This window comes from Phragmites australis, chromosome 21 (assembly GCF_958298935.1).
Source record: "Phragmites australis chromosome 21, lpPhrAust1.1, whole genome shotgun sequence".
In the NCBI taxonomy this organism is placed as follows: domain Eukaryota; kingdom Viridiplantae; phylum Streptophyta; class Magnoliopsida; order Poales; family Poaceae; genus Phragmites; species Phragmites australis.
Window position 1 is genome coordinate 9,692,454 of NC_084941.1, and position 71,160 is coordinate 9,763,613.

Sequence of the window (71,160 nt, forward strand, 5' to 3'; positions counted from 1 at the left end):
TCAAATTGTTCCCCTACTGGTATATGTCAGGACTTGTGAAGATGGGATGAGACAAGGGCAATGCTTATCAAAGGAGAACAAAAGAAAATTTTGATCTGCAAGCTCAACCTCCTCCACAGCAAACAGAGGGCAGCGGGAGTAGTAATGGCAGTGGCAGTGGACATGGTCGCTCTCGCACAATCATTCGGAAGGTGCCAACTTCATCAACAGGCATTCACATTCATGAGATCGTTCCAATAACAAATGCACCTCGTGGGAGAATGAAGATGCAAGCAATGAGAGGAAGAGGAAGGGGTGTAGCAGAAGATAGAGGTAAAGGGAAAGCTGTGGCTTCTAGGTCTTGGAGTCAATGGCAAGAAGAAAGTCCTATGTTGAGTCCTCTGAAGCTTCACTGGTCCCTTAGAATGCATACGACAAATGACATGCCCAAACAAGTTGTAAATTACATGAAGAGGGCAAGCAAAGTCAAGAAAGAAAGATATGAGGATCCGTTTCAATATGTGAAGAATGTAGCTGATCACCGCTTTTGGAGTGATTTCCATGCGGATTTTTATGAAACAGTGATCCTTACCAAGAAGAAGCCAATAACTCCCATGCAATGGATTGATTGGGATTACATGGCTAACAAGAATGATCCCACATTCAATGAAGTAATCTCAGCTTGTGAGCACAAGAGGATCAAATCTATCTTGGGTCTTAGGTATGACTGGAGTGAGGAAGTGATTGCTCAGTTTTATGCAACACTCTAGTATGATCGTGAGAAAAATCAATCCATGTTCTGGACAATCGAGGGAGAGAAGTATGAGATTTCATATCGAGCTTTTGCTCAAGTGTTTGGGTTTAATATCCGCAACACTCAAAAGACAAATATTCACATTGAAAATCAACTCTCTGCAGAGGATATGGAACATAACATATAAGTAAGGTTGTGGACCAACTATCCGGCATAGAGGGAAAAACAGCTAACGTAGGAGATGAAGTTTGTTTGAACTAAATTTATGTATTCATATCATGGAAGAGTAATTCATGGCATGGTCACCGGCATGAGACCCTTCTACAAGTGCTTAAACTCATTATTTCGGCTCACTTTGGCTCACAAAAGTGGAGATGCCACCACAGTTCAAGGAATATCAAGAAATCTTCTCTCTAGGATGTTAAATGAGGGAGACCCCTTTAGTGTGATAGACTTCATTTGGGAAGAAATTCATACCGCATCACACACACATAGCCGAAGTTGTCCTTGTGCCCTTTATATCATGTACATGATTGAAAGGGTCACAAAGAAAAGTTTTCTTAAGGAAATGAAGCATGAGCCATATAGAATGAGGTTGGTGAGCACTAAATCATCTACACCTCCACCTTCACCTCCTCCTTCAGCTCCTAGTGCTCAAAGGCTAGCTCCAAAGCGTATGTCTTCCTCCTGTGGCTCTCCATCTTTCATCAAAAAGGCTCTCAAAGCAATATTCAAGGTGTGCACCAACAATGCTATTAAGATCAAAGAGCACAAAGATAAGACAAATCTAAGGTTGAGGAAGATAGAAGAGAGGCAACAGGCTATCTATGCAAATTTGAGGATTGAGCCTCCTTGCTCTCCAATTGCCTCCGTAGAAGAAGTGAGCGAGCCAGAAGTGTTCAAGAATCCATGGGCATAGTATGATGAAGCACAAACAGCTGCAGGAGGAACTTCCCATGCCCAAATGATGATGAGGAGATCGAAGAAGAAAATTTGGTAGGAGCCGAGGGAAGTTCTCCGAACAACGATGATGACTCCGATGATGAGGGGGATCAGGACTTCGAAGGAGACAGTGACTAGATCATCTTCGTTGCTTGTTTTTCTTTTTGGTGCTTGATGCCAAAGGGGGAGAGAATGCACATCTTCTTATGTTGTCTATCCTTTCTTGTTTATCTCTTTGAATCTTTATTATTTCTGTTGGACATGTAAGACATATGTATTTATTTGTGATGAAGAATGTGTGGTGTGATAGTGTCGGTGTATTAGGAACCAGGGGTCCCTAAGTCCCGAGACCGAGCCGACCATCCGCCACGCATCACCATCCCGCGAGGTCCGCCCTGCGAGATAAAAAGAAGCTAAGTTCCGGGAGAAGGTGCTCGGGACCGCCGCCTCTGGTTCCCGAGCACCCCAGTTCCCCGATGATCCGCGAAGTCCAAGTACCGGGAAGGAAGTGCTCAGGAGAGAGTGCTCGGGGCTACACGTGGCAGCCCCCGAGGACTCGGTTCCCCGAAGATTTCCCCCCAGTGCTCAGGAGAGAGTGCTCGGGGCTGCACGTGGCAGCCCCTGAGGACTCGGTTCCCCGAAGGTTTCCCCCCAGTGCTCGGGAGAGAGTGCTCGGGGCTGCACGTGGCAGCCCCCGAGGACTCGGTTCCCCGAAGGTTTCCCCCAGTGCTCGGGAGAGAGTGCTCGGGGCTGCACGTGGCAGCCCCCGAGGACTCGGTTCCCCGAAGGTCTCACTGGAGTGCTCGGGAGAGGGTGCTCGGGGCTGCACATGGCAGCCCCCGAGGACTCAGTTCCCCGAAGGTTCGCGCAAGATCGTTCGACAACCCAAAGGGTCCCCTCGCCGGGGTGTCAGCCGGTCAAAGACGCGAATGCCGCATTTAATAGGCACGCGCGGCCTGACATCCTGATATCCTGACATTCTCAGCTGCCCACGCCCCAATGTCAGACCCTGCCATGCTCTGACCGGGGGGCGTGGGTCCATTTAATGCACGAGTCCCGTCCCGTTTCACCCGGGTGCCTCGGGATAACGTTGCCAGAATCGAAGCGCTCCGCCTGCCACCCTGCCCCGGCAGAAGGACAAGACAGGGTGGGCGCACCGGGCACCTCTGCGGCTGCCCGGTGGGCCCTCTTAATGGCGTCGGAGGACCTCCACAGTGGCGGGTGGTCGGATACACGCCGCCATTTTCCACCGCCCCTGCCATTTCGCCGAAGCGGAATGATGACGCCTTTCTCCGTGGCACGTTGGCACGGGCGCCCCCTCTTTCCCATTCAGGATAAGTCGAGGTCGGCGCACCTATAAAAGGAAGGGATGAAGAATACGTGAAAGAGAGACGGAGACGTTCACAGAAAAAAGCCCGACAACGCACACGCTCAAACCAGCTCGAGCCAAGCTAGAACACGAGAGTCTCAAGCTCTCTGTAAACAGCTTACCCCTGTAACCAGATACATTCTTGAAGAATTCCCTTCAAGAAAAGATATAGCACTCACACAGGAGTAGGGTGTTACGCCTTCGTGCGGCCCGAACCTGTCTAAAACCTGGTGCACCCATCTTTCTTGCACTAGGACGATCATCTCCCACCGGCCGCTGCATTTATTTCCGCTCCCATTTTATCTCCCAGACAAGCTCGTTCAGGATCATCCCCCCGGCCGAATCTCTAAAAAGGGGTCTCTCGGGATCCCTGCGACAGGAGTTCATCCTCCAACAGATAGTCGTTGAATTTATATTTGTAAGATAATATTTGTGCTAGTGTGATGCCATGAGATGTTTGATATGTAATGTTTGTTTCTCTCTTTCTTATTTTTTGTGATATATCTTATCATATGCATCACGTGCTATCATGTTCACTCACACTTGCACCCCACGGATGCTAAGATATATGGGGAGCTCTCACAAAATTTCTTTAAATATGTGTATTTGATCTCAAATTCCAATTTCAATTCAAATGCACACATTTAGTGGGAGCTCACCATATATCTTAAAATTCAAAACTCTTTAATACGATTATCTCTTGTAACCATTAATCGTGTTATCATTAATCACTAAAAAGGGAGAGATTGAAAGTGCATCTAGGCCCCCTATGTGGGTTTTGGCTAATTGATGATAAACGATTAAGGGACTAATGGGTTTGCTAAAGTTATGAACAAGTTTTAAGTCCCATTAGATAAGTTAAGAGATGTTGGCATCCCTCAAAAAGAAAAGAGAAGCAGCGTGTAGTTACTCAATAGGCTTTAATTCATTTTATTTTGAATTTGAGTTAAGGATAGTCGTACTATCAAGAGGAATGCATGTTGATAGTCTTGAAGGTGTCTCAGTGCTCAAAGTATCCTTTTAGAACCAAAATATGAGAGACACAATCACCCACAGACACCGGGAAAAAGGTTTTAGTTGTCTGAGCCAGGAGTCTCCGGGTTAGCCCGGATACTCCGAACTCTAATCAGTTGGTCGGAGTCTCCGGGTGAGACTCCGGCAGAGAGTCTCGGTTTGAGCTTGAGAGCTCAACCCGAAGTCTTCAGGTTAGCCCGGATACTCCGGTGTCTGGTATGTGGTCGGAGCCTTCGAGTGAGACTCTGGCAGAGAGTCTCGGTTTGAGCGTGAAAGCTCAACTTGGAGTCTCTGGGTTAGCCTGGATACTCCGGAGTTCGGTTGTGGCCGGAGTCTCCGAGTGAGACTCCGCGAGAGAGTCTCGGGTAGGCTTTAAGTGCTTAACCCAGAGTCTCCGAGTTGTTCCGAATATTCCGAGTTCTGGTGTTTTCGGACCCTCCAGAGAGGCTCCAGACAGTGTTTATGCCTGCGTGCCCATGTGTTACCCGGAGTCTTCGGGTGAACCCGGATACTTAGGGTCAGTACAAAGTACACAATAACGGCTAGTTTTTTGAAGTGGGCTATAAATACCCCACACCCCATTCTTGAATAGCCGTTGAACCAACTCGTGGACAAACTCATTCAAAGCCATTCAATAGCCATCCTAACTCCTATAGAGCTTTAATTCTTACAAGATTTGGAGATTAGGGTTTGAGAAGTGAGATTGAGTGCTAGAGAGCAAAATCCATTCTTGAGCACTTGAGGTCATCACCAAGCTTTCGATTCACATTCTTTACTCTTGGAGCTTTGAGCTCCTAGACGGCAAGGCGTCACCCGGAGAGCACCCAAGCTTGTGAAGTGCCCTAGAAAGTTTGTATTACCCCATTGATTTGAGTAAGAACCCTAACTTGATCTTTGTGGTTGCTTGTGTGAGGAAAGGGTTGAAAAAGACCCGGCTCTTTGTGAGCTCCTCAACGGAGACGTATGCACTTCTTTTGAGGTGGCCGAACTTCGGGAATAAATCTTTGCCTCCGTTACTTTATTGCACATTTACTTATTCTACTTGATCTTTGGAGATTTTCCCGATCTACTTGTTTGTGTGCATGTGACTGCAGGTTGTTGGTGATAAGGTATTTAGGCTTCTCTTAGAACATGTGGTAACTTATAGACTCATTTAGATTTGCTCGAAAGTTCATAAGTTTCAATTTCCTGTATAATCTGGATTATTCGGATAAGCCCGGAGTATCTGGGTTTTGTATAACTCGGAGTCTCTGGATTTACTCGGAGTATCCGGATTCAGTAATCCGCTGCGAAGTTTTAAATTTTAGGAAACGCCTATTCCCCCCCCCCCTCTAGGTGACATCTCATACATTTCACCGCCTGTGCCATGTTCTGCTCTAGTGCGTGTGCCATCACCATGCTGGCTAGATCGTCGACTCCATCCATGGCCAATTCGATCATTGTGTCGTCCACCTTGGCCGTACAAATCGTCGGTGAGGTTGAAGAGTGTCGTGAGTGCTGCAATGATGTGTTCAGGTAGCGGCCCATCAAACATTGTGATGTACTCTGCCATGACTTGATCAACAGGGATTTACTCATCCCCGAGGATGCCAAGGCCATGCCACAGGCCCCTTTGGGCTCGCAGAACAACTGACATGGTTGGCTGCTTGGTCGGTCTAGCGTTGCAGCGCACAATAGACATATCGTAAATGCACCTACGACTTCAGGTAGCTAACAGTCTCTCCGAAGGTCCCTACGGAAGGATGGGATCTGGTGGCGTGGTGAAAAGGGCCTCCAGAGCATCCAGGCCAGTCGGCAAGCCCCGCGGTTGGAGCTCACAACGCGGTGGTGAACGAGGCCTGCCATCGCGGGCGTCTGGGTGCACCCCCGCCCGCGTGCAGGGGTGATGCATCACTGATGAGTAGGGAATCATCGTTGTCTCCCTGTAGTGTTTCGGTGTCAATAGGAGCAGAGGGGTTGCACGAAGGCTTGCGCATAGGCAGCATCTGCTTTGCAACCATGTGGTACCATGTCCATGGTGGAAAACGCCTCCAACATAGGCGAGGTAGGGTGCATGGGGTGCAGGGTACTAGCCGCCACCAGCTCCATCTGGGTGAGGGTCGCCTCAACCTCGTGCAGGGTCATCGCGTTGAGGCCAAACTTAAATGTTTAACAAAAGATATCACACATTATAGATTAAGATACAAACTTAATTGTGTCCATCATTACTCATATGATTTATGGTATATCTATAGTCCTATATAATTCACCAGTTGTGGTAGATCCAGATGATCTCAACCGTCCACCCGCATTGATCAAATGATCACCATGCAATGTTGGACTCTGTTTTCCTTCCAAAAATGCTATCAATCACCTACTTTTTGCCTTCCATACAAGACATCTCCTTCCATCTAGTAATTCAGATCAAAATTTCGCCCGCAATTGCCACCTACCAAATTAGCAAAAATCCAATTCAATTGATGCACAGTTCACTCGTTAGATCAAATAGTAGATGGAGTAGGGAGAATATGGGTGCATTTGGATTCGTTGATTAGTTTGCCTAGCTAAGCTATGCCTAGCTAGCTCATATGGGCAACGTCCAGCCAAAGCAAGCTTCTTTGTTTGGTTTCATTTACTCCAGGAGAGATTAATCACATCATTTGCCTCTGTGTGGCTGGCTTGCTCTCACGGGCGAGCCATTTTGGCTCTCCGAGCTAGGCAAGCTTTTTGTGTCAGTTATGGATGAAACTGTATCTAGCCCTTATGTGTGGTTTTGATAATTAACGACAATACATATGGACTAACTATGTTGTTGAGAATTGATAGTAGGATGTTCTATAGGTGATGCATGAAGAAGAGATATGCATCAAGATCAATGAGCTCTAGGTGATGCTCGAGTAAGTGATGATAATACTTATGAACTAACAATGATATTGAGAATTGTTATTAGGTTATTCCATAAGAGATGCATAAGAAATGAAGTATGTATTCATTGAGAAATGTCATGAGTTCAAAGATTTGCATCGAAGTCAACGAGCTCTTAGTGATGCTCATAAGAAGAAAGAAAAGCTCATATAAGATTGGCGATAAGCTTGAATACTAAGTTGTGGTAATCAAGTAACTAAATATATGTCATTGTGAATAGAGTTTTATGGACTAATCCATGTGCTTTTTGCTTGAGAGTAAGTTAGGGTTAGGATCCATAAGAAGGCATAAGTTGAATTGAAATCATATATGTCAAAAGTGAAGAACAAGATTGGACTCCGTATATGATAAAGTGAATTTATTAAAGATGTTGGATACAAAATGTCTATGGCAAGACGGTGAAGGGCAAACAAGACTCGGCTGCGATGGGCCATTCGGTGGTGAAGGACAAGCAAATGGCTTGGCGTCGAAGGACCAAGGCGGTGGTGAAGAGCAAGTGAAGGGTTGACGCCAATACTGTGCGAGGCTATGAGAAGCTATGGGTGATTCGCATCAATCATATAAAGAATCAAGAAGAGATGGATTGAAGATTATATGAAAATTGGCAATCCTCAAGGTTTGAAAGAAAGAAGCGGTACCTGAAAATATTCAAAGGCTCAAATTGGTTTAAACGAGTTTTACATTTGAATTTTAAAATAGGTATGCTGCACTATTAAGAGGGACGCAACGTAGAGCTAATTGTAGTGTCTCAGTGGTCAAGAGTTTTCTAATCAACCCAAAGTGAGAGTTAGCTTAAGGAGCCCGGTGCGGAAAGTGTGGAAGTGTCTGAATTGAGTTTTGGAGTGTTCCTATGCTGATCCATTGTGTTTGAGATCATGAATTCAGTTGTGATATGTAGTCATCTGAATAAGCTTTTCATAGAGTCCAATATCGTCGAAATTGGACTTTGGGATCAAAAGTTATCACCGTTTTTAGAGGGTTAGCTGTGCTAAACTCGGATACTCCGGGCTGACCCGGATACTCCGGGTTGGCCGAAGACTCCAGGTTTAGCTCCAAGCTAGGTGATCTGTTAGGGCCTGAGTGTTTCGTCCGGATACTATAGGTTGACCTGGATACTCTAGGTGGTCAGAGTCTCCGGACTTTACTACAGCCAAAGCTCTCGATTATACGTTCTAGTGCCAACCCAGAGACTCCGGATTGATTCGGATACTTCGGGTCAGTACAAAAAGTTGTGTAATGGCTAATTTTTAGGGCTTGGGTATATATACCCTCTCACCCTCATTCTTTGTTGCTGCTGCTGGGGCACGAAAGAAAAACCTTCTAGAGCTAAAAGAACTCATTCCCACTCCAATCTAGTGTGTGATTTGAGAAGAAAAGTGAGTTGGGTTGAGACATTACAAGTTTGAGTGCAAAGTGAGCGTATCTCCCATCACGAGCACTCGAGTTCATCGGCAATAAGCTCGTGAAGCATTTGTTACTCTTGGAGCTTTGAGCTCCTAGGCGTTTAGGTGTCGCCGTCGAGCACCCAAGGTTGTGGTGTGCCGCAAGAAGTTTGTGAAGGCTTCGATTTTGCCTCCGGAAGAGAAGAAATCAAGAGTGGAAGCCAAGCACAAGTGTGATCGAGTTTGGAGAGAAAAAGGATTGAGAGAGACCCAGCTCAAATGTGACCAAGCCCCTCAACGGAGACGTAGGAACCTTTAGAGGAGGTGTTCGAACTTCGGGAAATAGATCTTGTGTCTCCTCTCTTGTTTCCTTGTTCTTGTGATCTTGCTCAATATTTATGCATATTGTTTGACCTACTTGTTCGTGTGAAATTGATTGTAGATACTCCATGGATCTACTTGGAATCATCACTTGGAACACACGACTTTATTTGGTTTTAGCTAGAACTCTTTAGATGTTGTTTAATTTCAATTTCGAGTTCATTCTCTATTGAACCTGGATACTCCAAATACTGTATAATCAAATATGAACCCAGAGTATCCAGGTCAACCCGGATTATCATGTGAACAGTATTTTCAGGGTTATTTCAATTAGAGTTTTCTTACATATATCTTGCTAGAATTGAATAATTTTTGTTATCCTAGAATTGTAACTTTCACATCTTTTTAGGGTGATTGTGAACTAGTTGAGCATAACATATTTAGGATTTTTACTTTTGAAAAATTCATTAGTTTTTTTTCCCACTGCAAGTTTAGGCCAACAGTAAAAGGGGACGAATTTTTATAAAAATACCTATTCACCCCCTCTAGGTGACGTCATTGTCCTTTCAATGGACAAGCTTACCATCGATATCAAGTATTTTTTTACCTCTAAGCGCATCTCCAACTCACTTCTTATCCTACTCTCTACCCTATTTTTTAGCAAAAACACCCCCAAAAACATCCTCCAACCTAATCCCTATCAAACTTGCTATTTTTAGTCACTCGCTATTCCTCCTCCCTCACTTGCTACATGCAGCGAGCCAATTCGGCTCGCTATCGAGCAACTGCCGACCACGGGAAGCTCCTTCCCACCAATCCCCGCAAGTGGCACGCCGCCCTTCCCTCCTCATTGCTCCATTATTCCCCGGATCCATCGAGATGAACCACCGAGAGCTCCTCTGCTCACCAAGAGGCTTCTGGTTCTCTCCCTCGCCATGTAGCTCACGTGCGTCGCCTTCTTCCTTAAGTCTAGCAGTTGCACCAAGCTCGACTTCTCCGTGAAATATGTCCGCTCCAGTGAGCTCCAACTTGATTCCCTTCATGTATATCTTCCTCACTCATTGTTGCACTTCCTTGACCCCCTCTCGTCATAGATCCACAACCATCAGCATTGAAATCAAAGATTTCGCCGCCGCCAAGCTCCGCCTCTGCTGCAGGAGTTACCGCTGCCTGCCTGGACCAGACTTGCTCTAGCCTAATCAAGCCTAGGGTGAGCTCCTCCGTGGGCATCTCTACGGGCATCTCCACCATCGACTCTGTCCCAAGCAGTGTGGGGGGGGGGGAGCTGGAGATCACCCCGCTGCTCCACTCGCTAGGGCAGTGCGCCACGGTTGGGGACGAGATCCACACCCTCATCGCCACCACAAATGCTGATGACCCCACTGTTCCTCCCTGGCTCCACTATTATTGGGGCCTACCTTCGCTGTCGAGCGCGATGGGTGGTGGGGGAGGAGGGTGTGGGTGAGTGTGGTGGAGGAGGAGGCGTCTCGGGGATAAGTAGTGGAGCGTGGTAGGAGAGAAGGCGGCGGGTGAGCGCGGTGGGGAGGAGCGTCGTGCTAGGGAGGGAGCTGCTGACACCGCAGGATCGATGAAGCTGCTAGAGAGGGAGCTCGAGCTAAGGAAGAAAGAGAAGATGAGATGGGAGAGAATTAATAAAATAACACTGACATGTGGGATCCACTGTTTAGGAAGCAAAATTTAAAGAACCGGTTGGAACACGCTGAGTAAGAGCATCTCTAAGGGACTCTCTAAAACTCACTTCCTATATCTTCGTATAGGGAGCCTTCCCAATAAAATTTGCACTCTAAATCTTCTCCCTATCCAACAAACTCCCAATACCTCATTCCCTATATGTCATCTACTGTGTCACCGATGGGTGGATCCCACCTATCATCTCTCTCTCTTTCCTCTTCACCAGCGTCCGTACCAGGTGAGCGTGGCTGTGGTGGAGGCAAAGCACGGGTGGTCCTGCGCGATGACGAGGCCGATGGACACGAACTCAGGTGCCGCAACGGTGACCAGCATGTAGGTGTGCTCAGTGAACATGGCGACGGCCAGCTTCATCCACCAGGCCACCATGTCCACCCTCTCCTTGGTCACCGACTCGTCGCCATCATCGTCGTCCTCGCCGTGCTCACCCTCCCGCTGTCCCATAGTGAAGCCGCCGACCGCCTCCTCATCGCGCCGTTCCCCAACGCTAGCTCGAATAATGACGCCACACGGTCCAGCTCACCGAAGTAGCACTCTTATCGGCTCTCTAGCTGCAAGCAAGCGCTATGGACGTTGCTAATTAATCAGCAAAGAACGAGCTAGTTGATGGTTGATGCAATGCAAGAACCGTACGGACCTCGTTGAGAAGGCCGAGGAGCAATGCCTAGACGCCATCGGCATCGTTCTTGGTCGCTCGATGCAACACCTGATGAGCTCTGGCCTCGAGCTACTCCTACCTATCTGCCTCCTCATCATCGGTCGCGCCAGCTGCTAGATCTGCCATGCGCACCAGCTCACTCAGCGGCTCCTGCGTGGTACCGGGACCGTGCAGGACGGACTTCGTCGCCGGCGGCGAGGCAGAGGATGAAGGCAATGTGGCCACATAGCACAGAGAGCGCAACGAGGGAGACAGTGACCTCGCCGCTGGAGCACGCGGCGCTTCTGCACCCTGCGATGATTAGTGGGCCTAGTAGGATTGGAAGTCCGAGAGAGGTTCTCTATTTTTAGCTAGGATGGAGCTGTTAGAGAGTGTTTTTAGTTAAAATCTCTAAATTTAGCTATTGAGGATGTCGTTTGAAAATGCTCTAATAGAAAGTGAAATCTAGATAAAAAGCACCGTATTTAGAGGAATAGGAAGCCAGAAATTGATAGTGTGCTGGAGATATCTAACAAACGCCGCATCGGCACCCTGCTTTAGATCCAAACGCACCCTATCAAACCCGGAACGTGCGCGCGAACTGCTACACGGCGCCTCCGACAAAGGCTCTGAGCTCGGACCCCGGCTGCGATGCGCCGGGGGCCGCCGCGGCCGCGGCGCTCGAACTATGGACCTCCTCCCAGCCGGCGCCCGTCCAGGAGCGGCGGCGACGTCTGCTCCAGCTGATGGGGCTCGCCGAGGACCCGTCCCTGGCCCGATTCGAGATGGGGCGATCCTCCTCCTACGAAGCCGTGAGCTTGCCACCGACCGCTCCTGTCTCGCGGTCCAGATTGGGCAGGGCAACGCAGGGCGCCACCGCAAAACTACCGCTCGGTGGCGACCGTTTGCGGTTGTCATCATCCGAAGCTCCACCAGGGTGGCGCACGGTGGACGCCGCCTCTTGGTGGCACACGTACAAGGCCACCAGGGTGTTGCCCTCTCCTCCGAAGCCCGGCCGGCCCCCTCCCTCCGTCTTCTTCAAGTACCAGTACGCCCCCCCCCCCCTCCTTCAAGCATTGCATACTCTAACAGTGACAAGAGCATGTCAGAGGCGTGGAACGTTGAGATATTGCGTCTGAAATTCTTGAATGATTTATCAGTACAATGGACCCTGATGCATGACATATTCCCAAATCTGATGTTTCTGGAGGTCTTCAATTGCACCAAGCTAGAATCTTTCCATTGTGACAAGGATGGGGTGTGGATGAACTGTGGGACGCAGGAGGTCAGCAAGTAGAAGGTAGGGTTTAATCAATTGAGCTTTTATTATTACTTTTGCAGTGCCACTATATTTGCATCCCATTGTCAATAACAGTTTTCCATGTAAAAGGAGGCTTCCTAAGTAATTATCCGGCTAATATTACAGAAGCACATTGGCCGAACATTATTAGCAAATATATATGCTTGAGCTCACTGTTACCAGATAAGCTACCATTGGATCTACTATACAGATGTGTTACCAAATTGTTCTATTGTGTTAATTTCACTGTTACACTCCAGCAAATGCAGCTAGAAATTATCTTTTGGTTCATTTAGAAAAATATGCAGATTGAAAAATATTCTAGAATGTCCCGTGTTAAATGTATTCATTTTGGATAGAGCTACCAACAATTGACACCCTTATATGTGTGTCACATTGAAGTATTTATGTTTTCCTTTAAAGATTAAAAAAAGCTTTAGGATATGCACAGAATCAGGTTAAAAAAAAAACGTAAGCACATGTGCACGATTATTGAGCACTTTGATCTTATAAGGAGGTGCTGATTTTTACATGCTTTTGCAGATGATTCAAGTAAAAAAGAGCAAGAAATAAAGTTCCATTTAGGATGACAACATTTGTAGATGAATGTTTGATTGGTAGTTCACAGCCAAAATTGTCATGACCTTACAGTAACTCCTCTTATCCTTACTTTATTTTGTTTAGTTTGTAATCTTATCCATCCCAATAATTCACATTCCATTAGATGATTCTGTGTAGATGCCCATCAGCTTCCTGCTATTCCCCCACCACAGCAAGTATTACTTGGTAGATTTATTTCATTATGGGTAATTACAGAATCCAATATGATTCTTGGACACTGTACTCGCCTAAGTTTGTAATCCTTCAATTAAAGTTGGGTTGTTATGAAAACATGTTGTATGTGCAGCATAGTACTATCAATTGGTAGCCTTCTTAGCTCTTTTACTTCCTAAACTGCCTATATTGCCTAACTTATATTGTGTGATGCCACCATATGTGTTTAATTAATGGCGATGATCATGCTTCCTTCCCTTGATTTTTTGTATAACATGTTTTATCTTCTCTACTTTATGGTTGACATATTGTCTCCTTGCCTGTATCAGTGGCAGATCACCTCATATTGGCTAATTGGCTCATATGTTTTACCTTTTCGGTTTCAGGTTTTACAACCTGGCTGTCCTTTGCTCACTAGCTTTTTCAATGAAGTGATTCACTATGGCTTGATGAACTTTTAGTTGCAATGGCTCATTTAGATCTTCAGTAGAATCACCGATGCGCAAAGTAAATTGTGCAACTTAGTTATGTGTTATTGTGTAGCTGAAAATTTGGAATTTGGATTATCTCTTATGTAGTGAATATTGTGTTCCCTGATCAGTTCCTGACTTTGCAGAATTAATTTTCATATTTTATATGGAATGTACCACTTTTAGTTTCCTTGCGAAATTCACTTTGAAAGAATAGTCGACAAGGCTATAATTTGATATGGTTTTGCTTTAAAAATCAGTGCTTGGAGTACCTCCAACGGACATGGAATTCTACATTGTCGTGATTATTTGATGGAGAAGCACAAAAAGGATGTGGTGTTTGTATCGCTTTCTTAGAATTTTCAGTTTTGATTTATTTTGGATGCTTTCTCATCTAATCTAGGTCATATTAATGCATTTCAGGTGAAGAATTTACTGAAGCAGTTCAATTGCTACCAAGTAGCTCACCTAAAGAACATAGATGTCTATTAAATTCAGGAAGACGAGGTGCTGATGCTTTTGATATGCTACCTTTTCAACCGTCTGTCGCCACTGCACAATGCCACTGATCCAGGTGAGAGTCTATGCCTTCTTTGAGCTCTTGATTTCGACCTATAATACTCTATAGAATGAACTATTAAACTTCATCTTATTATTTACTTATGGCGATACGCTTGCAATAGGGTAGTGCATGGTAAGGAATTTCCCCAAGTGATTCTATGTTTTATGTTAGATCCTATTGCAAATTAACCAATATATTATCTCTTTTGTTGGGACCATCAACTATTGTTGGCTCCTTTAGAATAATCCAGTGCTAAATTGTGCCATTCTCGAAACGATTTGATGAAAATTCTCATCAAAGCAAAGACACATGGACGTGGTGGGCAAGCAGCAACAAGCCGATTGTAGATAGGGTTTAGCATGAGCGTTGTCACGGGGACCGGATGGCACTCCTCAGGGCTAGTTCTGCTAATAGTCAATTTGCGAGGTTTAGAACTAGTAAGTTTGTCATGTCTTATTTTTGGGTTTTATTATTCATTGATGGTATATGTAAACAGGTAATGCTAGAGTTTTCCTTCATTGTTTATGCGGTCCTTCAATTTTCTAGGGTAAATTCCCGACTATGCTCAAGTGCATAGGTGTAATGGATCTATTAGATATATCAAGGTTTCAAAAATATTTAAATATCACAAAACATGAATCTGTATGCTCGATGCATGGTGTGTCCAAACATAATTGTTTTGTGTAGAATATGAAACTATTTAGTATAAAACATGGGTTCTTGTGCAACACACAGGCACGTTACTTGTTTGATCATAGGAGGGCACTTTTCCAACTTGCATATGGATCCACATGCAAAATCTGCACCACATTGGATTAGATAAGAACAGCTGTTGTAGCTTCCGCAACTTCTAGGCGATGGGTTGTGGATACATTTCTGAGATTTTTTCAATTCCACTTGTTGGTTTGTAAGCGAACACACGAATATTCCCGGGGGTTTAATGGAGTGCACCGAAGGATTGTGTCGGAGGATGAACTCCTCAAGCGGGGATCCGGAGGGACCTCCTTTGAGATTCGGTTGGGGGGGGGATGATTCTGAATTTACCTCGTACGTGAAATAAATGGGAGTAAATGAGATGCAGGTGGGTTGGATGATCAGACGCAGGAGGAAATAAATGCTCAGGGAATTTTCAGACAGGTTCGGGCCGCACGGAGCGTAATACCCTACTCCTGTGTGTATGCTATAAATGCTCTAGAAATGCCTCTCTGAGGATCTCTTGTATTACAAGGATGTTTGTCTAAGTCTAGAGCTTCGTGCTTCTTGTTCTTCGTTAGCTTGTCTCGGTCCTGAAGAAGCCGTTGTCTTCTGTGTTCGATCTCGAAGGACCCTCCTCCTTTTCTCCGGGGAGCCCGCCCCCCTTTATACCCCGTCGGGGCGGGTAGCGTGCCCAGAAAGGATGGCGCGAGTTCCAAGGCACAATAAATGGAAGCAACCATCATGGGCTGCAGTTTGATGTGACGGGGGGTTGAAAACGCGTCCCCGTCCGGTCCTGTCGTCATCATCCCGCTTTTCAGCGGGTGCTGCGGGAAGGGCCCACCGGGCAGCCACCGAGCACCCCGCGTGCCCGCTCAGCCAGAGCGAGCCTGACACAGCAGAGCGGCAGGCGATATGCCTCGAACCCTGCGATGTTATCCCGAGGCGTGCTGGATGACGCGCGATTGGACCCGCCTCATTAAATGTTCCCACGCCTCCCTGCCAGGGAGTGACAGGGGCTGACAGCAGGCGTGGGGGTAGTGGTTGGAAATGACAGGCCACGCGCCCTCTTAAATGCAGCATCGGACCTCTCACCAATTGACACCTCACCGTTGAGCCCTTGTGGGGTCCACGGGCAAGGGGCTTTCTCAAGTCCTCGGGGAACTCTGGGTGCTCAGGGACTACTGTTCATAGCCCTGAGCACTCTCTCCTGGATATGCCTTTTCTTGATCCTCGGGGAACTCGGGCGCTCGGGGGCTACTGTTCATGGCCCCGAGTGCTCTCTCCCGGAACTGTGTTTGCTCGGGTCATTGGGGAACTCGGGTGCTCGGGGACCACTGTTCATGGCCCCGAGCGTCCTCTTCCGGAACTTGTACTTCTCGGGTCCTCGGGGAACTCGGGGACCACTATTCATGGCCCCGAGCACCCTCTCCCGGAACTTGGTCTTCTCGGGTCCTCGGAGAACTCGGGTACTCGGGGACCACTGTTCATGGCCCCGAGCACCCTCTCCAGGAACTTGGTCTTCTCAGACTTCGGGGAAAAGTCCCCAAGAGAAGGCGCCACGTGGCACTCTACTGTCCTAGTCTCGGGACTCGGGGACCCCCGGTTCCTATGTTACCGACAGATTAGGAGGGACCGCCATTGGTGCCCGCTCGGTCTCTCCATGCAGGGCTAGAGGCATCTCAGAGGGCAGTTTCGGGCTTGCAACTCGAGGCAGCGGAGGTTCCTGTGCCTTTAATCACAACGAACCCTAGAATTACACCGGTTGCGCCTCTCTTTCAATTCCGCTCTTGGGAAACTGCTTAACCACTTCTGGAAATCTTCCTCTTCATCTGATTCCTCGGCTTGGGGTGGATCTATCACTGGACACACAAGATCGTTCTCCCAAGTGCTAGTTTCGCCTCTGCCTCGATACAAATTCTTTGCTTCGGTGGTTATGGTGCGGCGACAAGGATGGGGATCTCGTCGAGATGGCTTTGGATCTTGCAGATGTGGTTGGGGAGATGGTCATACTATGGGATGAAGTGGTTTCGGGCGCTCTAACGGTGGTCGCACATGGCAACCTGTGGGGTCTGGTCCTCGTTTAGATCTGGATCCTGTATCGGGCCTTCAGAACCGTAACACCTCTTCGATCCCTAAGCATCAATTTCCTGATCCATGGGCAGTTGCTGGTGGTGATACAAGTCTAGGTCGCTTGGATCACCGTCCGGAAATGAGATCTGAACGTGCTTAAAGCAATCAAGATGTTGGGGAGGAAAAGCAAGTGATCCCTGCAACTTCTGAACTCAATCCTTAGCAGAATGTTGTAAATAACCCTATTTCTTCTCATGCTGTCCATAAATCTCATGCTTCCTCTTCTTAGATGAGTAGGGACTGGGGTACTTGTGGATCCTTTGATCATCTAGCAAGATATTGCACTAAGGGAGTTACGTGTGTTCGGTGTGGTCATGAAGGGCATGGGTCTCAGCTCTGTCCAGAACACCAGCCATAGGAGTTCATTGCACCCATGTGTGGAACACAAAGTGCTGAGCAAGCTTTCTTCTTTATTGAAAATGTGTCAATTGTTTTTTGCTTTGAAAGAGCGCGCTAGCCTTGCTATGATTACTATTGTTGAAGGAGCAACGATGGCTTAGCAAGTTGAGCAAGAATTCCAAGATTTTTGGTAGTTCCCGGAGATGTCATGCTAAAAAATGATCTGATTCTCAATATAGTATGTGCTTTCCTAATGCTAAGAAGATAGAAGAGTGGTCTCATTTTACTTCTATGGGTATGAGAAGGGTTAAGGTTGGAATTACTGTTTCTAATTGGAATCCTATTGTGGGGGCTAAAGGTGTGTTACAAGTTGCTTAGTTTCGAGTTAGCAGAATTCCACATGAGAGCAGGTCTGAGCCAATCCTTGCTTATGTTGGATCTCTGGTAGGCATTACTCTTAAAATAGACAAGTCTAGAATGTATAAACAGGAATTTGTGAGGCTGAAAATAGGCTATAGAGATGTGAAGAAGGTTCCTGCTGTTGCTGAAGGATGTCTAGCTATGCTAGATGGTTACTTTTTCTATGATTTCTTGTTTGAAAGAGAAATTCCTTTAGATGAACGACCCCAAGTTGAAGCTGTTCTTGTTCCCACTGATACTGATAAGGCAAAACATGCATCTGGATCTGATCTTAGTGAGAGAACTCCTAAGAAGACCAAGACTGATGCTAGTAAATGAGACATGCATACTTCTGTTTTTACAAGTGGGGGAAAAATTATCTCAAAAGTGCTTCTTCTCTGAGGTTAGTGCACAATTATCCTCAGTCTGCTCCTCCCAAGACCCAGGGTTTTGGGCAAACCCTTGTGAATGTGGCCCAAACTGTTGGATGAGGTACTGATAATATGACAACTAGGCCTTATGGAAATCATGGTTTGATTCCTCTTCCTAAAAGTATTGGCAGTGATAAAGTGGGTGGAAACATACATACTGAGAAGATTGATACCCTGAATGATATTGAAATTAGTGACGAGGAGGATGATCTTCTATCTTACAAGGTACAATAGGATGATGAGATGTTAGAAGGAAACCCCAAAATTCGAGGTGCTCATCCTGTGAGTATGGTTAGGTGTGATGATATAGACAAATCCTTGACTACACCTAATATGTTAGGAGATTCATCAAGCATGCTAATGAGAAACCCAAGGAGCTGATTCAGATTGAAGAAGAAGCTGTTCTTGCAACCAAAGATGCAGAATAAGTTGATGACTAATGTGGATGAGGAATAACCTAACAATAATCAAGATCTCTTTGCTCCAAAGAAGGGACATGTTCTGCCAACAAGGGCCAACACTAGATGTGCTCATTTGGTGGGGCATGACATAGCTAATCTAGCCATAAAGAGGGCCAAGAAGAGAAATCTTGAAGGTACCCCCTACCTCCCCCCTCATATTCATGATAAGAATTCTTTTGCTATTATTTCATGTTCTGATATTGTTGAAAAATCTTCTAATATGGGAGTTATTCTTGATTCTAGTGATTATGTAGTGATAAATCTTATTAAGAATCTTGAAGATGCTAGATGTGCTTTAGCTGATAAAACTAAGCCTAATTTGTATCAAGAAATTCCTAATGAAATCTCTAATGGTAATGTATCTCCCAAATTAATTAGTTGGCTTGATGAGGACCCCATTTCTGACCCTGAGGATTTTGTTATTGTTAGTTCTAAAAGAAAGATGAACAAGAAGGGCACTGTTAGAATCCTTTCTAATTCTCTTAAGAATGGACTTCTAAGATCAGAGTTTAAGAAAAAACTATAAATGATTGGGTGCTTTTGGAATTGTATGAGTATGGGGAAGAAAGGTATGAGTGTTTGCATTAGAGAGCTCATCTCCGTTAATCATTTTGATTTTCTTTGTAGAATGAGGAGGAAATTTGAATAACGATGATAATCTAGTTCTGGAGGAACCTTTCTCTAAGGAAGAAATTAAAAAAGCTCTTTTCCAGATGAAAGAGAATAAAGCTTCTAGCCCTGATGGCTTTCCTGTTGATTTTTTTTCAAAATTGTTGGGATTTGATTAAAGATGATCTTATGAATTTGTTCCAAGATTTTTACTTGGGCTCTCTTGTTGTGAGTAGATTAAACTATGGGGTTATAAACCTTTTACCAAAAGTTCTTAGGGTTAATAAAGTTCAACAATTTCGGTCAATTTGTTTGCTGAATTGTACTTATAAGTTGATCACTAACGTGTTGACCTTAAGAATTGAGCCTTTCTTGGATAAGCTCAATAGCAAATGTCAAAATGCTTTTATCAAGAATAGAAATATTATGAATGGGGTAATGGCTCTGCACGAGATCATGCATGAAACAAAAAGGAAGAATGAGACTAAAATTATTCTCGAACTTGATTTTGAAAAAAGCTTATGATAAAGTCAATTGGGAATTTCTATTTCATTGTTTGAATATAAGGGGTTTTAGTCTTAAATGACAGTCATGTATAAGAACTGTTGTAAGTAATGGTACCTTGAGTATGAAAATGAATCAAATGGGCCCTTATTTTAGAAGCTACAAATGTGTTTGACAATGAGATCCTTTATCTCCTTTTCTATTTAACCTATTTAACCTAGCTGTTGACTGCTTGGTCAAAATGATTCATGACGCTCAAAAAAGTGAAGTGCTTGTTATTGGTGGTGATTCTGACATTTTGAACACTTATGTTAATCTTTTCCACTGTTAGATAAGGCACTTACCTATTAGATATTTAAGTGTGCCTGTTAGCCATAGTAGGCTACATATTGTGGATTGGATTAAAGTAGAAGAAAATATTTATAAAAAGCTCGATATTTGGAAAGGTAGTCTTTTATCCATAGGTGACAGGATTATCCTGATAAATGATAGCTTGTCCAATATTCCAACTTACCATATGTCCATATATCTTCTTCCTAAAACTATCATGGATAATATTAATAAGGCTAGAAGAAGGGTTTTCTGGCAAGGGGTGGAACCAAAAAGAAATATCATCTTGTTAAATGGAGTATTATTTGTAAACACAAGAAAAAAAGGTGGGTTGGCATTAGGAATCTAGCTAAAATGAATATTGCTCTTCTTTGTAAATGGTGATGGAAGTTAGATAACAAAGAAGGTATGTGGCAACAAATTGTGAAGAGGAAATACATTCATTTTGCTATCCAAAGATGACCAAATGGGCTACTTGGGCCGGCCTGGCACGGGCCCAGCTCGGCACAGCCCAGTAGGCCCGTTTACTGTAACGGGCCATACCGTGCCAGCCCGCGTGCTGAGTCATCGGCCCACGGCACGGCCCAGCTTTCACCGTGCCATGCTGGGCCGACCCACGGCACGGTCGGCAGGACTGGCCCGGTCGGCATGCTGGAGGCACACTCGACCTGCAGCACTCCGAAAATAGGAAAAAATAAAAAAAAGCTAAAACATTCGAAAAAATCAAAAAAAATTATAGAAAATAAATAAATAAGAGCTTTATTCATTTGTTGTCTCGTTAAAAACTTTTCTACTGGAAGGAAAAAAGAGTACAACCTATAATTATGCTCCAAAAATTACATGGTTTCATTAGAAACCCTAGAATTTTACTTGCAATATTTAATATGCTTCCTCAAGTGTTCCGTTCCATTTGGAGATCTGGCACCTAATTCATTGTTGCATATATTACACTTAGCAAATTTTACCTGTTCCCCGTTAATTTCTCTAAAGACCTTTTCAAAATGTTGCCACACCCATGACTACGCATGTGAGTTCTCAGCATCTTGATCCATGAATTGAAATATGGAATTGATTTCTTGATGTGAAGTGGCTACTGGCTACTTGGCTAGCAACTAGGAAAAGAGAGATGGGTAACCGATGAGATCACATGGAGTTTGAGATGGTATTTATTGGCCAAGACGAGAGGTGGGTGGGAGTGGGGTCGTGGGGTCGTTTTAAAAAAATAAAAAAAATATTAATAAAATAAAAAAACTTATAAATAATAGGGACACATAATTAATTCTAAAAATGAGCTTTATTGATAGGTTGCCTCATTAAAAACCTTTCTAGCAAAGAAAAAAAGAGTACAACCCAACTCAGAAAATTTGAAATTACACGTTCTCATCAGTATCTAGATACAAATTTTGAAATGATTCTTCAAGCTTAGTCTTCTCTGCAGTGTGTTGCATTCGTGCTTCAGCTTGTTCCCAATCTTTTACTATGGTGAGTATTTCAACCATCTCACTTGACAGATTTGTTCTTCTCTCTTCAATTATCCTTCCAGTAAGACTGAAGGCAACCTTAGAAAAAAACTGTAGATATAGGAATCGTTAACAAATCTCGCGCTAACAGTGAAAGCACTGAATAATTCGTCTTGTGCTTATGCCACCATTGCAGTATGTTGAAGTTTTCTTGTTCATAGCTGATAACGTCACTGTTGATGAAGGTAGTTAGCTCTCCTCCGGATGTTGGAATTCCGGTGCTCGTAAACGATCGTGACGAAGAGTTTGAACTTCTTAATGAAGAACCTGCACCAAATATTTTCCCCCACGTTGTTATCTTCTTACTTGTTGTGGGTGCTAGTGGAGGTCGTTGCAGACAAACTCCGCCATACTTTGTTTCATATTTACTATAAATTTTGAATAACTTAGAACGAATATTAGTATAATAATTAGAATAATCGTGGCTAAGAGCATCACCTAGAATTGCGAGAACTCTACAGAAAGCTGTAATTTTAGCTCTAGGATCTAAAATAAAGGCAAAAGCGTACAACAAAGGAATTTCTTTCTAATACTTTAAGAATTTAGATTTCATAGGAACTACACAATCTCTTAGAAGATTGTTATTTTCATAGTTGTTTAAATAAGTAGTAATTTTAACAATATTATGCACTACTAAACAAGATGTTGGATAATAAACTCCTGATAAACTCACAGTTTAATCATAAAAAAATTCAAGAAACTCCAGTATCTTTTCGGCAACATACCAATGCGTTTCTGTGAGTAAAGTTTGACCCCATGCTGATGGTAATGTGTATGAATAAATACACCAAATGTGCTCTTATATGGTATAATATTTTTAAGCATCAAGAAAGTAGAGTTCTATCTTACCGGCATATCCACAGCAAACTTACGTGGACGCACACCTATTGCAACACAGTACTGTTTATATGCTGCAATTCGTTGGTTAGAGGAGTTCATAAAAGATATTGCAGTACGAAAATCGTCTAGGTATTGCAACAACCTCTTCAAACCGGATTTTACTATAAGATTGATAATATGACAAGCACAACGTTGATGTAACAAGAAAGATTCAGGATAGGTACTAAACAACGGAGTAAGAATATCCATTGCTCTAGAATTTGCACCGGCATTATCTATAGTAATAGAAAATATTTTATTCGTGAGACCAAAGTTTGCAACTACTCGAGATATTTTTTCAGCAATATTTTCACCGGTATGCGTGTTGTCAATCAACCGAAAACCTATTATTCTCTTTTCTAATTCCCAATCATTATTAACAAAATGAGCAACTATACTAAGATAATTCTCCCTAGCTCTATCTGTCCATATGTCCGACATCAAAGCAACTGAAAATGTACATGTTTGCAACATTTCTTTAAGCTTGCTATAACATGCATTGTAGTATTTTACCATATCCCTACTAGTTGTCTGTCTAGAAACATGCGTGAACCTAGGATTATGAGGTTGCTTAATGTAATCTTCAAATGCAGCAGACTCACCAATATTAAGTGGTAGATCGCTCTTGCAATGAAGCGACATAGCTCTTTTCGAGCATTGGCAGAGTCGTACTCCCGATGATGAACAGAGCCATCGGGGTTGTACTGAAACACCGTCTGCTTCATGGCTGCTCCACTCTTTCGCTTGCAACTTGTGGCGTGCCTCTTCAAGTGCCTCGTTCCACCTAAGGGCTTTGCAGATAATTCATGTTTGTAAATATAACACCTAGTATACCTGACACTTACCCCATCTTTCTGTTTGTAGAACTTTTCAAAGTCTTGCCAAACTTCGGAAGTACCGGCTCTTGATCTTTTAGACCCGGTGCTTACTAATGTGTGCGCACTTGTAGAGCCTGACGATGGAGGTGCTGCTGTATCACCTGCATGTGAACCAACCGGAGGTTCATTGTCGGGTCCATCATCACCTGCAATACTAATATCACAGGGGCTGTAGTCCCCTGTGATTCCTTGGAGAAAAAAATCATGATCTTTGGATGTATCATGATCACCGGCATCCATAATCAATGTCGAATGACACTGTAAAAATTGCAAATATTCAGAGTTAGAAATAATCGAGTAATAAAACTAATAATAAAATAAGACTGAATAACGATGCAAAAAAATTACCAAGATTTCTTCAACTTCAAGACAGCAAGTCAGCAGGATGACGGTTTTGGAATTGCTCGGATTTTTTTTTAACATGAGAGGAAGAAGAGTAAGGTAAGGGGAAGAGATCGATTGCCTTGAGCCGCAGCTCGTTGTCGTTCGGGTTCGTCTGGTTTTTCGATGTCTTGGTTGGACGGCCGCTTCTCCTTTTATGTGTTGCAATCTCTAAGTAGCCCTCGGGGTTCAAGGTGTTGGTTCTAAGGGTCTATTTATTTAGATCTTTATTTTTGGTTTTTCTAAAAAACTATTTTTGAATTTGAATTGGTTTTTTTAAAAAAAATTGAACTTATCAATACATCACTTTAAAAAAAAACTACTATCAATTAGCATCTCAGTTTCATTTTATTTTCTCAGAAACAAGCTTCTACCTTCTTAAAAAATTATTTTTTAACGATTCTATTTATTTAAATTTCTAGCTTCTTACTTCTAACAACATAAAAAGCATAAACAAAAACCCAAACAAAACGCTACGCCCGTGACATCCCCCGAGCCTGAGTGTTTCTCAAGTTATAATGCCCTCAACATTTTATTTTACAAATTGTGCCAAGGAAAAAAGAAACCCGTTGATCCTCGATCGAACGGACCAAAACCCGTGCAGAGTCTGCTTGCAGGTACTGCTACCGACGGCGACCTGTCAGGTACCTCCGCACGGCCAACAGTTAACGCACTTCCTCCTCTGTTCCCCTGCGCCTGCGCGAATCGAAGATGGAGCAGCACGAGATGCCCAGAGTGAAGCTCGGCGCCCAGGGTCTCGAGGTAACCGATCACGAACCCTACCTCTGTCCCTCCCAGATGTTAACCATTCTTTAGATTCTCGAATTTGGTCCCAAATCTTTCGATGGTGGAAAAGAAAGTTGCAGTTCCGTACTCATCTGGAGAATCTGGTTTGTTGCCCGCTTTTAATCGCAAATGCTGCAATGAAAACGAAGAAAGGTGCGACCTTGCAAGGAAAACAGAGATAAAAGATGCAATTTTGTGTTTGCGCGAGGGAAACTACTGCCGTTTTCTTGCATTTGGTCAGGTCTTTCTAGTGGATTTTATCGATTGGGGATGCGCAATGTGCGTTGCAGGTGTCCAAGCTTGGCTTCGGGTGCATGGGCCTCACCGGAGTCTACAACGCCCCGGTCCCTGAGGACGCCGGGATCGCGGTTATCAAGCACGCATTCGAGGCCGGTATCACCTTCTTTGACACTGCAGATGCCTATGGGCCGCACACCAATGAGGTCCTTCTTGGAAAGGTAAAATCTTTCTGAATCCAGTGCTTTGTGTATGTCTGATTTGATTGGAGGGGATTCGAGGAAGGATGGGAATCCTTATGTCGGCATTGTGTTCCTTGATGATTATATAGGTTGCATTCGACTCAAGATTCTTTACTGGCACAAAATCACATTCTTGGAAGGTGTAACTAGGGTTTAGGTGGAATTGGGTAACTACGATAAAATGATCCAAATTTTTACCAAGAAATCCCCTGTCAAGCTTTTACGAATTTGGTACTTGGTCGAATGGCCCACTCCACAAATCACACTTTTGGCCCAGAGGTGGTTGAAATTAGATGACAGAGAATTCCAGTATTTGGCCATTTAGGTGGAATTGGGTGAACTTTAGTATATTTTACCTGATTATCACTTTTCTCAACTCAAAGTTGTGCTACAGTCATTTACTCGATCTTCCAACTTTTACCCAAGGATTCCACTGTTAGGCAGTTACACAAGTGGTACTTCATCGAATCGCCCACAACTTGTCTCCACTGATAACTTTTTTGGCCTGTAATTGGTTCAAATTAGGTGACGGAGAATTCCAGTATTTGGCCATTCAGGTAGAATTGGATGAAATTATATTATAGTTTACCTGACTATGCCTTTGTCAACTCGAAATTGTGCTACAGTTGTTTGCTCCACTGACCTAATTCAGAAGGATATGAATTTTCTAGAAAAGAATTTTGCACTTTATATAGTCAGATGTATATAGTTCTTAAGATCAAGACATTAGTTTAACCCAAAAGGACAACACTGATGAATGGCCCTCTAAAGTCATTTTGATAAAAAAAAAAAAAAAAACTAAAAATACGTTGCCTCCGCATCAAGGCCATCCTGCCTGATGCATCATGAGCACAAGAGCGTAGGGTGTGTACAGTGAATCAGCACTGGATGCCCTCTTTCATAGCCCATGTAACCACACGACCACAACCCTCATGTGCTTGCCTATTGTAGTTCACATCCACTGCACATGTCTGTTCTCCAATGCTACAATTGTCATCCTTTGTAGGGAACCTGCTTGTCATCACCCTTGAATTATATGGGAGCATGGAGACATAATAATTTTGTTTTGAAGTGGTGAAATAGCAGGGGCACATATCGATTTTTCCCTTTGTAAAATTCCATAGATGATGTAAAAAGTCCGGTCATTTTGCTGTCTCTAGAGCTGATGATGGTTAAATTTGGTACATTTGGTCAAGTACTTTGTTTTGGATAATAAGTAGATGTGGCTTGACAAACAAGCCCTATAACACACTTTGCTTTGGATGAGCAGATTATTAGGTAAGCTCCCATTTCCTTTCAAAAATAAATTAAGCTACAAAACCACTGACACCTTGCATAAATCAAACATTCTAACCCTGTTATAACAGTGAGCAGTTGTGCACCATAACCATTGGCTGAGAGCATGCTTGCCCAAATACCCTTCATATTATCGAAACTTATAAGATTGTACTTGCTGATAATTTTTTTAATTAGATGTATCAAGGAAACTTATAAGATTGTACTTGCTGATAATTTTTTTAATTAGATGCAACAGAGAAGATCCGGAGTGGCATTCAATCAAATGTCTCTGTGCAAGGCTTTGAAGCCCTTTTTCCCCAACATATATGGGCTAAAAAATTCTTGCCCCTCTCATTCATGATTTATTCTAAAACTATCTTGACTCATAGAGATCCCTTGCTCTTGTATGAGAGATGAAAATTTAGCAATTTACAAGCAATTCCCTTCATTCCTTATCCAAAAATTTGGTTTCCATGATGATCCTCTCTAAATCCCAATGAGCTAGTAGTTCAAGGAGGCAACACTGGGCTTCGATAATTAGTGGTCACTGGCATACCTATACATTATGATATGATTAAAGCTGCAAAGAAGGAACATGCCAAGTCCTGAATCAGGGGCCCTGCTCCTCCTTTATTGCATATCTAAGCCACACATTGATTTATGAATCGCATATTTTTGCTCAGTGTCATATGGAGATATTTTTGTTGAGCAGGCATTGAAGCAGTTGCCCCGTGATAAGGTGCAAGTTGCCACCAAGTGTGGCATTGCAGGATTCGACATCAGTGGCATGCGTGTGAAGGGTAGTCCGGACTATGTGCGTGTGTGCTGCGAAGCAAGCCTTCAGCGCCTTGCTATAGACTACATTGATCTATACTACCAGCATCGCATTGACCAGTCGGTGCCTATAGAGGAAACTGTGTGTATCTGTCGATCATGTATTGTGCTTTGCTGTTTTCGTTTCATCCACTCTGTCTGATGTCATCAATGGGCATGTGTAGATGGGGGAGCTCAAGAAGTTGGTTGAAGAAGGGAAAGTCAAATACATTGGCTTGTCAGAGGCTAGTGCAGATACCATTCGACGGGCACATGCAGTTCATCCAATCACTGCAGTGCAGTTGGAATGGTCACTATGGACCCGAGATATAGAGGAAGACATAATACCAGTTTGCAGGTTATTCCTTAGCCCATATAATTGTTGCAACAATCTTGTCTACTTAAGTTCCAGAAAAATCAGAAAGTTATATGTTTTGGCCTTTGATGCAATTCCTTTTTCCATGGGAACTTATGCTTGGAGCCTTGGTCAGAAATATTGGATCTTATGGAATAACCATTTATGATGCATGTGGTATTGATAGAAGCTATCTTATTCAAAGTAAGATTAGTTGCAAAATTCCTTCTTGTTGAATTCAAAAGAATCGTTGAATGTTAGAGAAAAATTATCTTGCGTATGCTTGCAATAAGCATGTACACTACTATGCTTCTCAGATTCCTGTTGATTAATGTTTAAATGAGTCAATTTTTTAAGTTTACTTGATCATGTGTAAAATATATACATGTTTTGTGTCATTGTGATTAGTGCTTAAATGAGTGAATTTTTAAGTTAACATTACCATGTGTAAAATATATACATGTTTGGTGTCATGGTACATGATTGAGTAAAGGCTAATTGATTCATGTGGCTTGTTAGCTGACTCTTGATTTTGGCTGTCGTGGGTTACTTTGCTTATTGAACCCATCACTCTGAAGTAATATGAAATAGGCCATTTTAAGTGATGCATTTAGGGATTTCCTATTTTTTGGGCATAGAAGCTATTTGGCTATATTTAGATGGTGTTCAATTTCTTTCTTTCTTACACATTGCAATTGCTAGTTAATTTATGCTTCATTTTACCTTTGGTTCATTGAACCTTCGTATCATGCCTTTGTGTGTTTGTCATATAAAGTATTAGTTGCATTCAGGGAGCTTGGCATTGGAATTGTTCCATACAGCCCACTTGGTCGTGGCTTCTTTGCTGGCAGGGCAGCCGTAGAGACTATACCATCAGAAAGCTTATTGGTAAAATGAAATTCAGATTACTATAGTCATCTTCCACACACAAAGTACTGATGTTGTTTTCTTTGACTTAGCATCTCTTCTGCCCCTTTTCAGTCTAAACATCCTAGGTATGCTGGGGAAAACTTAGAGAAGAATAAAGTTCTGTATACACGACTTGAAATGCTGTCGACAAAGTATGGGTGCACCCCTGCTCAACTAGCTCTCTCCTGGGTTCTTCATCAAGGGGAGGATGTGGTCCCAATCCCAGGTAATATGTCTTCTTGACATCCTTAGTGTGTTATCAGAAATGCTCCCCATTATCAGGCATAACATGGTTAATGTTTGGTGGAAGATCATGTCTATGACCTAGTTCGCATGTGAGCAGGGTTCAGCAAACCTTTTGCATCACAAAAAACCTACGTGGCTAGTTAGAAAATTAGCATTTTTTTCTTCTTCAAATTTTTAAATGTTTTTTTCTAAGATCTGGTGCTTGAATCAGCTATAAGATGAAATAAAAATGCATCCCTCTGCAAATAAATAAGCATCAAGTGGTGCCACTTAAGCCATGAAGAAGACCTTTTTAGAAAACCGGTGAGGAGTGGTTTTGATGAAAACCGGCCTGTTTTTTCATCAGTCCCTTGAATGGCTTATCACCTTTGAATGCATAAACATGTGAATGCTGGCTTATCACCTTTCAAGCATGACAAAAATTCAAGGATTCTGAAATCTTTAGGCTTTAGCTGTTGAACAGTCACAACAGCAGTTATACTTGGGGTATCTTGCTTTTATAATGACACATTATATTTATGCTTGGCCTGGTTGGTGCACTAATTCAAGTGATCTGAGCTTACAAACTTTCATCTGATACTAGCAGATTGAATTAGTCCTTAACTAGTTAACTCCTATATTAGAACTAACACTGTGTACTCTATAAAAAGCTAAAATCATGCAGTGTATATGCAAATATAGTTTTCTACTCTATAGAAGATTGATAAGTTTACACTGCTGCACCTAGCAATTCAGGAAGTAATTAATATGTTCTCTGAACAGAACAAAATAATGAATTGGCTAAATACGCAGTAGAGCGCAATGTTCTGTTCCTGCCTTAGAAAAGCCAATGCAACTGACCAGTAATATACATAATCGTTGTTCTTTCTTTTTCATTTAAATAGAGCATCTATTGGGCAGAATTAATCTGAAGCTAGCAAAGAGTGAGTCAATCTGACCGGTAATATACATAATCATTGTTCTTTCTTCTATCAGGCACTAAAAGGAACAATTAGCCAGTTATGTCTTCCTGTTGGCTTTCCAAATTAACCTTACATTTTTCTTTATATGTAGGACGTGAGAGTCAATTTGAGCAATTAGTCAGGCCGTACCATCTTGACCTCCAAAACTGCAGTATTGCCTAGTTTGAGTTTATTTATATGATATAAACTAATTTTCAAATTCTTGCCTTTGGTTGCATATCATGATACATGCATGATTCTTACATCTTCCCTGTCATTTCACTTGGAAAGCATTTTTCTCAATAACGTTGAGGCTAAGAAATCTTCAATCACTTACACTGTTAGAAACGTAACCGCAGTTCACCACTTCAAGAAGTGTTGTGACATGAGGATCAGATTCTGTGGTGCATTCTTTTCTTTTAAGAATATGTTCTTCTATCCACCTTATTCCCTTACAGAGCTGTGCTCTGCTGTTAAAATAACATGAAAGACCATAATTTTTCTCCATCTATAACTGCAAGATGCTTTGCACATATAGCTGTTATAGCAGATTGTTCATCTTGATGTTTCAAATAGGAAGTAAACGCTGCAGTATTTCATATAAACGTACAGTTTATCTAAGCTATATCTGACTATGCACAAGTGTATAACTGCTCTTTGAATCTAGGAACAACTAAAGTGAAGAACCTTGATGATAACATTGGTGCTGTAAAGAAAAAGCTGAGCAAGGAAGATCTCAAAGAAATCTCAGCTGCAGTCCCTGCCGGTGAGGTAGCTGGGTCCAGAGTTATTGGAATCCTGGAGCCTTATTCTTGGAGGCTTGCAAATACTCCACTTCCAAAGTAGCCACTTTACATCTTCAAATGCAAATTCGAGATTGCCTCACCATGTTGTGTTGTATTTGTTCCTGACTGCATGGAAGACAGTTTTTCCATGCTCGAGAAAATATTGTACCTCAAGCAACATATGCCACTGGCGCTGTATGAGATGTATCAATTGCTAGACGTGATCAAAGAAACATGCCAACTTTTAGTTAAATTCTTTGAATCTAGAAAATATTGTGCCTCAAGCAACATATGCCACTGGTGCACATTGTCTTTTTATGTCATTCTCTGAGTGAATTTATTTTTATTTTTTATTAGAGTTACATCTATCCGCCATCATTCATTTTTTTTTCTTTTGAAAAGGTACTAGTTCCATTTTCTTCCAACCGGGGCGTGATAGTTTCTGACTGTTATGAATATATCACTTGTATTGAATATTGATCTCACGAGGCAATAAGTACATGATTGTGTAACGGAAAATGACTCTACTAATGAATATGTAAAGGATTCTATATTCCTAAATGCGTATAAGATTCTATATTTCTAACACCCCACCTTAAATGTAAGACGTGTGTAATAATGTTGTATTTGAAAGAGTAAACACTAAGTACCAATTTAAAAAATATAAAACTGATACATCTAAAATATATCTTTTCAAAGCCATTATAGAATGGAGCTTTGGTAACCTATCAAATTAAACTGAAGAAGTGCAAAATGAAGCACATGGGCAGAGTCATAGCGATGACAGTAAAAGAATTTTCTTAGTCAAGAACCACAACAAACCGACGACGAGTAGTAAGACCAAGATGACAAAAGAATTCCCTAGAACAAGAATTGCAAACAAAGTAACGACGAGTAGCAAGATGACAAATAAAGTTATCACTAAAGCTATAGAAAGATCTATATGGCATTGTTGCATCAATAACAATAAGAAAAGATTAGCTAAACAAAAATTCGTTAACCACAAAAGAAATCAACATACTGATGAAGGAATATGTGGACTCATACGACATAGATAGACTCAAAGAGAGATTGAGATGTGGACACAATGGAAATAAAGACTCTAAAGAAAAACTAGAAATACTAGCAACAAAGGTGGAAGCAACAAGACTAGCAAGAGCAGCATAAGAAGAATGAAACCAATCAAACTCCCAAAGACACTGTGAATTATGGTAGTGAGGGCCAATACCAACTAGAAGTAGAAGCGGAAGGTGACACAGTAGCCAAACCAGTAGAACACATCGAGGCAGAAGTTTGAGCCATAGAATCAGCAGAGGTTGACGGTGTAGAAGTCATAGTGATAGTAGTAGCACCAATAAGTGCAGAGAAAGCAATGCGACGAAATAGCATAAAAATTTCCTATGTGTTAGAACCAGTAAGACCCTGGTGAGAACACAAGTGCCTAAAGAGCCACCGGTACCTTTAGGAGGACTCCCTGTACGATGAAGATCCTTCTTCTTTCTTTCTTTTTTATTTTTGTACAACAACCGAGTGACTACTTCTCTCTGTTACGAAAGAAAATAGCAACATAACCGATGAGACGGCAGCACGTGGCTCCACAGCGACCGATCCTACGACAGATCAGCTTCCGACGATGGATCGGATCCTAGTGATGGTGGTGGATCGACACAACAATGGCATGATGCATGGCTCTGGTGGCGAGGGGATCCCGTCAACAACCAATGGCGCTGGACAAGGCCTCGGTGACAACAAAGGAGAGGGGACCGGTCCTAGCGGCGGCCCCAACATGCATAGATGTGGTGGCCCCGACGCGAATGGAGCCTGCAACGGCACGTGGATCCAGCGGTGGTGTTGGCAGGAGAGTGGCGAATCCCATTGAACAACTTCAGCAATTGGATCGGCATGAGATCCTATCGATAGACACCGGCACAAGAGCAGTGGATCCCGTCGAGCGCTCAGTGAAGAAAAACCGTGGGTTGCATCGGGATCGTGTGCGAGGAAAAGCCTCTACTCAAGATGAAGAGCAACGACAGGGAAGATGCAAGACGAAGCACCAAGAATAGAGGTGGTGGGTTTTGCGTGGAAGCGCAACAAGCTTAGAGAGAGAAAACCCTAATCCTAAACTTAGCTCTAGTACCATGTTCTGAGTATCATTTGTATTGAATAATAGCCTATGAGAATAATATATAGAATACATGAGTGTGTAATGGAAAAGTAAAAGAACTCTACTGATGAATACATAAATAATTTTATATTCCTAAATACATAAGTAATTCTATATTCCTGACACTAACTAGGGCAGTGAGTGCCTTACCGGTTCGATTACAACTTTTTTGACCATTCAGAACAGTTTAACTTAGTCCTCATTTTTATCTCATTACAGTTGACTTAAAAATGTTTCTCATTATAATAGCACACAAGGACATCATGATAAAGATGTCACCCCACCCACTAGTGCTACGTACCTCAGTAAATTTTACTGCCTTTCTAGTTTCTACTGCTTGTGTGATACTTTTTCCTCCTCAGGTCTGTACTACTTTTTACCTTGCACTCCTGTTGCTGAAAAACTTATGCCACTTCAGCAATGTTACTATATTAAAATGTCTGTGTTTTACTTCTTGCTATTCGCAGTATCATGTAGTATAGATTAACTTGCATTGTGCTGAACTTTGCAGATGTTTTAAGCAACAGGGCCGGGGGAGACAATTGGCAATGCCCAAGTAGGGCTGCTGCATGCACTGTCGCCCATGGTGATGGTGTCCCTTTCAGGAGGAACCTTGGGAGGTGCTGACCAGATTTTGAATGGATCTCGAGGCAGCGATGTCCTGCCCTTGGTTTGATGCCCATCACGCACTTCGAGCATCGGGGATCGCGCAGCGGCCGCCGGGCCGGCGATGATGCGGAGGGACGCCCACCAAGAACATGTGTGTGGAGCTGGCCTTTGGTTTCTTGGACCACCTCCCCAAATTCTGCTGCTGTGATCTTTGCCCCCACTGATTGCAAGGCCACAAAACGTTGATAGATTTGAAAGCAAGGCATTCATGAATCCATGCAGCAGCGTCAGTCTATGATTATTCGATGATTGATTGGTTGATTGTTCATGCTATGGTCTTCAGATCCAGCTGAAAATCTCAGTGTCTCTGCAACAAGGTACAGTGTACTACAGCTTGCCCTGAAGGTTGAGGTTGCTTAGCTCTCTGCAACTGCACGTCTGCTGAACTACTCTCTGAAACTGGGCGTCTGCTGACATGTTTGCAAAGAGTTGTTAATGGACCATCGTCTCTCCATTTTTGTCTTTCCAGCCCAACTAATTTTCGAACTCTAGTGATACACTATATATTTTCTTTCTGCAAGGTTCTTTCTACTAAGATTTCATTATGTATGAATGCAGGTGGTTCAAGTATTTACAGAACAGATACTTGTTTCCTGCAGCAGCAGCTTATGGGATAGCACAAGGCGGGAAATACAACTCCGCAATGTGGTGCATACGTACTATCTATCTCTCACCTCATATTCATGTATCTGTTGATTCTCTCACCTACCTTATAATTTTTTTACCCTCTATAGCACCAAGCTCATCGCAAATGAATGATCTTGATAGACCGTGCGCACACACCACGTTGCCGAACTTCCCCTCCCGCACAAGGCGGCTGTCAGGAAGCAAAAGAGAACGGTTTGCTTTTTGTTAATGCCTGGATTGCAAAAGGCAAAGAGGAGAATAAAGAAGGGAAAGCAAAGGAGGAAAAGCCATGCAGTGATCCTTTTGGAGGTGAGAGAGGAGGGGGGCAATTGGGATATTGGATGTACTAATTCCCTGCTGCATCTCGCATGCCCATAGCTTTTCTTCAAAAGCCTGGCTAAGTATATGCAGCATGCAGGCTTCCTTCCTTCCTTTGCATGCCTGCCTGCCCTTGGGATATAATCCCAATCCCTAGGTTTATTCCATATGCACAGTCATGCATGCATGCATGCAAACTTTATATCTTTTATCCACATATCTCATCAAGAATATTCTGGCGTATTAGACTTTTGATCTTTTGCTTGCCTACTGCCTATCTTTAATTTCGAAAAGGAATTTAGGTCCATAAAAAATGGTAGCATCAGTAGTATGCAGTAACCAGCAGCTGTACATTGACCAAACCTTGGTGCGTATGCAACCTAGGTGATGGTGAGTTTACACTTGTGCATTTCAGAAACTTCTTGGAAAAATACATAGATGCAGAACATGTGCATTTGCCAAAATTTGTACAAAAGGAACGGGCTCAAATTGCAAAGATATATGTGTACAAACTGTGCATGCGGAAATATTTCTAACAATTTTTTGGCAACTGAACACATGTTCTACCGTGCCCTACATCAACAATGTTACGTTTTAGAAGGAATTTTTTTTTGACAGAAGTGCAATCTTTTTATTTATTTGACCATGAATATATATAATTGATCTTAATAACTGAGTAGTGTAACTATTCATAAGGAGATGGAGATTTTAACACTAGTTATGCAGTAGTAATACACACTTTGGAAGAACCAATTGAGGAAAAGGGTGGGGCATGAGCATGATGCGTGTCAACGCACGACAATAAAGAGGCCCTGCACACATTTTGCACAGGTCCTTTTTCTTCTTCCTCATTTTTCTCAAACTATGTGCTAGGCTCTATCTCGGGATTGCACATACATGTGTGTGTGTATATATATGTGTGTGTACCATGCGTGTATGGTCCCCATATGGCATGCACTCATCATGCATATATGCATATTGCAAACAGCTGCAAATCCATGCAAATGCTAACTCACCAATTAGTGCTGTTAATTTGTATTTGTGCTCGTCAATTATTGATGTGCATGGAAAGTTAATTTGCATGCGTCTGACTTGTCTGAGCATGCTTGCATAAATCGAGCAGTAGAATATTTGTATATAGAGTTCATATATATCCAACAAGAGGAATATAATGAAACACAAGATGCTTCAATGTATTATCATAACCATCTCAACGAGAACATGTCTCTCAGCATAAAAAAGGCACAAAACAACATAGATGTGATGATTCATGCACCGAAAGTTGCGAAAGTCGAATACACGTACCCTAAATGAGAATTAAACAGCAAGGAAACGAAGATCAAGAAAGTAACAACATTGCTCAAGATGTCACGTCGCACTATGTTTGATTGCTAGCTCTTCAAGAGTGCATGCATGCAGTTTGAGCGGCTTCTCTTCATGCAGTGGCCCTAGAAGTTGTGGCTCCACGTCCCGTTCACCGGCGGCAGCCGCTCGCCGAGGTACTGCCTGGTGAGATCGGTGGCGCAGCTGGCGGCACGGGGGACGGTGGCAGTAGTGGTGGCACACAGTGGCAGCTGATGCAGCTCCTCGACCTCGCCGTCGTCGACGCCGAGGAAGTCCCTGGTGAAGCGCCGGTGCCCGCCGGCGTGCAGAGCAACCGAACCGTCCGGAGCAAGACTGAAGCTGACCGAGTCGGCGAGGACGTCGCCGGTGACGAAGGTGGTGGTGCTGATGCTGGCAGAGATAGGAAGGTCAAGGTACGGCGAGGGTTGGATCGGCGGCAGGGGGTCAGGGGCCTCTTGGTGCAGGAAGAAGAGGGCATTAGGGTTTTGATGAGCAGCAGGAGGAGGGTTGGAGAATGATCGTGAGAGGAACAGTGGTGCGCTGCTGTTGGTGATCATGAGATTATTGTTGCTGTTGCTGTTGCTGCTGCCGTTGGTGATGGTGCTGCTGTCGTTGTTTGCAGCTGCAAGAAGCCTTGCACTCTCCTCAGCTAGGGCATCACAGAAGGCCCTGTGTGTGAGCAGGCTGTCCTTCCTGCATGCATCGCCATGCAATGCATAGGTTAAACAAACAATCAGAGGAAGAGCCAACCATTAGTTTGTATGTAGCTAGGTTAATAACTTTATACTGATGTGCACATGCATGAGTACTCAATGCAATCCATGCATGTAAAAGTTGCATTGAACTTTGGTGTAGAAAAGTTCTTGTCATATGATTGGTTTAGGTTCTTCTGTCAGTTTCCTTGTGTGTATGTATTCTAAGTTATCACTGAATTCACATTACCGTTGGGGATATATAATTAAAATGAAGTAGGCCAGTAGGGTAAATGCACTAGAGTGATATATATCTGGTGTAACTGGTGTTAATCTTCAATTTGAAGACCAGAACATGTTATACTGCTTGAAATTGCCTCCTTCAATTCCACTATCTGATGTAGGAAGTGTGCAACAAGAATAGAAATGTGAAAACGATCCTATTGCAGTGCACTGCAACAGCAGATTGCAGTATTTGTGAAGGATCGATCTCATGGCCACATGGACAACCATAGAGTATTTGCAGGCTGGAGATTTCCAAATATACATATTCCTGCTACTACTTTGACCAGGATTTCTGGATTTTTGAACCCAAAAAACAAAATTTGTACCAAGTTCCCTAGGACCCATGGGGAAGTAGTCATTTTTGTCTTTTGTTTTTAAACTAGTTTGAAATGCGCGTGCATGAAGATGTAATCATGCACAGATTATGACAGATCAAACCTTAATTAAATTTCTAAATGAAGTCAGCATGCGGTTATGTTAGTGACATTACCAGCCGAAGTTTAAGACGAACCATACTAGGAAACAGATGGTAGTTAACTTCAGAATTCAGATCAAAGTTTCAAAAACCTACAAGAACATGATTTCTATTGAACCAGAACCCGGAATTAGACCAGAGCAGCTAAGATCATGAACAGACGAATTATTTTTCAGAAAAAACAAACATGCAAATTCAAGCTACCTACTACCTAGTTCAAAATCATGGGGAAGAAGGAACACATGGAAACACACATGCACTGACATTCCAAGAACAGCAAGAAACCCAGCAGGCCAGCACAAGAACAGTTCTTGATAAAAAGTAACTTAGCATCTACACCTAGATGCGCGGCAAGGATTTAATCAAGCTGAGCCTGCCTCACGAGAGTGTGTCCATGCGCGCGCATGTATCCTCTGACGTGCATTGCAGCGTGGAGTCCATGCGCAAGTGTACCTGGAGAAGAGGATGCCGCAGTCGCAGCGGTACTCGCGCGTGCCGCAGCCCTTGACGTGCACCTTCCAGTCGGACTGCACGGCGTAGCGCTTCCCGCACCGCTCGCACCTCCACCGCTTCTCGCCGTGCTTCCGCGAGAAGTGTTTCTTGATCCCCGTCAGGTCCCCCAGCGCCCTGCACACGTTCAGTCACGCGGCCATTATTGATTCCACTAGTCCATCGCTCAAGCTCGCCTCTTAAGCACTGCATGTCTCAGCTAGCTTGCTCGATTAATTTTACGTACCTTGCCGGGTCGTGATGGACGCAGGTCGGCTCGGGGCAGACGTACACGCGCTTGCGCGGCGGCGGAGGCGGAGGCGGCGCGGCGTCCTGCCTGCCCGCGCCGGACGGGAGGCTGCGCCGGCGGAGCTTCCAGGGGAGGTTGTGCCCGCGGCGGTGCAGCTGCAGGTTCTGGTCCCTCTGGAAGCCCTTGTTGCAGATCTCGCACACGAACCGGTTCGTCGCCACCAGCGTCCGCGGCGACAGCGCGATCACCTCCGCGCCGGGGTCTTTTGCGGGCGTCGCGTGATCAACCGATCGACCCGGATGAGCGAGAAGAAGATTCTTGATCCAAGAACGAAAGGCAGGCTAGCTCTCAGTTAATTATTACCTGGGTTGCCGGGCTGGCTCCTCTTCCTCTTGGCCCCCGCCCTGGGCTCCTCCGGCTGCGGCGGCAGCACCGCGGTGGCCGTGGCCGCCGGCGCGACAAGGAGAGGGCTCAGGGCGTAGCTGGCGATGTCCCCTCCATGGGAGCTGGATCCAGTGGCCTCCTGGTCAGACGAGAGATCAGAGAGCATCATGGTCACTCGATCACCACCCTGCTTGCTTGTCTGTTTCTTGGTGTTCTCTTGCAAGTCCTTCCTATCTCTCTCTCGTCTCTCTCTCTCTATATCTAGCCTCTGTGTGGCTGCGTGGTGGCAGTGGGTGAATTGAGATTTGAGAGAGAGGAGAGCAGGAGAAATCAGATTATTGCAGAGGAAAAGGCGTCGGCGGGGAGGGTGTGGTGCGTGTTTGGCGTTGCCTTCTGCAGGCTGCGGTTGCTGCCGCCAGAATAAGAAGGCCTACGTGTAGAGACGCAATGAGTGCACTCCTCCGATCCCTCTGCAGGTCTGGGCCAAAAAGCTACAGCCATCCAACTGTGTCCTCTTTTCTTCCCCTTTAATTTCCACAACTTTTCTCAATGGCAGCAGTCATGCATCACAGCCAGGTCTGTGCATGAACATTTGGTAAAAACCTGGGCTACACATGCATCGATCAGTGCATCAGCAAGTTGCCATCATGTTTATTTGGTTCAGTTGGGCATCTAGAAATTCCTGAGATACATACAGATGGAGTGAAATGTGACAAACAGCTAGCACCGACCGTAGTTTTCTTAGTAAACGATGAGCTCATGAGACTGCGTCGACGTATTAAGATCTGTCAAAATGTTCACAATTCCGTGTGAAATATAATGAACTCTTTTATTTATCTTATTTATGCGCATGCTTGCTAGCTAGATGTTACTATCTTTCTGAGTTCTGACTGGGACTTTGTAATGCAATAAGGCTGTAAAACAAGGTAGAACTGAAGAGGAAACAGTCTGCTAAGTGCTTTTAGTTTCTATCTTTTACATAGACAGGACTAGTCCAGATTTCATTTGCAGCACCCAGGCATTTACCATAAACTAATAATCAGATAGATGTGTTAAAGGCACTAGTTTTTCTTCTTTTCCTCTTATATGTATATCATCTTTTCTATTTTCCCTTTGTGGAGTGAACTGGTTGGTGCAGAATTCAAGTCACCAGTATAAATAGATCAGTCACACTGAAGTAGCCAGATGATTTTATTTTCTGCTTGGCCCTTGCTAATCTCAGCAGGAGCTCTGCACTATAGTCAGAGAAGACCAAGTGAATTATAGCAAGAACTAGAAAGAAAAAGAGAAAAAAGAGGGACATAGAGCATGCACACACAAGGGATCAGGCTCACCCTACAAAGAAAGCAAAAGCACCAGCACAGAGCACACCCACTCATTGACCATCCTCTTCTTTTAATTTCGAACATTTTCTCCCCTCCTACCTCTGATGTTTTTTTATCAGTATTTGTTCAGAGTTTGCATACACCTTGTGACTGATGTTTAAAGACTACTTTCTGTTTACTTGCAGGTAGTAGATACAAATCTTGTGTAGGGGTTTTAGAAAGGCTTTCTGTCTAAGACTTAAAAGTCAGTCAGATCAGACATCTACTCTTGAGTCTTGTCTCTGTGGCCTGGACTCTCTTTTTCTGCAGGCTTGATCACAGTCTTAATTTAGGTTTCATCTTTCCTTTCCATCTTTCTGAATCTCTGGTGCTCTTTTAGCAGCCTGCCCATGTTTTTTCATGGTTTGGGGAATGGCAACGATCTTAATTCCTTGCTTGCTGCTTTAATCTTTTCCTTCTTTTGTGCATCTCCTTTTCTTATTCCATCCATGCTTTTTTGGGCAGGCTAAAGTGTAGGGAGATGGTGTGGTAACCAACCCCCACTGACGAGAATTTTTGGGCCCCTTTTCTTTCCCTTAAATCCCTTTGTCATTGTGGGCGCTCCTTGTGCCGGTTGGTTGGATCTAATGCAGTTGTACTGAACATCATCTGATTTGTTCACATTTTTTCTTCTTTTTTTGGTTTTGGAGAAAGCAACTTACATTGCAAAGTGTTATGTGTTAAGTAGGTTTTGGAGAAAGCAACTTACATTGCTAAGTGTTGTGTGCTAAGTAGGTTTTGGAGAAAGCAACTTACATTGAGAAGTGTTGTGTGCTAAGTATGCAGTTGCATCTGATGCCCATTTGCCTTTTTACTGTTTAAGAAATGGGCTGGTGAAAATATATGAGTTGCTATTTTAATGGAGCTGGTTTCATTTTCTTCTCTCTGTGTGTGATTTGTTCAAATGTTTTACTCACATTGGCTTCAGATACAGAAAATAAATCTATTACATATATTAAAAGACTAAGAATAGAAGGTCAACCAGAGTCAAATTACTGTAGCTATTGTTTTATATAGATCCCATGTATGTGTACGTATATATACGGATATGTATATATACGGATATGTATATATATACATATATATATATGTATATAACTATACATATATATAATATAATTTCTATTTTTAGAAAATTCTAGAAAAATATCGAAATGAATATTAGTTATATCGATAAATTAGCTGAAATAATCTAAAATGCAAGGGAAAAATGCAAAAAACCCCTCAAAAGTCACTTGAATTTTGACTTTCCCCCAGAAGTTATTTTGTTGAAAAAACCCCTCAAAAATTTGACTTTGTTGTAAAAAAACCCCCTAAAAATTAAATAAAAAATAAAAAAATCACAAAATAATTATAAAAAACTAGAGACAATTCTAAGACTTTATGTGAATTGTTTTTTCAAAAATAATATCCTTTGCATCATATTTCATGGAGAGAAAGTTTGAAAAGAAAAAGAAAAATGTGCAGCTCATTTATTAACTCATGTTATTTTAACTTTTTCATGTCTACCATTATTTTTTCTACACAAATAATTGTTTAAGTAAATTAATAAAAGTAGTTTCACTAACTTTGGGGGTGTTATAAATTAGTTATGAATTAATCTATCTCTAACATATTTACTCAATCATGCACGTTACAATAATTATTTAAAGATTTTTATGTATTTTTAGAAGATAGAGGATCATGTAAGAAAACTAAAAAATTAGTTTCATGATTTTTGGATTAGTAAATAATTAGCTATACATTTAACTCTAATTAATAAATGAACTGTACGTTTTTCTTTTTTTTCAAACTTCCTCTCCATAAAATATGATGCAAAGGATATTATTTTTGAAAAAAAAAATCACAAAATATCTTAGAATTGTCTCTAGTTTTTTTAAAATTTATTATGATTTTTTTTAAAAAAAAATTGAATTTTTAGGGGTGTTTTTACAACAAAATCAAACCTTTGTGGGTTTTTTTTTTTTGCAACAAAACAACTTTTAGGGAAGTTAAACTACAAGTGACTTTTAGGGTTTTTTATTTTTCCCAAAATGCAAAGAAAAATATATAAAACTCAAAAAAATGAAACAAATTTTATTAGGTTTGTATTAGTGCCGTGTACATATTAAAATTATGTCTATGTACGAAAGTACTACTGTTTTTTTATAATTAAATGAATGTGTTAAATATTGATAAATCCATAAATAAATATTAAGATATCCAAAATTAGTGAATTCAATTTTTTCATGCTTGTTTTATAATACTCTGTGCAAAAAAAAAAAAAAAAAAAAAAACGAGCGCAACATCGACGTGCTAGTCCACCTAATATGAATCCTGTTTAACCAGAACATGACTCATTTAGCTCTATTACCATACAAGATTAGTGTGTTGGCTTCCTTCTGGCTACGTAATGTGCAATGCTCCACTATCCTTTGCTATCCACATCTCCAAACAAAGAGGATGATTTCTCCTCAGTCGGATGGACTCCGGACTCGTACCTTCCAACATCACTGAACCACCTCATCCACTACCGTGAGACGATACTGAACAAGATCACAGACTCGCAGTGGCAATGTACATGCCGTGACTGTTCCCAAATGCCAAAAAAGAAATTGCACAACCTGTGGCAGCTGCAGTTCACAAAAGCACAAAACCCAAACCCAGTCGACAACTTCAGCAAGCAAAATACTTCTGGAGTTGGGCTGTTTGTCAAATGCCAAGAAACGGCAGAAACTGCTGCCAACACGGAGCTCAGAAAAAACATGAAGGTGATTCACATCTTCTCAGTTTGAACTGTTCAGTGTTACGATGATCATGGAACTAGAGTGAACAAAACAGCATGCTTCTCAGTTCGAACAGCAAGGAGATTCCAGGGTACATCAATCACACGGAGACTAAAGGGACCATACTAGGAGACTGACTCAATCTACAACCAGATGCCCGACCCATGATTGTCACTGGCAAAACGTACAAGAACTTGACCCAATGACGGTTGCATATACAGTAAGAGCTACTTCCACAGGTTCTTGTTCGTAAGAAGCTACTGAATGCCAGATGATGACCACTGTACGTCTACGTTAGTCTTGAGTAGTTTAGGATAACGATTAGCCAACACTAGACCTCATGGATTGCTATCTAGCAGACACCTGCATCAAAGAAATCAAACATTATCACTCCGTTTGACAGTTTCCCGATGCCATGGCATGAGTACAATTCTTTTGTAAAACGGCAGGTAAATACTTACAGCATCGAGTCTTCACCATCTAGCTAGTGGTGTCCATGGTCTGGGCTCAAGAACGAACACCTCAAACAGCCATACATTTCCACCAGTCAACTGAATGAGGAACAAAAGAGAAAGCTTCAGAGAGGAGTAAGGACAGATGGGAGAATAAATGTAAAGATGCAATTGCAAAAACATAATTGGAATAACTAGAACAAAAAAATTGCATCATCGGTTGTCAGCCTCGTCGGCAAGATCAATCACTACTCTAATCGTCACTCCTGCATGTTGCACCAAGATGGATAGAACAAAATGTCACTACTCATTACATTAGCAATTTTACTGGATTTATGTCATTGAGTTCGAAATGTACCAGATTGTTCAAGATGATCTGCAATAGTACTAAAGCAGCAGTATTTGTTGGGTCAACCGTTATGAAAAACTCTACTTTGGACTAGAACTCAGATACCCCAACTGTTGCGCAAGTTCATCCACATCTTCAGTTCCTCCTTCCAACTCGGACTGCCCTGCCTTGTCTACAAAATCTTCAATCAACAGCTCTGCCCAGAAGTTATCATTCAGCTCTGACTGGTCACTAGCTTGATCCATCTTCCCACAATCTGCATTACCCTTCCCAAGCTCCTGAATGTTCGCTGCTAAATTCTCCAGCTCGGGCATTCCAGGTTCACAGAGCTCATTGAGCACATCCGAATCAAACAAGAACTGTGAATCAAGCTGCTCACTCTGACTTGTTTCCTCAGGGCTGCAAAATGGAGAATTGTCAATGAGCCGTCTTCTTTTCTTTGAGATGGCGTCCTCAAGCTCCTTCTTCTTATCTTGCTGCTGAATTAACTGCTGGAAGAACTCCGGATTTCGCATTGCTCTTGCCAAGAACCCCATCATTTGTACCTGCTTCTGCTCAGCCACTCGCAGCCTCTCTTCCATGGCTTGCACATGATCTCTAGTAGCTTGCTGCTCCTGCCTTAGCTTTACTACTTCTGTGACCAAGATGTTCTTGTCGCGCTTCAGCCTGTCAATCTCTTCCTCAAATCCAAACTCGCCAACCTCCAGGCAAGAAGCGGGAGCCTGCTGACGCGATGGTAGCACAGTTGAAGGTGGCTTCCTTCTCTTTATCGTCTTCAGTAGGTGCCTTTGATCCCTGAGGAAACCTTCATTTGCAAACTCCCACCTGTCAGGATCAACCTTTCTGAAGCCCTGCAGATTGCAACAGACAAGAAATGACCATTGTCAGGTCATATAGTCTAGTCACAAGGCAGTATGTTAGCTTGGTGAAAAATTTTCTGTAAACTCCGGATTGTAGCCTTTCATGTTTTTGAATGAGGGTAACAGGAAAAATGAGTGGCAGTATACTATATCATTTGAAGGTGATCAGTTGAGTCTTCTAGAACAAAACAATCTGGTTCTCGTACTTCATCCAGTATCTTGTTCCATCTAGCTACAATAAGAAAGTTCAAGAAACAATGTCAGGATGATACAATGTTTGGGGAGAGTTCTTCTCCCAGCATCTCCTTGCCTCACCTTAAGATGAAGCTCATTGAAGGATGTCCGTGTTTAAGAATAAACACATTCAAGTAACTATGGCTTGACACACACTAGCACTGAAACCCCACTCACACTGAATCCTAACTGCCATAGTGCCATACAACCTACACCTACAACTAGATATTATCAGAATCCTAGTTTATCTATGTGTGCAGTTAACTTTTGTTTTCGGAATAAATCTACCTGATGTTTTATCAACTCTGTACGGGAAGTCATTCTATCTTCCACAAAAAACTAAACCTGAACACGACCTAAAGTAGTAGTAGTAAGTCACCACAAATGAAACCTAGATTTCTTTTCAAGACTTTGCTATCCGCAATCCCATCTTAGAGTTCCTATAACCACACCTAGGTCAAAGGAACTGTTCTGTCTCTGTATAATGCAAGCACATAATGAATCCGCAGCCAGATTCCTTGAACATGTCTGTTTCTAAACATCAATTAATCAAATCCGGATCCCCTTTCAGTTTTAACAATCAGAGCCTCGAAATAGAGTACCTTACTGCCCTATGCTTCTTTGAAAAGTTCTTGACTTTAGTAGGACACTATAGAACTTGATGCCTAGCTGCATAAACCCACCAAATCACAACAACGCCTCACAACATTCTTACAACCCCTAAAACCTCAGCCAAATACAAGAAATTCTCCTAACATTGCACCAGTAGTTCAAGCACTCCAGAAAGATCATGACCTAGAGTCCATGACTACAAGGAAATTGCCACTAGATCAAGATGCCTCTACTTGACCACCTCACAAGAAACAGCTTGCAACCAACATGTCCACACAATCGAACGCAGATTACCAAACGTTATCACTGAACAACACCAGAATTGACAGTTCATCACCAAGAAGCAAGAACCATCAATCTACGATTCCAAAGAAAGGATTAGTGGGGGGGCAAGAAGAAGGGGGGTTCGCTCACTCACATAGGTGTTGAGCTGGCGGACGAAGCTGGAGAAGTTGCTGTGCTTGAAGAGGCGCGGGAGCAGCGTATCGGCGAAGACGTGCGGATCCCAGACGACGAAGCTGTTGCCGGCGTGGCTCCACGAGACGACGGCCTCGGTGGCCGGATCCTCCACGAGGTCGTACGTCTTGGTGAGGAACGGCGGCGGCCCCACCTCGTGCAGCCCCTCCATCGGCCGCGGCGGCCCCGCCGCATCCCTGCCGACACCATCCTCCAGCGGCCGCTCCACGAGCTCCTCCTTCACAATGCCCGCCGCCACCGGGTCCATGGCCGCCCAAGAACTCGGCTCGCGGGAACCAAGAGCCCCGACCGCAGCAAGAACTCGAATCGCTCGGCCAAGTGGCGAATCGGACGGAACCTCTAGGATATTTTTCCTCCCGGGTGTAGCTGCGGCGATGCGGAAGGGAGAGATATTTTGCGCAGTGAAAAGTGGCCGGTGAATTCGCCGGGGGCGAAGGCTGGTCGGTAGCGGTGGCTGGACTGCTAAATACCCCTCCGTACGGGCGCGTCGAGACACGTCGCGAGAGTCCTGGAAGGTTCTGGAAAGAATGGGGTTCGGGCCGGCCGGGCGAGAACAGCACGACGACGGCGCAAAAGGCCCAATCACAAGCCCACAACGCATCAATGCTGGCCCATCGTCAGAAAAGTTCTTTTTTCTTTTTTAACGACACATTGGGGTACTTTTTTATCAAAAGAACGCATCCAAGAGTATGCTATATCCAAAATATCAAGTATTTTTTACCGAAGGGAGTATTTATTCAAGACATAAACAGTGCACATGTAGGGGTACCAGCGAACTGATTCACAGGAGTTGAAGGTGACAAATTCACTTCAAGCTGACCAGAACACACTGCTAAAATAACAACTTTCACATACGACATCTTATTCTGGTAGTACATAGGACGCGTTTCGACAGCCCCAGGAAGTAGGTTCGAATGACCTCAACGAGCTTCAACAGCTTGATTTCCGCCTTCTGTATTGAGAAGTTTGTCCAGATACTCCTTTCTGAAAGGCCGCGACAACTCCGTAAGGGGAGAGGAAAGAAGTTGGACGCGATGAGGAGAATGAAAGTTAAACTTAGAATTTACCTCGCTGGAAGATGATCATGGGGACGGTTGTACGGTGTCCAAACAGGCTCACCAACGAAAAGTCGCATTGCCTGAAAGAAACATGTTTATAGTAAGCACAAGAACACGGATTCTGAAGTAAGTTATCTGATACACCAAATGCAGGCATAGAACTTCCACAATTTTGTCAAAAAAGAAAATTAATGGAATAATATGCTGCACAGGAACATACACAGTTTGGGGGCAATTAGAGATTCGGGAATCAAAATATGAATTTAAGTTCATATGCACGTAAGTTCCAAAAGATGCTCGTGCCTTCAGTGGCACAATATTATAGCATGTGTATAGTTTTTTTTTTTTTTCCTTTTTTAGTGCAGAAAATAAGATGGGTGCATATAAATTTAAGTTCACAAAATCAGTGTCCATTTCATATAATTCCAGAGCAGAATCTCGCCAATGACAACAAAATAGCATGCGAAATTCTTGTCTTCACTGCTATATCTGATGAAATGTGAGCCTAGCCTACTAAGTCCAAGCCATTTATGTCATGTGGCAAGGTCTACAGGAGGTGCAATAAAGGACTGGACCCGTTGCTGTAGAGGAAAATAAGCAATTGCATTAGCTTATTTGGATACTATCTTACCTATTACTTGCATCAAACCAGCATTTGTTGTTAATAGATTCATTTGTTAGGTGATTCTATTTAAAGAGGGCAAGTTATCTATAACTCCTCTCTTCTACACCTCCCTGAGCACCCCCTCCCTCCTTGCCCATCCCTTCTCCCTCAACACCACCACAGCCACCCACGGCTCCTGGCCACCCTCATGATCCCGCGGCTGAGGCCACCCACCAACCACAACAATCTGTGGCATTCCTACTCGAGGAGTGACAATTTAGTACAAAAGGGCCGTCAGGAAGGAAGTAGTACCTTGATGTAGTTGTTGCTGTCCAATGTGAAGCGGTGATACATTCCTGCAGGCAGAACAATCATGCCTCCTTTCTTTACTGCTACACGGATCCACTGATCATTCTGGTCCCTCACATCAAAGTATCCTAGATAACATAAGAACAGAACACATAATTATATAGAATAGATATCCTTTTCATTTTTGTGAAAGTAATAAATATACCTTGTTTCTCAAATGTGCACATGGCGATATAAAAGAACACAACAAGATACATACCACTCCCTTCAAGACAATAGCGTATTTCTTCGTCGGTATGCAGGTGTTCTTCAAAGAAATTCTTTATCTTAGTCTCGTAATTCGGCAGCTTCTCTGGGCATACATCGCAAATGTCCTGCAAAGTGCAAAGCATAAATGCTTCTTTATTGACACCAAACTATACTAGACTGAAACCTAAGACAATAAATCACCATTGCAAGTCTAAGGAGTATGAATAAACCATGTAAGAGTAGCCTCTGGCTTCACGGATTTTCTTGAGGTTCTCATCATTCTCCCAGTTATCAGGATTTAGGCGCCAGCTGACAATTCCTAGTTCTAGATATAAGAGATGCAAATGGTTTAACTTCTATAAACAGGGAAATAAACTGTTTGTGGCTTCTACTAGAGTTCAAACACAAGCTATAGTAAATGTGCAGAACTGCAAATGTGCAAACCTGAAAGCTTCTCAAGAGGAACAAACTCTTTGGGTTCGCGGTGATGAGGAAGCCTTTGGTCCTCTTGGCTATCATCCATGTACCATGCTTCAATAACCTCTATCTTACCATCCTATTGAAGAAAAATAAAAGGATTAAACTTACTGTAAGTGCGATCATAAAAAAACAAGTGAAAAATACAGATAACCAATACAAGGAATAAGAATGTGCAAGTTGATCTAAGGGAGTAAGGGTAGACATAGAATTAATGGGCTCCTGAATTAATGTAACTAAACAAATATATCAGCAGAAATTTGGAAAAGACAACATGGTATGCTAGCACCACCTCCTGATGTTGATGGTTTTTCAGCCTGGTGGAGTCGATCAATCAGGTGGGTAGACAAGCAGCAAAGGAAAGTGCTTAACTCCTTGATCATTCTAGTTGCTTGGGAACTTTGGAAACATCGAAATAATTGTGTTTTCAATGCTACCTCTCCTGATGCAAATAAAGTTGAGCGGGCAGTGAAAGCAGAGGGCACTTTGTGGTGTGCATCCGAGGCTAAGGAGCTACAAGGGTTAGTCTCGGGGGCTAGCTAGGTGCTGCTGTTTTTTTAGGTCGGGTCGTTCTTTATTTGAGTCAGTGGCGTGTGTATTTTTTAAAAGTTTGTAAGGGGTGGGATTGGTGTTTTCTTGATCTCTTTCTTCTTTAATGAAATGATACGCAGCTCTCTTGCATATTCAAGAAAAAAAACTATTTTCTGTGTACGTGAAACATGTATATGCTCTTTTTGGTGTCTATTTGGTGGAGAATGGCATAATGAAAGTGCATCTAAGCCCCCGTGTGGGTTTTAAATGATTAATGACAAACGATTAAAGGACTAATAAGTTCATAAGACGATGAACATGTAGTAGTCCCATCAGAAGAAAATAAAAGGACGATTTGGCGACCATCAAAAAGAAGAAAGAAGCGGCATATAGTTATCCCTAAGTTTTTAAGTTTAAGTTTGAATATGAATTTGAGTTAGAGTAGGGTTAACAAAATCGTATGAGATCTGGAAATCGCTACCTGGCGATTTTCCGAAATCGCGAATATCGTGAAAACCGCTCAAAATTTGGTGAGAATTTGCTCAAATTCACTCGGTCAAATTTGTAAATCGGAGGCAAAAGCAGACCGAATTGACGATTTGGTAACCGCTCAATTTGAACCGAAAACCGCTCGCATTTCCCGCATTTCGTTTATGATCAAAAACAGCTCTAATTCGATCGAAAGCCACTCGGTTTTATCGGAAACCGCTCAAGTTCAAGAAAAGCCAAAAAAATAGCTCAATCTTGTAAAATCGATAACTAATTCATCTGAGCTTCAAATCAAGTGAAACAAATTTTGTTGGTTTCCTTGTAATATGATCTATATGATAAAAGTATTTCTATTTATAAAAAAGTTATATATTTTCTGTGAGAAAATGTATTTGCTAAACCTAGTTAAATGCATAGTTAATTCTTTTCTAATCCAAAAATCATGAAACCAATTTTGTTAGTCTTCTTACATGATCTTATGTCTTTTACAAATACATGAACTCATGAAATAGTTATTATAACATACATGATTGTGTAAATGTGTTGCAACTAGATTAATTCATAACTAACCCATCGCATCTCCAAAATTAGTGAAAAAACCAATTTTAAAGATCCTTTTAAAATACGTCCTACATAAAAAATATGTGCTTGCATGTTAAGCTTTTCCTTAACGTGATGAGCCAAATCATCATATTCATATGCCTATTTTAGCATTTTTTATTTTTTTCCAAACTTCCTCTCCATGAAATATGATGCAAATGACATTATTTTTTATTTTTTTTCACAAAAGGTCTTAGAATTATCTCTAGTATTTTTAGAATTTTTTGTGATTTTTTTTTATTTTTTTTTATTTGAATTTTTTGAATTCAAATTCGAAAATCGGTCGATTTCTAAATACAGTGCGGACCGAATTGGCCAATATTCACGAATATCGAGCAGTTTCAAGGAATTTTGAAATCCTAGTTTAGGGATGTCGTACTATCAAGAGGGATACACCGATGAATTTACTTGACATGTCTCGGTGCTCATAGAATATCTAGGACAATTTGAGAAGACACATATCACCCCACGGTCACCGGGAATCTAGAATTTAACTTGGGTACTCGAAAGTTCCAGTTTGGACCAGAAGTTCCAAGTTAGTCAGTAGTTCCAGATTCAACCCGGAAGTACGCTCTCGGTTTTGGTTTTCTCATGAAACCGGAAGTTCCGGCTTTAGATCGGAAGTTTCGAGTTCGATTAACTTTTGAATAAAAGAGCAGTTGTAATAGTAACTTTTCAACCTTCCGACGTAGGACCTGGAAGTTCCAGGTTAGGTCAGAATGCTCTATAATGACTGATTTTTGGGTTGGGTATATATACTCCCCTCACCCCTTTTGAGGGGGTCATGGCTTTTGCACGAAAGAGACAACCTTTAGAGCCAAAAAAAAAAACATTCACTCCCACCTTCCTTTAGCTTGAGATTTGCAAAGATTTGTGGATTGGGTTATGAGAACAACAGATTAAATGAGCATAATTCTCACCTTGAGCACTTGAGTTCGTGAGCGAGTCGATTCATCGCCGGATTTGTTACTCTTGGAGCTTAGAGTTCATAAACAGCTAGGCGTCGCTCGTGAGCACCCAAGCTTGTGGTGTGCCACAAGAAAGTTTGTCAAGCCTACGATTTTGCCTTTGAAAGGGAAGAAATCACATAGTGATAACCAAGCTCGATCTTTATGATCCTTTGGTGAGGCAAAGGGTTAAGAGAGATCCAGCTCTTTGGAACCCCTTATTAGAGACGTAGGAACCTCATTGGAGGGGTCCGAACTTTGGTAAACAAATCGTTATTTCCTTCACTTGGTTTGCTTTATTGAGCATTTGTTCCTTTTGTTCACTTCATCTTATACTTGGTCGATCTCTACATTAGTGAAGCTCTAGTTGAACTAGATCGGTGCATAGGTCGACGGCTTCCTTGTGAACTCATGGATATGCATTATAAATACTAGAATTGAGTATGGATGGTTAAAGTTAAGTTTTTCTCTCTGGCACCGAATATCCGAGTTGAACCTGGAAGTTCCGATTAAGGTCTGCCAAGCTCCGGTGAGTTTCGTCACCGTGCACCATCGCCCGCCTTCTCCGTTGCGCCCCGAGGCCCACTGACCGGTTCTTTAGCACCGCAGGACTCAAGGAAGCTTCCCTGACCCCCGTTTTCGCTTCTCCGTCACCACAGCCAAGGCCCCGCTGAGCTCCGACCTCACCACAGCCATCTCACCGCCGCTGGCCACCTCCGATCGCCTCAAAGCTCTCGGTGAGACCCCTTGTCCCTTCTCTCTGTTTTGTGCTGTTTCCCGTTGTGTTTGGTAGCTCGTAGCGCTAGATCGAACTTCTCCGACGATGCTCTGGTCATGCCCGCGGCGGTGGCACCGTTTTCCTATCGCCGCCGGCCGCCAAACCCTCCCCAATCGCCCTGAGCCATCGGATCCCTCGTGTGCGGTCAAGATTAGAGGTTTAGATACCCCTTCGCCCCTTTGAATCGTACCCGTCGATTTTGAGATCAATGGATTAGATTTAAATAGAGGTAGCCCAGTCAGCCTTGCCACATCAGCGCCACGTGTCGTAGCAATATCATTAGCTTTGTCCGGCGTGGCAAGCCACGTCAACACACCCGAGCCTCGTCAGCAAGCCCAGTCAACGATGACATCATGCTTACGCAATAAATAGGTTTTTCAATACAAAAATAAGCCTTTTTATTCTCTAAAATTAGGTAATCTTACATTTAAGTCCCTAAACTTTTCTATTTGCAAAAAAACCTATGTCAATACTATTATTTTACTTTTAGCCCCCTACACTTTTATATAATTACAAATAGATCCCTAAAATTTTACAAATAAGTCCCTGCAACTTTCTATTTTTACTAAATATCCCTTTTCTTTTTACAGAAAGGCACCTAAAGTTTCAAACCCTCATAACTTTTCCGTTTTAGGTGATTCTTGCGCTCACGCGATCGTAGCAGCGAGTACTCTCCATTAGTAGGCTTTTTATAGTGTTTTGCTACTATTTGGTGTACTGTTTTTATATGTTTGTGCTTGCTTGTTTCTGGAGTGCGCGATTGCAATAGAAGACAAGCAGTTCGTGAACCTGCAGGACCAGACTTTCGAAGAGTTTGAGCAATCCACTGTTGAAGACAAGTGTCCTTGATCACATTGATCCTATTGTATGAAAGTGTATCTTTTACTTTCTAGATGCATGCTTGTCGATATGAATCCCATGTTTAAGGTTTATTAGTACTTTCCGTGATTATCCTTGTCGCTTGTGTTTTTTCTATGTGTCAGGGGTAGCAATACTTAGTCATACTGTCGAGTTGGGTGGGTTCTGATTAATGGTCTATACAACATGAACCGAGTTGAGTAATCTTTTGTATCAACATGGATCATAGGGATCTAGTCAGATTGGTTTGGTTGGTATGACTGTTGTGTGCACATTAGGAATGTGCGAGTACCTGCTTAGATTCTTGAAGCCTGTAAACTGACTGAACAACGCAACCACAAGGTTTATATGGGTATAGCCTAACCAATTAATTAGATGTCTTTCTTAATCTGAACGCATCAGTGGACGGTTGAGTGGCACAAGAGGGGACCTCTGCAGTGAATGAAATCCCTGTTAGCGGTAAAACCATAGTGGGTGCATATGAATTTAGATGCGCTTTGTAAAGTCCTTGTAGTGAGATCCCGGATCTACACCACGGAAGTATGAAGCAAAACAGGAATCACGACTCGTGAGTAAAGTGTGCAACCCCTGCAGAATATAAAACTGATCGATCAGCCGTGCTTACGGTCAAGAGCGGGCTGGGACTTCTTCATGATTAGTGAGGATCTTGGATGGTTGATTTTGCGCTCCCCCGGACAACGCATGTGGATAGATGAAGGATCCGCTATCACTAGAAGTTATCTTAGTATTTTCTTTAAGACCTACGAACCTTTTTGTAATGAATCTTATCGTTATGTAATCCCCTGGACAACGCATGTGGATAGATGAAGGATCCGTTATCACTGGAAGTTATCTTAGTATTTTCTTTAAGACCTACGAACCCTTTTGTAATGAATCTTATCGTTATGTAATGACACTGTTATGTTATCACTTATAAAGTCACCGTATGTATGAAACTTGATGCTGAAATACATATAGAATGCATCTGGTTTGTTTTTTTAAAACCGAGTGTGACAGAAGACAAAGAGAAGTATTCACAATGGAACTGCAACCCTTGTTAGCACCAGTGACTAGGGATGCATCCACATCACTATAAGGTTTACAGTAAGTCTAAATCATATAGTTATTTCTTCCGAGTGACAGCACAACAGGACACTAAATTATCCTAACTTCACATACTTCTTTCTGGAAAGAAATCCAGGATCCTGGAATATGTGATTTTGCATTAAACGGCCATACTAACTTCTTTTCCTTCATCGAGGCTGTAGAAGTGAAGGAATAACAACAAGTGGGTTGTAGTACGTCAAAAAATATTTGTTTGGTTTATCCGTTATTTAAGACTAAACAAAAGAGGTCAATTGATAGCATTCTTGAGGGCTCCTCCAGCCCTCCAACTTTCAAGGGCGCAATGGAACAAAATAAATGCTAATGAGACAGCTACAAAAAGACCCAATCTGCAAGTGATTGTGATAGTCCAAATCTCTCCTATTAACAAAGACCAATCCGAAATTTATGATGTTTCTGCTTCACAGCATTAAAACCACGGTTACTTAGCACTAGACCAGAATTAGTCTAAAAGATGCGATTTTCTCCAGACCACTTAAAATCCATTTGGTATTAGAACTCGCACCAATTGAAGCATCTAGTTCATCTCCTTGGCCATCAGAGACATCAAGAACTGCAGCGATTTCAACGCCGACTTCCCCAAAATTCTATCCGCAGCATGTCTCGAACAATAACCCAGCAAATTTCGACTAAACATTAAGCCTCTATTACTTCCTCATCACAAAATCTTTCTGAAAAATCCCCATCGTAAAATCTATCGGCCTCACCCCAATTATCTCCTCTTTTCCTCACCCTTCAGATTTCCTCCCTCCAAGAACTCAAATCTACACAGAAGCATTTCGCAATAAACAAGCAAAACTTCTCCTGCTCCGCCACTTTCTTTATCCCCATCGATTCGTGCCGTCACAACCACAACACACAAACGCAACCCGATAGAAGAGGAAGAAAAAACAAAAATCCAACTTTTCACGATACAGCATCCTTTCATCCTCGCGTACAAAGAAGAACAAGGGAATATAGGGGGCAAATATCGCGTTGTGGGTACCTGGAACTCGGTCTCCATGTTGGAACTCCTCGACGCGATGTGCGCCCTTGCTTTCGCTTCCTCGACAGAATCCCTGAAACCGCAGGAGAAATTTTTATACCTGACTCGGCGAGGTGAAGAGATTTGCGCGTATAGGCCCCTGAGGAAATTTTTATTTTTATAACAATTGGCTCCTTGGACTTTGATGAGCCAAATGGTCGAAGGCCAAAAAGTTGCATGGTCTATGCTGGTTCTTACCAAAACATCATAGAATTAGATCCGTACCTCTGTTCTTTTTACTTGAGACGGTCTTAATGTATGTCTTTATCATTATTTTTCTCAGAATTTATTATTAAATTTATTAAAAATAAAACTATTTGAAAGCATTTTCCATAACGAAATTACTAATATCATTTGCATGTGACAAAGCTTCGTACTTTTATAAGTAGAGTAAAAATTTTATAAAATTTGACTATATGTATCTCTAAATGATACTTATTTTAAAACGGAGGAAGTATCATATTTTGGATACAAATTAGAAGAAGTGTAGCTAACCACGACACAAAAATATCCAACAAAATGCTTGGAGCACCGTACCTTGTCATCCCGTTTCTTTTAACCAATACTTTCGGTGGCTCAAGTTAATTCTATGTCACTGGATGCGATCAAATTCTTCCTTAGTCTCGACGATTTGGAAAAGTAGAAACAAACCTTGTTTCGAGAATAATCTACTTCATTCTCCAGCACAGGTCGTTTAATGGTTAACAACCAGGTGTCTGAATACGAAAGTGGAGGAATCTACTGCACTTCGTTGTTGGTTATTTCTGGTCTCATATGCTTTTGTTGTATCGATTATATTCCCGCACTTGAATTATGTAATTTCGTTGTCTTGGTAATGAAATCAGGGTCCGCCCCTCTATGGCAAAAAGAAACGGAGACGTGGCAAGATCAATGTAAATCTTAGCCTTATTAGGGTATGAACAGCATTAGGTATTTATGGTTGGGTGTTTAAAGAAAAAAATGTTAAACATCTATATAAAAATTATAATTATTAATATAAACAAAGACTATAACATGATTAACTATCTTATTAACTCTAATATAAGTAAAGGTGTTTAAGTAGTACCTTGTTCTCCGTTTAAACACATGTGCCAATACAATCAAGTGAAAAAAAATCTAATTTTTTCTCATAATCACCTCTTCTAAACATCACATTTTACATGATCTTAGCAGACATCAAACTCCGCTCCTTGAATGCGGCGTGGCTCAGACGCTCATGTGATCATATCCCCGGCCGGACCTTTTTGTCATCAAGTCCACATAAATTCGTGATATTCACTTGGAGAGAAGATGCAAAGCCGTTCGGCTCTACTATGAGCCTAGGCTCGACGCCATGCGGTTCAGAAGCGAAGCCGTTCGGCTCCATGCCGCATTCCGTGGAGATGATGACGAAAGGCTGCTGCAATTTGTTTTTGTTTGTGTTTTCTTTTTCTTTTTCCCAAACGCAACGGCGGCACGCCGGTTTCTTGCGGTCCTGGTGCATGCAGGTGCAGGCGGCTGGCTGCACGAACCATGCGGTCCGAGCCTCCACGTGCTGCCGCGCAAAATCCACGCTGCGTTCCTTGTCTGCAAAAATCAATAAATAAATAATATATCAGATCATATTTAAAAATAATATAATATTGTATTTGCTAATGTAGAATATATATTTGACACTTTATTCATCGAATACAGATTTTTGGTACACCGAGCATCGAAAAATAGCAGGCCCGAGTATTTTCGGCATCTCATATTCCGAATACGGCACTGTGCACCGTATTCGGCACATAAGGTGGCGAAAACACATGAGACCGCTATTTTTTGATGCTCGGTGTATCAAAACCCATATTCGATGAATAAGATGTCAAATACATATTCGGTGAATACAGCGCACCGTGTTGTATTCGGCACCTCATGTGCCGAATATGCTGGACCCTGTCGCGTGCTGCTTTCGGCGTCTCACATCGCTCACATCACGTCTTGTCGCAGCTTTCAGTGCGAGTGTGACATGCTACTCCTTTTCTCTGAATAAAATGAGCTTGCTGGCTTCAGTTGAGAAGCAACGGCGCGAAAAGAAAAAGGCAACTGCAACGCGAGAAGAGAAGGCAGCTGCAACACGAGCTGAGGAGAGCAGCAGGAGAGAAGCAATGCGAGGAGCAGCAGCGCGAGAAGGGAAGGGAGTAACGGCATGAGCAAAGGAGGAGCAGCTAGAGATGAGCAACGCGAGAAGCAGCAACACGAGTTGAATATTTTGAGAGCGCTCCCTTTCCTTTAGGTAATTACTTAGATTATTAATAGTAATTGCTTAATCCATTCAATTACATTTATTTAATTATATTAAGTTGATAAATTATAGTACTTATATTATTTGCTTAGTTATTCAGTGACAACTCATCGCATAAATAGTTTACTGCAAACCGCAAAATAATCAAACATAATTAGTTTCCTAAAAATTCTGCGCCTTTTCTTATCTTAGTGATTTGGTATGTGGTATTGCACAATGAGAATGATTAAATAGTATTCTTTGCTAGTCATGTTCCGTTTGTACCACTATATTGTTGACGCTATATTTATCTAAGAAATGAAATGAATTGTTTGTTGTATTCCTTTATTAGGATTATCCATTATTAATAGCTGAAGCGCTGCTCCCAACTTTGAATTGCTTTGAATGACATATGCATATTTCACCACCAGTTGTATGGGTCTTGTGTTTATGGTGTTGAGTAGACAATGTGATAAATCACCCTATAAATGTGTTCGGTAATATAAGATCAAAAGGTCTTGTATGTAGAGGACCACTCGTCATTTTTCTTCGTTTGTTGTACTTTACAGAACATGCAGTTGGATATGTGTATTTGTGGTATTGTGTGAATCTAAATTTCTTGTGGAATCTAGATGGCTTCGATTGCAGTACCTTGATGGTGATGTGCCTTATGTACATCATGCACATCTTTTATCTCACTTGATACTTTATCAAATTATAGGTCATCTATTTTAATAGGGGTTTCAAACCACAAAACTGTCTACTCACTATTTCTCTATGATTTATGAATTTGTTTTATTTAATTATATTAAGTTGATAAATTAGAGTACTTAGATTATTTTTTTAGTTATTCAGTAATATTTATTATTACTTTTAATATTTATTAAATATTTAATCACAATAGTTGTATATTAATACTTAGTTAATGTTTATTAAAAAAATTAATTCAATGTTAAATATTAATTATTTCATTTGAATTCAATATTGATGATTTAATTAGCATTGTTAAGTAATGTATTATTTAATTTGTATTATTAATTTACTTATTATTTATTGAGAGACGTAATTAGTTGTGTATCATACATATATCTAAGTAGTTATTTTATTACATGTACGTTTATTTAGCAGATACAATATGATTATCTATATTTATTATGTAGAGCGTCCTGTTGTTTTGCACGACGTAACAATTTAGAATTATCAGCATATAGATAGTACGATTGAGCTACCTATTGACCTATATGGCTTGAAATCATATGTTGTAAGTCTTTTACTTGTGAACCAGCAGTCTTATACTATTGTCCTAGAGGGTTTGCGACTACGACTTATTCCAAACAGTTCAGTCGTTGTCTATACGTTATTCGAGATGAGAAGGAACAACGCATGAGCTTTGTACCCATGCAAGATATTGGAGGAAAACTTTGAAATGGTGGAGTACGTAAACATAGTGTCACGACTGGTGTAAAGGTGATATAGTGACTAGCGTGGAAGGATCGGCCTAGCAGGTGATGCATGAAGAGGAGGGAGTGCATGCCGGGGAGGGCAATTCTAATACAGAGGGAGCTAGAGTGGATCCTTCTGAGGTAGATGCAGGATGCATAGATGATAAAGCCGGTGGTAGTAATCCAGTTAAGAAGCTGCTGACCACATTGACCTGGTGCCAGCGATCCAGTACTTTCGTGGTGTTAGGATGCTAGATTGTGCCTTCGTTAAGTATAACACCTTATCCAACTGGAAATATCATAATAGCAACATCCATATCGGACAACAATTTCACAACAGGAATGAGGTCATTCACTTTTTTAGCAACTATGATGTAATGACAAAAAAGGACCACAAGTGCGACGGATCTAACCCTACGGAGTATGAGTTATGTGTATCAAACACCCAAATTGTCCTTACTCTGTACAAGCACATAAGCTAAAATATGAAAACTATTTTATGATCAGTAGACACACCTGTCACACCCAATTTTAATGGATAAAACTATATGCGGCTTATGTGTGCCCAAGATATTTAGCACACATAAGTATGTCACAGATGAAGTAACAAAAGCACTACTTTTATAGAATAAATATTGAACTCTTATAGCAATTGATATATAATATCTTCTATGTAGATATCTGTAGTGAAACAGAAGCACTTGTGCCTAATAACACCGCAGACAACCAATCGGGAGACACACGCCTAAAATATCACAACCTTGTCTTGATAGTCTTCACCATCTTCACTCATTGAGAAGCACTACACATGTCACATGGCATAGAAAAAATAACAAGTATGAGCACATAACACGCTCAACAAGTGTACAAGAAAAATAATGATAGGCAAACTTACATCAATGACAAGCTAACTCAAAGGTTTATTTGCATAAATACAGACAATAAAGGACAGTTAAGTAACATTATTAAATTAAGTGAAGTTTAACCAAACTTCCCACCAACATCACCACTGAAGTCAAAATCTTGCACAAAACCTTCACCACACATACCATCCGGTACCATCGTAACTACATCTATGACCATAACTAAAACCATTCCACCACGAACTAATCATGTGAGGATCCAAGTCTTTTATGACCATGAGCACGACTGATATATCAGATTTTACACTCTACAGAGGTTATCCAGCTTTTCCTACGAGACGTAATTTTATCATTTACAAGCAAGTGATTAAAGTCTCCATTTTACCAGTGTTGATCAGACACATTTCACACTATCTAAGGTGTGCGGCCAAAAGATCACTGCAAAATTGTTACAAAGTTTCCTCGAGAATGTGCAAGCTTACTAAAGTTTCACCATCATCAAAGTGAAATCACACCACCCAGAAGCCCCATCTTGCACCTTGTAGCTCCAGAAAGAATTACTATTCCTTTCCACTACACATCCCTTGCCACTAACCAAATGATTCTAGCCTCAACTATCCCCAAACATCCACTCTCACGGTTTGGCACACACAAACTAGAATCCACTAATTAATAATACAGACTCTCCCATAAGCTCATGGTTGATACAATACTTCGTGGGTTGTCGCTCCACGAACCGGTCCTTACTTAGGTTACTTGAGCAAACACTAAGCTAACATCATAATTATGATCATCATCAACACAGTTTTGCTCAAGGACTAAGGTTCCATATTGTTATACCATTATTCAATTAACCATCATTATTGCATAAGTTTATTAATCAAGTATAAGACATTTCCCAATATTCTAGATAGTAGGGCTAAGCAAATCTACCCATGAAAGACATCTAACCATAAATCACTTAGGCTTTAAGGAACAATAAGAAAATATCTAGGTAAACCCTAATATAGATAACTACCTATCAAATTGACACTGCACTCAATTTTACAAAACAAAGCAGTTTAAAACATAGGAGCAATATGATTAAGAAGTACACTTACCTTTTACCCAATGCTACTCAGTGTTATCAAAACCTTGGTCTTGAAGTTCCTCAAACTGATCCGAAATATTGTCAACTAATCGCAATAACTATTGACAAATAACACAAAAGAAAACACTAAGAAGAAGCGAGGAGTATGTATCTATGATGGGACGATGACTGAAAGACTTTTTTGCAGTAAATGCAAGAGAGAGATGATGGCTCCTCGAGTAAAGGATTCCATGTCGGGTTGACCAAAATGAGGATCAGACATTTTTTCGGCACTAGAACGATAGCATACCAAACATCATTAAAATATTTTTAAAACACTATGGTTGGATAGGTATGATTTTAGAAAAATTTAGACGCAAGAATCGCATAAAACGAAATTAGGATGAAGCAGGGCAAGCTTTCGAAAGACGAATTAGGTTGAAAAGGAAAAATTGGTTTACTGGAGTCATCTTCTTACGGGAAAAGGCTTTACCATGCAATCATTGTGTTAGGCTTGATAATATCATCGCATAAGGTTAAAGAAGTATAGAGCTGACTAGATTTCGCTGACTAGGCTAAGGAGGATAATGTGATGCTGACTTGACTTGACATGTCATGCAAGCATCGACTTGGATTAAAGAAGGAATATGTTAAGGTCTAGTCTCGACCACCTATGATGGATCAAATGGCCGGAGATTGTGCTTTTGGGTTAAGGATACTGTCAGCGACTCTACAAAGCGGCGGCGGCTCGGGTTTTGTCAAAGACGGCGATTAGGCACGTGGCCACTGACATTGACGTTGGGCTTTGGTGGTGTTTCAGTGAATTGAGGGAAGCATGGCGTAGAACATGGAAAGGCTAACTCAAAGGTATGATCAGTTTTGAAAGGGGTCGTCCGAGGTAGTGGCAAAACAATGACGACTGCTGATAGGTTTGATGGTGACCACGAACAGAGACAGCAACAAAGATGCTCGCATTCTCGGAAATAGGATATGAAATTTGAGAAACCATCTGGTCAAAGACGTTCATATTTCCTAGGAACACAATTTTGTAGCATGGGTTTGGGCAGATCATCCTCTGAGAGGAAGAACGATCAACAGAGATGAGATGTGTGATAACTACGACATGCTGCGGTTGGCAACCATGTTCTAGTCGTGTCGTAGCACAACCAGTGAAGGACTACTAGGGACACACTGTGACGCAGATGGCACAACCATATGGCTTTTGGATTGATGGGGAACACGAATACAAATCTGGTGCGCGTGCAGAACATGTTCAAACTGGGGTAATGGGCACAGTGATCGTGTTCTCGATGGTGTCGGTGCTCTAATAGCCAATCTGGTTGGTGAGGGCATGTAAAACATCATGGAGCACGAGTTGGACAAAGTCTATCGTGATTCGACCACTGGTCGGACGGGAACGTCGATGCCAATCGACGATGGTGATGACCGTGACGACACAAATCGAGCTTTGGTCAGGGCAAGGGCTTGGCTAGGGAATTAGTATGATGGTAAAACATAAGTAAGGGAGGAGAAGGAGGGGTCCTCACCTTGCTTCGATGGTCGAGGAAGGAGGATTTATAGAGACAACGACGTAGTGCATCACGGGTGGCGGCGGTGGCACCGGCGAACAACGGTGTACGGGCAAGGCAGCGATGGCGACTAGGGTTTGGGCGTGGAACAAGGGCAGGGGAGGGTGTGAAACTCCTATTTAAGGGCTAAGGGCAGCTTGTTGAGGTGGAGTCTAAGCTGGACATGTATCATCTGGACTCCAAATTAGACGTTTCTGGACTCTATCTTATAGCACTTGAAAAGATCTACAACTTTGGTATTCATTATAACTTCTAAAAATGAAATTTTGATTTCCAAAAATACATCACAAGATAAACTGTCTGAATTCTGACACTTCTGCACAACACTGATTTCAGGGGCCATAACTCGTACCTCTATTATCCAAAAGTGGACTTTCGTAGGTTCAAATCGAAAGCTCTCGATAAGATCTACAACTTTGGTGTGTCAAGATCTGCATTTGAGGCCATATCAAACTCCGAAACTGCATGAGAACATGAGGCTGTCTAGGACTCCGCGAATATTTACAGATTTTATGGATCCTTTTTGGTAGGGCTTCTAGAGGACTTCTGTGCCGACCAAGGGCTTGGGTTTGGGTAGTATTGGGTCGAAAGACACTTTATACATATCTAGGGTTTAGAATAGAAACTTGTGCAAAGAAATTTGAACATGATTTGAATTTAAATTTGAATTCGGATAGGATTTGAGGAAAAGAAAAGATTGATTTTCAACAAGTATTTGGATAAGATTTGAATTGAACTAGAGAATGATTTGAATAGATGATGGATTTAAAGATTTTGAATTCTAACCATTAAGATCCTTAACTTATTCACTATTAAGTTTTGTAAAAACCTTTTCAAAACTTTTTTCACTCAAAACACCAAAGAGAAAGAAAAGAAAAGGAACTCTAATGCATTTGTCTGGCTCCTAGCAAAACTCAGCATGCAGTGCACAAGAAATAATAACCTAGGTTGCTTGGTTATTTATAAAAATTGGTTTTAAACTACTCTACTGGTGAAACTATTCAAGAATCTTGGAAAAAATTAAAAAGTTGCAAATTCTAAGAACCAGAATGTTACAATGCATCTAAGCTTTTAGACATTGAAGGCTGGTTATATGCGTGGATGCCACATTTCTAAACGGCAGGTATCATGGTACCCTTATGACAAAGCTGGTGACAGATGCAAATAATCAGATCATTCCTCTCGCCTATGCAATGGTTGAGAGTGAGAACAATGATAGCTAGTTGTGATTTCTCGCCTTGGTGAGGATACTGTCGTGGGCAATAGGGAACAAGTTTGCATCATCTCGTACTGTAACAAGGGTCTTCTGTATGCGTTGGACGTGTTGTATGATAGCACAAAGTACTCTATTGCATGGCCTAATGTGGAGAGAAGGTGGTGCATGCGACACTTGGGTGAGAACTTATACACAAGGTACTACAACAAGTCTCTTGTAAAGATATTCAAATGGCTGTGTCATCAGAACCGATCGAAGTTCAATGAAATATAGAAAATAGTTAAATGAGATCACTCGCAAGATGATGGCAGAGCACAATCACAGGAGGACCATCTGCAGACGCAAATAGTGGGGGGCTAAACTATCGTTTGCCGTTCACGTGCTACGTTTAACTAGTGGATAGCTGGAAAGCCGACAGAGCATTGGGTCCTAATCCATGACACTAATAGTGTCAGGTTAGCACATAGCATTTTAATGATCGTATTTTACCCTTTTTTATGCAGATAGCCTTTCTAAAACTTTTATATCACATGTTATGTACACCATCATGACAACGAATATAGTTGAGGCGTTCAACAATATCCTAAAGGGTGATGGGGCCTCTCATTATGTGTTATCATTGAGCTCACATTCTATAGAATGGAGGACTACTTTCGAGACCATGGCAATACTGCTATGGAGTGCGGCACGTGGTTCAGACCTAAGGTGGAGAAAATCATAATCAGAAGGAAGAACAAGGTACAATTTCATCAGACCAAGATATACGACCTGGCCAGCAATGAATTCGAGGCCATGTGCCACCTTAGGTATGATTCAGGGTATAGTGTAGGGGACACCGTTCAATAATGTCAACTTAGACCTCACGAGGTGAAGTGCACATGCAATAAGCCAAAACTGCACCATATCCTATGCTCCCATATCTTTATCGCTTGCAGGGATATGTACAGCAATGACGGATCACAATATATATCACTGTACTTCATGATTGATGCATTGAGCAGCACATGACTTGCAAAGATGTGTTTCTTCAACATCGAAAACAACTACAAAGCAATTGAGGGGCATAAGTGGGTACCTTATCCTCGAGCATGATGTACGGATCTTGTAAGGCCTAGAGTCACGAGGCTGCAAGGTGACATGGATGCAACATATGTTGTTGACGTCCAACACAAGTGCAAAATTTGCAAATAATCTGGCCATGACATGAGGACTTGCCCGACCTACCAATAAACTTTCATGCCACTATCGTATTGTATTGGATTAGATTTGTTGCAATTTAGTTTGTTTTATGAAGTTATTCGCAGACATGTATTGTATTCTAAATTGTTATTTATGTATTAGTTGTACTACCTATTTTATAATATGTCGTAAGGTACTGGTATAACAAACGATATTTTTTTATTGAACCATGAAGCTTGAAATCATTAGCATGGCTCATGGTGGTCTTCCCAAACTTCTTCAGTAGCGATACGACTAGAATTATAGAGGAAGGGTGATTTTCATAGGGCATTAGGTACCACGATTATATATGTTTTTTAATTTCTACAATAATTTGTTACTTATTGATAACATGTATTGGATATCTTTGCAGTTGCTTCTATTGCGTGTCCAGAGTGTCCAAACAATTAAGGAGTTAGACCCTCGATTCGACGAGTCACTCGCACAGGCAAGACTACTACCTTTTGCTCTTATGATGGCCATAGCTCTCATGGCGGGCGATGGCAGGATACCTCTCTCGCCAATTGAGGCGGCACTTCTCACAGGTCTCATTGACTAGTGGCATCCTAAGACACGCACGTTCCACTTTCCTTTTGGTGAGATGACCATAACATTGAGGGACGTGGTCATGCTGACCGAGCTGTCGATCAAGAATGCCCCGTTAGTAGTTCCGCGACCGGCATAGGAGCAATAGAAGAGTTATGTTGAGGGTAGGTAATTATTTGTTATGTAATGCATTTTAAATGTTCTAATGTTATTCAAGCTTCATTGGTCATCTGCATCTTATAGGTTTGGTATGCAATATGACATGAAGGATGTTAGACTCACCATATCCTGGATTCATGGATTGCCACAATTTGGTCCATGCCCACCGGATATGGACGGTGCTATAGTTATGCATCACTATGAGGTGTATATGTATATCCTGCTATGAGGTATCATGTTCTGTAACACGGCAGATGATTATGTCGTCCCCCATATTGTATGGTTAGCAGCTCAGCTCGTGTCATATCCTTATGAGCTGACATCTTATAGTTGGGATCTGATGTGCTTGTTGCAACCTACAGAGGATTGCGTGCTACAACCCAGCAGTCAAACAAGAAGGGATATGTTACAGGCTGTGTACACCTCTTACAATTATGGAGCTAAGAGTACCTCTCAGTTTGTCAACCTTGGTTGAGTCCCCATCTCTGATGACGTTGCAGATGACATGAGGCCTATGATGGGGTATCGATGAATTCATGCTAGGTTGAGATAGAATCAATAGTAAAACCATGGTCGCTATTCCTGGGTGATCAGTGATCTGGATGTACTCAACGTTGATCTCATGGAGTGGGATCCATAGCGTATGGCACGAGTGACCGAAATTGCGACTGGAGGGCTTATCACATCCTCTTGTTTGTGTGACTCAGACTTATGGATGAGCATATGCTTCTTGTTGTACATGAACAACATGGAAGTATATTCTCCTGAGTGTGTACATAGGCAGTTCGAGTACCGACAAGTGATGTTAGTACCTCTCCCATGAGACACCAGACGAGCGCATGAGTAAGTGTGTTATTGTACGTAGCATTAGTACCATAGGTGATTCATGTTAAGAAATTATAATTGTTTATGTGACGTACAGGAGAAGCGCACAAGGGAGCGGAGGTATGCAGGACTGTGCATCCATGAATGCCAAGCACATACAGAGGTGGGCAGATTTAGCTGTGGTGGATGTCACCGTTCATGTTGGACAATACAATGACGACACGTACTAGGAGTATCTTTCGTGGTACCGTCCGTGCACACGTGATACCTTACTCAACGCACTTGTAGAGTCGACCCCCAGACCCTTCCTCAAGGATCGTGCCTGACTTCTTCATATTGTGGTAACTGATGCGGTACTTCTAACGATTTTCATTGGTTAAATCTTCGTATTATTGATATGAATCTCATCTTATACAGACCGAAGAGGTGTACGAGATGCATACGTAGGCGGAGCAAGCTTGTAGGGAAGCAAGCAGGTCATCAACGCGGAGGGATCGGAACCCTCTCAGGGACTACATGAGGACGAGAGAGTCCCGCTTGTTGTCCACTATTATGTGGTCTAGGTGGTTGTACCTCGCATTGGAAGGGGTACGACTTACTAGCCATGGACCCGTGCTGTGCCTCCCACAGCAGACGCAGGTCCAATGCTTGTAAGGAACCCGTTCGAGCACAGTCGGGAGAGGCACCTTCAACCATGGAGCATCGTGTGTCACGTTTCAGTGCTGAGGTAGAGTGTACGCAAGCTCTTTAGCCCGAGGAATGTATACTGTGTTCACAACCCCCCACAATGGACACAACCTCCTCAGACTATGATGACACCCTGCCTGCAGCATTGACTCATCAAGATGACGTCATTGACTACACGTAGTAGATGTATGACTAGAGTGGTACGCAAGATTTTAACTAGACTGCTGCAATACAGGCCACTAGCTTCACCGAGCTCATTAGCGGACAATACTCTCACTATCCTGATGCACTTGGGGTTCACAGTGGTACCAGTAGGATGAGCCTTCGGTACACTAGACTCCATTGGAGCACATACTAGAGGTGTCCACACTTTCGCATGAGGATCTTTAATCATGGTACATGCAGTGCCAAGTTAGCGGATCTGGATACACGTTCGATGGGGTCCCACAGGGTAGGACGATGAAGATGATAAGCAAAGACACATGTGGCAGGGGCCAGCGCACGCCGTTAGGATGAGAGCCACACACCCGCCAGACACTTACACTCCTAGAGATTGTATATGGTGTCATCATCGATAAGTAGCCAATTCAGTTGTTTGGTGCACTTGTACTTATTCATGACACATGTATTATTCATTTTATTGTCGTAGTCATCTCTATTATGTCTTATTCACTGTATTGTTAATGTAATTAATTTTAATTTATTTAATATTTATCAAATAATTATGGCACATAACTTTATTTATTAGTTATTTTTAAGCATTATTATATATTAATTATGATATTTAATACTTGTTTAATATTTCTTAAATAATTAGGGATTTGTGCTTTGGTGCAGAGGTAGAACGTTGCAGTCAAGGATCATGAAATCTATGACAGAATTTTTTAGTATAGGCTTTCTATAGATACCTACAACGATTGATATATCACTTAATGCCTTCTTGTAGGTTGTGTGTGAAAGGATGATCCCTTCAAGGAGAACAACCTAATACAAGCCGTGTCCAAATTGCATGCTAGACCCTTTCGTTCTGCGTTAACCGCTCTGCTCCAACATGTAACCACTGACGACCTTAGGGTCCTCCTGCATGAGCGGCGTCAAAGGTATCTCAAGGTGTGTGAACTAGCCGACAATCCTTCTGTGTTAGGTTCTCTAGGAGGCAAAGAAGTATAGTGATATTGCCCGACTAGTATACATCTCACATTCAGGTTCATCATTTTTTCTATTTAGTCGCCCTACTTTTTTTTTCATAGATTCGAATGCTCCTCTTTTATGTTAGGCGTTCCCGGAAGACGCAGGGTTCATCAACAAAGACATTCTAAACTTCTTAGTGATGTTTATGCTCTTCAGCGAGGCTGTGATTCCTGGTTCATGTAGAAGACGATAAAGATCAGCGAACCTAAGGGATACAGGGGCACCCTCTACTATTCAACCAGAAAATAACGAGGACGATGAGGATGATGATTTCATGCCGCTAATGCCTTGACATTCCAGTAGCAATACAGGAGAAGATTCAATAAACACTACAAGAGGACATTCACGCACCACATCGAGATAGCGTACAACCAACAAGGAAATATGACGTGCTCCTATCGTGATAGCTCAAGATGATGACGACGACAATGACACTTTCATGCCACAACGATCCCTCCCTCCAAGGCCTCAATCTACGGAGGATATTGATGACCCTGAAGATGATGGTGGATTTACTAGTACTCATCCTTACAACTTCCCATCATCACCTCACAGACGGTAACTATCTTACCCTGATAACATTGACTGGCACAACTAATATTCTTTTACTAATTTGCGTCCCCACTTTCCACTGAACCATCTTGAGATGATCTAGGTATTCAGCAGCTATGCACTATGCATCTTGATATTAATGATATAATGGGATTCTCCACTTTCGGATCTCGCAAAGAGAAAATGTCTTTTTCTGATTTTCTTCTCTCTCATTCGAGTTCAACCACATCGTGAACCAATTGAAGCTCTTTTAGGATCATCGAGTTCTAATGCTTCGCCACACCATTCCATGCTTTAGCAATAGGGATAAGGTCACAGACCTCAATAACAATAATTGCCACACCGTTCTATTGCAGGGCCCTCGCACCGACAGCACGTGACAGAGGTGACAACGTCATAGGGCCCAGCTGTATTCGGCACATGAGGTGCCAAAAACACCCGGACCCACCATTTTTTGGTGCACGGTGTACCGAAAACCAGTATTCAGTGAATGAGGTGTTGAATACACATGCTACATTTGCAAATATGGCATCGTGTTGTCTTTTTTTTTTGTAAATACAGTCCGATATGTTGTATATTTTTGGATTTTGGCCACTTTGGCCTTTACAGAGGCATTGCGTACTTCCGTGCATTGAATATGGACGTGTTCCACGGACAAAGGAATTCTGAATTCCTTGTTTATTTTTTTGTGGTTCAGAATCGAACCCACACGACTCACTACGCAATTGTTGAAGATGTCGACTTCAAGGTAGCGGGAACATAGGAGCCTACCCAAGACAATGTACCTGTTTAGACGGGTGTACCTTGATGGCGGTAGATCCAGAGATCTAATTAGAATGTCTAAATTAGCCTAGGCTAAAGCAGCATGAGTGTTGCCGAGATTGGCTCTAGGCTTGTCGATGCCTGGAATGTGTAGAGAGGGTCCCCTTTTATAGTGTTGAAAAGGAGGTAGTGGCCGCTAGGGGCAAACCCTAGGGTTACCGCATGGCACATGGTGGTGCAGTTCGGCACAAACCACCACCTGTGTTGGCGGCCACCACCTTTTGTTAGGTCTGTTCTTCCTTCTTCTAGAAAATGTTCTAAGGTTTTCATGTGGTCCCAATGCGTGTAGTTTTTTCGAGATAGACTTTTGAGGATAAGTCTAAATCTCTGGCAATTCTAGATTCTATATTTACGCTTTTGGAATATCTGTGTCAGTGAATTATAATAGCTTTTGTAAGCCTTGCACGAGGGGAAAGCCTTGGTCCTGAATGGGTCGAGAGGGTCTCTTGAAGGTCAATGTCTCGTGACACAAGGCCCAGTGACACGTGCCAACCTCCTAATCTAGACCCCAACTGGCCCAGATTTGGTGGTGATCAACTATTTTCTAGTGAAGTCCAATTGTGCCTACTTTTGTTGTCTTTTCTATTGATTCTACAATTCATGCTCAAATGACACTATGTACAAAAAAACGTCAAAGTTACTGGTAATAATCAATAGTGATGATGATTTATCATTAATATATCGAGAGAATTTGATGCTAAAAGAGTACAATAACTGACGTTGGTAATAATCTATAGTGATGATGATTTATCATTAATATATCGACATAATTTGATGCTAAAAGAGTACAATAACTAGTGTTAGCATATACCATGCACATCTTCTCTAAAAGTGTTTGTAAACACAGTGGTGACCCAACATCAATGCAACCATAAACCAAGTATCAAATAAGGCCCTGTTTGTTTCAGCTTCGGATTCTGGCTTTCAGCTTTTATAATCCGAAGCTGAAACAAACAGGCAGCTTTTGGTTATAGCTTTTTAAAATCTGCTGGTTGGATTGTGAGAATCTGAGAAGCTGGTTTTTCTCAGCTTTTGATAGATTGTGAAAGTCCATTTTACTAAACTGTTCATTAAATTTTTTTAGAATCTACAGTCTAAAAGTTTTTCACAATCCAGCTTTTCACAATCCAGCTTTTATAAGCTGCTTTTCAGAATCTCTAGCTGAAACAAACAAGCCCTAAGAACCCATTTCCACTAGGGATTTTTTAAACTAAAGGCAGGAGTACTTTCATGTAAGAAGTTGCCTTATATTAAGGGAAACAAGGTCAAACCATACACCGCCCAGTTAATCAAAGAAAACCGAGCTAAACCACAAGCACTGCAAGCAAACTATCTAGCTAAATTAGGCTCATAGCACCATAGAATGAACTATCGCACCTAACTGACTACCTAGCTAAACTAGGCTTGATGTTGGTTACCTTACTACCAATCTGACCAACGTTGGACCGAAGTCGGCAACCACCAAAACGTGGGGGAAGGACCTCCTCCAAGGAAGACATGGCATTGAAGATGCCACCACCACCCGTTCGGAAAACTAAAACTAAGTTTTTAGCTGAAAGAATCCCCTGGTTTGTGGGGGGAAGCGCCACGATAAACCTCCAAAGAGGTGAGAGGTAAGGCGCCGTCGTCAACATCAGCAGCAAGCTCAGCAAAGCTACCATCGTGTGGATCTCGGTGTTGGGCAGTGAACTAACAACAAGGCGCACAAATCCAGTTGTCCTCACATCAATATGACCAACACCGCGCCTAACCACACGACTGTCGCCACCAGATTGGAGAAGATGAACATGGAAGGAGAGGGAGGGGAGGAAGACCACGATGGAGGCCGCTTGGATCCACCGCTATCTGCCACCACCACCACCAGCCGATGATGGCGGTAACAGTTGTGCCAAGCTGGTTTTCATGGTGGGGGGAGGATGCGGAGGCTTGGTCGCCCCTGAGTCACCCTAGAGAGTGACGCGAGGGCTAGCAAGAGAGTTATTTTCCTCCACTAGGGATTTGGGAATAGACCAAAAAGCAGACATAAGTTATTAGCCAATTCTGAACGGGCTCTTGGTGGAAACTGGAAAATTGGGATTTGGTTGTCACCAGTTAATCCGTACGTTTTGAAAGAACAATAGAAACTGACATCGTGCTCAGCACGAAAGTCGCCTGAAAAATACATTACTCAGTCCTAATAGCTGATTCTGCTTTTCCTAACTGCATAAGGTTCCCATCAGCTGGAGATTGAATTGTCCCAGGCAGCACGAAAGTCGCCTGAAAAATACATTACTCAGTCCTAATAGCTGATTCTGCTTTTCCTAACTGCATAAGGTTCCCATCAGCTGGAGATTGAATTGTCCCAGGCAGTTTTAGTTTTCGTACCTTACACAAGGCCAAGTCATAAGACGCAGACTGCTTGTGCAGCAGCCACAAAAATGAAAAAAGATTACACCAAACAGGACATCATATACATGGAAACACCACTACATTGTATTATTGTAAATCCCCATAAGTGGCAGTTTTATGTCTACACATTAATTGAACATGCAGTTTCATGATTCGTGATGATACAGCAAGGTTTTGTCAAACTGTATGATACTATATGTGATATACATGAGCCCCCAAATTATC

The 71,160-nt window shown here is 42.2% G+C and overlaps 5 protein-coding genes and 1 long non-coding RNA gene across 7 annotated transcripts in view; 2 read left to right on the top strand and 4 right to left on the bottom strand.

The window, feature by feature from the left end:
- Positions 1–12,205: 12,205 nt before the first annotated feature.
- On the top strand, positions 12,206–14,039 carry LOC133902905 (uncharacterized). The gene is made up of 3 exons (XR_009907156.1): positions 12,206–12,312; positions 12,856–12,962; positions 13,817–14,039. It is a non-coding gene; the product is annotated as an uncharacterized LOC133902905 (long non-coding RNA).
- Positions 14,040–24,302: 10,263 nt separating this feature from the next.
- LOC133903962 (perakine reductase-like) lies at positions 24,303–30,526 on the top strand. Its single transcript, XM_062345459.1, has 7 exons — positions 24,303–24,437; positions 24,752–24,919; positions 26,931–27,134; positions 27,217–27,389; positions 28,178–28,274; positions 28,368–28,521; positions 30,150–30,526. The coding sequence occupies exons 1-7, from the start codon at positions 24,387–24,389 to the stop codon at positions 30,326–30,328; spliced, it is 1,026 nt and encodes a 341-aa protein (XP_062201443.1). The 5' UTR covers positions 24,303–24,386; the 3' UTR covers positions 30,329–30,526.
- A 4,688-nt stretch (positions 30,527–35,214) lies between these two features.
- On the bottom strand, positions 35,215–38,593 carry LOC133902937 (protein EARLY HEADING DATE 2-like). The gene is made up of 4 exons (XM_062344263.1): positions 37,944–38,593; positions 37,578–37,842; positions 37,295–37,468; positions 35,215–36,082 (listed from the first exon to the last, which is right to left on the bottom strand). The coding sequence occupies exons 1-4, from the start codon at positions 38,131–38,133 to the stop codon at positions 35,494–35,496; spliced, it is 1,218 nt and encodes a 405-aa protein (XP_062200247.1). The 5' UTR covers positions 38,134–38,593; the 3' UTR covers positions 35,215–35,493.
- A 3,435-nt stretch (positions 38,594–42,028) lies between these two features.
- LOC133904136 (heat stress transcription factor A-2c-like) lies at positions 42,029–45,531 on the bottom strand. 2 transcript variants are annotated; one of them, XM_062345635.1, is made up of 4 exons: positions 45,019–45,531; positions 42,904–43,745; positions 42,555–42,644; positions 42,029–42,456 (listed from the first exon to the last, which is right to left on the bottom strand). In XM_062345635.1, the coding sequence occupies exons 1-2, from the start codon at positions 45,322–45,324 to the stop codon at positions 42,975–42,977; spliced, it is 1,077 nt and encodes a 358-aa protein (XP_062201619.1). In that variant the 5' UTR covers positions 45,325–45,531; the 3' UTR covers positions 42,029–42,456; positions 42,555–42,644; positions 42,904–42,974. The 2 variants fall into 2 exon arrangements, with proteins under 2 accessions (XP_062201619.1, XP_062201620.1); XM_062345636.1 differs by having other exon boundaries at positions 42,555–42,811.
- Positions 45,532–45,790: 259 nt separating this feature from the next.
- LOC133904137 (acireductone dioxygenase 1) lies at positions 45,791–54,248 on the bottom strand. Its single transcript, XM_062345637.1, has 7 exons — positions 54,088–54,248; positions 47,742–47,853; positions 47,528–47,622; positions 47,308–47,422; positions 47,052–47,176; positions 46,145–46,215; positions 45,791–46,061 (listed from the first exon to the last, which is right to left on the bottom strand). The coding sequence occupies exons 1-7, from the start codon at positions 54,103–54,105 to the stop codon at positions 45,998–46,000; spliced, it is 600 nt and encodes a 199-aa protein (XP_062201621.1). The 5' UTR covers positions 54,106–54,248; the 3' UTR covers positions 45,791–45,997.
- Positions 54,249–71,128: 16,880 nt separating this feature from the next.
- The window catches only part of LOC133903876 (acireductone dioxygenase 4-like), a 2,142-nt gene continuing 2,110 nt past the window's right edge, over positions 71,129–71,160 (bottom strand). Inside the window, exon 5 of the mRNA XM_062345348.1 lies at positions 71,129–71,160. This exon is cut by the window's right edge and continues 161 nt beyond it. The gene's annotated coding sequence lies outside the window, so the exon portion shown is untranslated.

Coding starts and splice junctions, on each gene's coding strand:
- LOC133903962 (XM_062345459.1), top strand. CDS start 24,387: ATGGAGCAGCACGAGATGCCCAGAGTGAAGCTCGGCGCCCAGGGTCTC. Junction 24,438..24,751: donor TCGGCGCCCAGGGTCTCGAG/GTAACCGATCAC, acceptor TGTGCGTTGCAG/GTGTCCAAGCTTGGCTTCGG. Junction 28,275..28,367: donor TACCATCAGAAAGCTTATTG/GTAAAATGAAAT, acceptor GCCCCTTTTCAG/TCTAAACATCCTAGGTATGC.
- LOC133902937 (XM_062344263.1), bottom strand. CDS start 38,133: ATGATGCTCTCTGATCTCTCGTCTGACCAGGAGGCCACTGGATCCAGC. Junction 37,469..37,577: donor GTCCATCACGACCCGGCAAG/GTACGTAAAATT, acceptor GAACGTGTGCAG/GGCGCTGGGGGACCTGACGG. Junction 36,083..37,294: donor TGCGGCATCCTCTTCTCCAG/GTACACTTGCGC, acceptor CGATGCATGCAG/GAAGGACAGCCTGCTCACAC.
- LOC133904136 (XM_062345635.1), bottom strand. CDS start 45,324: ATGGACCCGGTGGCGGCGGGCATTGTGAAGGAGGAGCTCGTGGAGCGG. Junction 43,746..45,018: donor TCCGCCAGCTCAACACCTAT/GTGAGTGAGCGA, acceptor TGCAATCTGCAG/GGCTTCAGAAAGGTTGATCC.
- LOC133904137 (XM_062345637.1), bottom strand. Junction 47,177..47,307: donor CTATTGTCTTGAAGGGAGTG/GTATGTATCTTG, acceptor TATGTTATCTAG/GATACTTTGATGTGAGGGAC. Junction 46,216..47,051: donor ACAGCAACAACTACATCAAG/GTACTACTTCCT, acceptor TGTTTCTTTCAG/GCAATGCGACTTTTCGTTGG.